The 72,089-nt window shown below is 46.9% G+C and overlaps 3 long non-coding RNA genes across 5 annotated transcripts; all 3 read right to left on the bottom strand.

The window, feature by feature from the left end:
- Positions 1-18,244: 18,244 nt before the first annotated feature.
- On the bottom strand, positions 18,245-25,676 carry LOC117797793. 2 transcript variants are annotated; one of them, XR_004622698.1, is made up of 3 exons: positions 25,366-25,676; positions 24,825-24,894; positions 18,245-18,609 (listed from the first exon to the last, which is right to left on the bottom strand). It is a non-coding gene; the product is annotated as an uncharacterized LOC117797793 (long non-coding RNA). The 2 variants fall into 2 exon arrangements; XR_004622697.1 differs by lacking the exon at positions 18,245-18,609 and adding an exon at positions 23,646-23,880.
- A 1,328-nt stretch (positions 25,677-27,004) lies between these two features.
- LOC117797791 lies at positions 27,005-30,687 on the bottom strand. Its single transcript, XR_004622695.1, has 3 exons — positions 30,661-30,687; positions 29,663-29,739; positions 27,005-29,073 (listed from the first exon to the last, which is right to left on the bottom strand). It is a non-coding gene; the product is annotated as an uncharacterized LOC117797791 (long non-coding RNA).
- A 2,189-nt stretch (positions 30,688-32,876) lies between these two features.
- LOC117797788 lies at positions 32,877-52,166 on the bottom strand. Of its 2 annotated transcripts, XR_004622692.1 has the most exons (7): positions 52,111-52,166; positions 45,423-45,528; positions 43,671-43,858; positions 35,087-35,111; positions 34,393-34,457; positions 33,887-33,911; positions 32,877-32,965 (listed from the first exon to the last, which is right to left on the bottom strand). It is a non-coding gene; the product is annotated as an uncharacterized LOC117797788 (long non-coding RNA). The 2 variants fall into 2 exon arrangements; XR_004622691.1 differs by lacking the exon at positions 52,111-52,166 and having other exon boundaries at positions 45,423-45,619.
- Positions 52,167-72,089: the final 19,923 nt, after the last annotated feature.

The raw sequence follows: 72,089 nt of genomic DNA, 5'->3' as shown, positions 1-72,089 counted from the left end.
CAAGGTATGGAAGCAGTCCAAATGTCCACGGGTAGATGAATAAAGATGTGAAACTTCTATACAACAGAAAATTACTCCGTCATAAAAAGGAATGAAATCTTGCCATTTGCAATGACATAGGTAGAACTAGAGGGTATAATGCTAAGTGCAATAAGCCAGTCAGAGAAAGACAAATACCATATGGTTTCACTCATATGTGGAACTTAAGAAACAAACAAATGAACAAAGAAAAAAAAAGACACAAGCAAAAAAAAAACCTCTTTTTTTAAAAAGATTTTTTATTTATTCATTTTAACAGAGAGAGAGACAGCCAGCGAGAGAGGGAACACAAGCAGNAAGATTTTTTATTTATTTATTTTAACAGAGAGAGAGACAGCCAGCGAGAGAGGGAACACAAGCAGGGGGAGTGGGAGAGAAAGAAGCAGGCTCCCAGTGGAAGAGCCTGATGCGGGGCTCGATCCCAAAGCTCTGGGATCATGCCCTGAACCAAAGGCAGACGCTCAACGACTGAGCCACCCAGGTGCCCCAAAAAACCAACTCTTCAGTACAGGTAAGAAACTGGTGGTTGCCAGAGTGCAGGGAGGGCAGGGAACGAGTGAAATACATAATGGGGAGTAAGCTTATCACGATGAGCACCGAGAAATGTACGGAACTGTTGAATTGCNCGATGAGCACCGAGAAATGTATTAAGGCAGATGCTTAACCACTGTGCCACCCAGGCGCCCCTGGTGTCTGACTCTTGGTCTCAGGTCAGGTCTTGATCTTGGGGTCATGAGTTTGGGCCCCACATTGGGCTCCATGCTGGGGATGAAGCCTACTTTAAAAAAATAAATAATTGTTGAATTGTTAAATTATACAATGAAACTCATATAACACTGTACATTTATTATATTGGAATTAAAAAATAAATATGTTTTTTTAAAAAACCTGGTGCCTTTCAGTACAAATCAAAACCACAATANAGCCTACTTTAAAAAAATAAATAATTGTTGAATTGTTAAATTATACAATGAAACTAATATAACACTGTACATTAATTATATTGGAATTAAAAAATAAATATAATTTTTTTAAAAAACTGGTGCCTTTCAGTGCAAATCAAAACCACAATGATATATGACTTTAAAACTACTAGGATGGGGGTGTCTGGGTGACTCAATCAGTTGGGTGTTGGACCCTTGATTTCAACTAGGGTCGTGATCTCAGCATTGTGGGATCAAGCCCCATGTTGGGTGTAGAGATTACTTAGATAAATTAGACTTTAAAAAAAAGAAATATATATAATGGAATATTTTTCGGCCACACAAAGGAAAGTAATTTCGAAGTATGCGGTCATATGAATGGAACTTGAAAACAATATGCTTAGTAAAATGAGCCAGACACAGAAGGACAAGTATTAGATGGTTCCATTTACATGAGGTACCCAGAATAGTTAAGTTCATAGGGACAGAAAGTGGAATAGAGTGACTGGGAGAGGGGAGAAGGGAGAGTTATTGTCTAATGGGTAGAGTGGTTTAATGGAAGATGATGAATAAGTTTTGGATACAGATAACAGTAATGGTAGTTATACAACATTCTTAATGTATTTAATGCCACTGAATTGTACATTTATGAATGGTAAAAATGATAAATATTCTGTTATGTACATTACACCACAATATTAGTTGATTGATTGATTAATTGGCAACACCCAAAAATTTGTCATTTTTGCTTTTGTTTAGGCTTCTGCAGGGAAAAACTATAAATAGAAATGTATTACCTGAAATGTAGGGACTTGGATATCACAGATAAATACTACAGACTGTGATCATGCAAGTATTCAGAAACACACCCAGATGATAGGGTTAAAGACATAAAAGATGAGCTAATGAGCAGCTGTTGGAATTTACTAGTGAGAGAGATCACCAGCTCACCGTCTTTTCCAGTTCTTATTCTCTTTACTCCAGTATCAAGAAAATAATTAATTTGAAATATTGCTTTTAGCAAATGTTTTTGAGCTGACCATAATACATCATCGTATATTTTTTCTTTCTTTGTTATGAAGTGTAATTGAGATACATCCAGTATAATTGATATACATCTGATGTTATATTAGTTTTAGGTGCACAACATATTGATTTGATAATTCTATATGTTACTGTGTTCACCATAACGAGTGCTGTCACCATTTGTCACCATACAGGGTTACTAAAATATTATTATTATTTATTTAAAGGTTTTATTTATTTGTCGAAGAAGGAGAGGTAGAGAGAGCAGAAGCAGGAAGGGTGGCAGGCAGAGGGAGAAGCAGGCTCCCTGTTGAGCAAGGAGCCGGAGGCGGGACTTGGTCCCAGGACACAGGGATAATGGCCTGAGCCAAAANCTGAGCCAAAGGCAGATGCTTAACTGACTGAGCCACCCAGGCGTCCCAAAATATTATTGACTGTATTCCCTATGCTGTACTTTTCATCTCCATGACTTATTTATTTTATATTTGGAAGTTTGTACCTCTTTATCCCCTTCATCTATTTCACCCATGCCCAACCCACCTCCCTTCTGGCAATCACCAGTTACTTCTCTGCATTTGAGTCTGGTTTGTTTCTTTCGTTTTTTTATATTCCACATATGATTGAAATCACATGGCATTTGTCTTTCTCTAACTGACTTATTTCAATCAGCATAATACCCTGTAGATCCATCCATGTTTTTGCAAATGGCAGATTTCATTATTTTTTCATGGCTGAGTAATATTCCATTGTGTGTGTGTGTGTGTGTGTGTGTGTGTGTGTGTAACCCATCTTTATCTATTCACCTACTGATGGACACTTGAGTTGCTTCCATATCTTGGCTATTGTAAATAATTCTGCAATGAACATAGGGGGTGCGTATATTTTTTGATTTAGTATTTTTGCTTTCTTTGGAAAAATACTCAGTAGTGACAGAGGATGGAGGGCCTGGAGGATTATCAGAGTCCTGGGGTGGTGTGGAGGGGTTGCTCTAAGACGAGATGGACTCTGTCCCCTGCCACTGCAGGGCCTAGGGACAGATGAGGAGCCCGTGCAGCCTGGATTTTGGAGGGGAGGGAAGGAGCAGAGAAGGTGACCACTCAGAGCCAGTGCAGCCCCTGTCCACTGTCAGCCAGATAGTAGTCCAGGCTGCTCGGATGGCTGCTCAGATCAATAGTCAGACATTGAGGGTCCCAGTCTCCGTTTATTAAAATTATCAGAGCACCAGCCTAGATGGCCATTTTCCCAGTTAATTGACAGGAACTGCTCAGCCAGGGTTGGTCAGTTGAAGGGAGGATAATTCTTGGCAGAGCTGATATGTGATAGTTGTTTAGGAATGTCCTGGGTTCTGAGTCAACCTGTTAGCTGAGCAGACCACTTGCTGGTCACTGAGGGTGGTCAGCTGGCCACCAGGAAGGCTCCACATGAGAAGGCCAACAGTGAAAAGATGCTGGGGGAGGATGGCCACAGCTGGGCTTCCCCCGGCCCTTCAGAGGGGCTTCCCTTTGGANTAAGCATCTGCATTGTATTTTGGATCAGGGATTAAAACCTACAGGCAAGAGGCTAGGTCAGGGTTTGAGGTCTTTTCTCCGACCAGAAAACTCTTTCAGGCATCAACTGTCCCCTGCAGAAATCTTGGGGCAGGATATTTTGAGAAAGAGTGAGAAGAGCCCTTGGTTTGTGTATACGGCATGACCTAGAGGTCCCAGGTGTTCAGGGACCTCTGTCCTCAAGGAACCAACTACATTCCTCNCAGCCAGGGTAGGTCAGTTGAAGGGAATATTATTCTTGGCAGAGCGGATATGTGATAGTTGTTTAGGAATGTCCTGGGTTCTGAGTCAACCTGTGAGCTGAGCAGACCACTTGTTGGTCACTGAGGGTAGTCAGCTGGAACCAGGAAGGCTCCACGTGAGAAGGCCAACAGTGCAAAGATGCTGGGGGAGGATGGCCACAGTTGCGCTTCCCCTGGCCCTTCAGAGGGGCTTAACTTTGTAAGCATCTGCATTGTATTTTGGATCAGGGATTAAAACCTACAGGCAAGAGGCTAGGTCAGGGTTTGAGGTCTTTTCTCCGACCAGAAAACTCTTTCAGGCATCAACTGTCCCCTGCAGAAATCTTGGGGCAGGATATTTTGAGAAAGAGTGAGAAGAGCCCTTGGTTTTTTTATACGGCATGACCTAGAGGTCCCAGGTGTTCAGGGACCTCTGTCCTCAGGGAACCAACTCCATTCCTGTCCCAGATGCATGACACGTCAGTGTTGTGACTCTGGACAAGCCACTTAAAATCTCTAAATTTCAATGTTGTGAACTCTATGATGTGGGTTACAATCCACAGGGCTGACATGGGGACTGCAGGAGATGAGAACAGATCTCCAGACTGGCAGCCAAGTACAAGCAGAACCAGGTCATCCTCATTTTCTTCTTCCTTGTATTACAGGTATGGGAGAGCCTCCAAGTTTCGCCTCGGTGACACCACACACCACCTCCTCTGTTCTGATCCAGTGGCAGGTAAGGGCTGGGAAGGGCAGGGTGTTTCCTGAACTGGTGTCGGGATCTGGGACCTGCCCGCCAGACCCCATGACAGCATCCGAGGGTTGGTGGCAGGTCAGAGGACACCAAGTGGTTTGTGTGCCCACCTGGAGGGAGCACCACGGACCCCCCGAGACAAGGTGGGAAGGAACCTGAGCTCAGCTCTCTGAGGAGGGCCAGTGTGCAGAGCCTCCAGGGCTGAACGTTGCAGGCATTTGGGGAAGGGCGGCCCAGCGAGGCCTCCATGGTACACACAGAACTGGGTGTCGTCTGACAGGGCCAAGAAACCAGAGCCTTGGGAGTGATCTATTCTACAGTGATCATCTCCTATCAGACAGAATACCCACAGGGTTACATGTGTCCTCCCTATGTTCCAGGTGTTAATCCTCAGTGAAAGTCCACTCAAGGCACCTCTATCCTAGATAATGAAGTAGTGTTGGTGGGCCATGGACAGCACTGGACACTCTGAGCTCTCTTTGCCTTATATCCAATTTGGGTACTTTTGCCAACAGCAACATGCATTGAAGACAAAAGTAACAGAGGGGAGAACTGGCAAAGAAGGCTGCCCTGTCCCAGCGAGGGTGCTCACCGGGTCTGTGGAGAGGGCTCAGCCAGGCTGGGAGTTTGGGTTCAGAAGCCCAGCTGGAGCTGGGCAAGAGAGGCACAACACAGCAACAGGCAGGGCCAAGGGCAGCGATGAGAACATCGTGGGGACTCTGGTCAAAAAGGGAAGTTCCTGAGGCCAGAATTGGGCAGCCTTCCTTGGGAGGGGAGGGCAGTGCCTACAGCAGAGGGTCATGGGGTAAGGAGATGGGAGCAGGAGCCCTAGTCTGTGTTCATGGCCACAGTGAGGCGAGGTCTGCCTAGAAATGGCCACACTTGGCTAGTGGTCCCCGGAGGGGTCCGTGCAGCTGATCTTCTTCCTCCAGGTTGATGAGATTGTCCAGGAGTGTGCCAGCATCACATCCAGACCAGGCAGGAGAGAGGGGATGGTTTGAGGTCAGGAGACGTAGGGACCAGGATGTGTGGTGTAGACATGGCCTTGGAGAGGCAGAAGCCATGCCTAGCTGGGGGCAGAGACTGTCAAGAGGGTGGACTGGAAGGGACTCCATTAGAAAGGGAGGGGCTGAAGGGCATGTGTTGGCATGCCAGGAAACCCAGAGGAGGCCCTAGGGTACCCTATCTTAAATGGACTGCCTCCGTGGGACTTGTAGGCCAGGACAGAGCATGCTTGAGAACCCTCCAAGTTAGAGCTGCTGCCCAGCAAGGACCAAGGGGAGAAGAGCCGGGTCAGGGGCACTCGCCGGTCATCCTGGTGCTGCTAATGGAGCAGGGGTGCTGGGTGGGAAATCAGGACAGGAAGGCCACGGTTGAGGTGTGTACACCAGCCATGAGGGGGCTTCCTGAACTCTCAAGTGGTGGCCCCTAACCGCTGAAGGTTCCTGCTGCCTCTCCTTATGTGGCAACTCAGTGGCATCAGTAGGTGTTAGCTCCACTCGCCTGCAATTTGACCATGAGTGAGGAGCACGTTTAGAGGTTCTGTGAGGGTTAAACTGACAGACTTGACATGGTGGCTCCAGGGGGAACTAGAGTGGGGCTTTCATAGCCTGGGCTCTGTGAGGCACCCAGAATGTGCAGGATTGACGGAGTGGCTGTGGACCCCTCCTTCACTCCACTGCCAAGTGACACGTCTCAAGAAGTGAAGGAACCCTTAAAGGTGACTGTTCCAAATGTCTTCCAATGAACATGGAAGTTTGCTGCCTTGTGTTCTGTAGTTTCCAGCCTCACCAGTGTGGAGACTGGATGGGACCTGGCTCCCACCCCTGCCTCTGGGCCGCCGTGTCCCTGAGCTTGTCTCAGGGCCCCCACTGGCTCTAGGTCTGTGGACCCCAGTTTGCCAGTGGATGACATGTCCCTGTTAGGTGTCACTGCCCCCCCATTCTCCCTCTGTAAAAATAGGAGGCTAAAGGTGAACTTCAAGTTCTCTGATGTAAGGCCCATTAGGTCTCACAACCCCAACTTCCCATAGGGCCTTTGGTGGGAGGTGGGAGACATTCAAAATGGAAATTCAAGGTCCCAAGAGCTTCTGTTTCCCACCCTCCACTAACTTAATCAACCCAAAGTTTGGTCTTCTCTACTGCGCTAAATTCTACCAGAAATTTAGCATTACCTTTGTAGATGTGGCATTTGGCTTGCCAGGAACTAAGTAAGCTCTTTTTCTATAAAGATATCTCAGAGCCTTGGAACAGACCATCACCTCTACAAAGTGGCTTTTGCCCCCTGCCAACCTGGCCCCCGAAACATGGGGCTCAGGGCCACGTGGTTGCCGTCGGACAGCTCTGTGACTGGCGGATGGCTGTACCAAAGGAACTTGGCATGCGTGTCCATCAGCTGTCCCTGTTCAGAGCCCAGCAGAACAAACCAATTGCAAGAAGCCCAGAGCAGGCGGTGGTCAATAGGATGTATTGTAGACATAAATACCTGTCAACTGCCGGGCAACTGAAGTCTAAAAAACATATGTTTAATTTACTAAATCAGAGCAAACAAAATGAAGAGACTATTTTTAAATATAGATTTGCATTCCAAATGAAATGCTTCACCTGTAAACCCCCTTCTTTCCAGTAATTTGTTTAAAAATGCGAATGCCACCTGTAATTTCAAGGCTGCTGACCCACTTAAATGTCTCCTCCATTAGAAAATGTCGAGTTTGATTTTTCCTAGTAGGATAGTCAATCTCTGCCTCTCATGGGGCCCAGCGCTATTTGAAATTTAAGGGTTTGAGTGTGTTTTCTAGACCGTGGTGGTATTGTGGTCACACTGAGTACAACTCATAACAGACACCAGTGTTTCTCAATTGGTCAAACCATTTAATCTGGCTGTCTGAAACTTGCAGTGGCTCCTACAGTCTGTCACTCAAGTGTAGTTCCCTTTGTGTGGCTATAGACCCTCCGAAGTGGATTTTGAGGCCATTTTTCAGCAGCAGCAGCGGCAACAGCAATAACAACAACAACAAAACCCAAAAAAACAAAAAACCCCAAAAAACAAAACAAAACAAAACAAAATCTTAGCAATAGATCACATCACGCACATTGGCCTCAGCAGAGGGTGGAACCAGTGTTGTAATAGGCACCTTCCTAAGAGGAGCGCGACTGCCACCTGGACGGGGGGAGCAGCAGCGGGGCCTCTTCAGGATGTATTTGGGGTTTGTTCCTTCTATCATGCGGGCTCCATCACCTGCAGAAGACCAGGTCCTCTGTAGGGTGCCGATCACCCAGAGGTGGACAAGACAGATGTCCGGCCTTAAAGAGCTCCTGTTTCTTGGGCTGAACCCTAGGCCACATCAATGGGAAGACAGTGGAGGAGGAGCTGGGAGGAGACACTGAGTGGGTTTGTTCACTTCCCTGAGCCTCAGGTTTCTCACCTATACATGACACCCACACCTCCAGAGCCACAGAGGACTGAATGGCAACGTGGCCGTGGGGCGCATATAAAGTGCCCAGCATGGCGTGCTCTCAGGCAACAGGTAAATGCTGGTGCTGCTGTCGCCCTGATGCTGCTGGTAATGGGTTGCTTTTTTCCACCACTTCTTCCCCACAGGGCCATCCAGGAGATCCTGCTCACCAGCTCATAAGGCCTGTGCCCTGGAGCCTCGAGGGAGAGGAGTCGTTTTGATAGTGACTTGCAGCTGGCCATGGAGCTGTCTGCCAAAGAGCTGGAGGAGTGGGAGCTCTGGCTCCGGGGGGATGAGGAGGAGCTCCAGCAAGTCTTACAGCCGTCTCTCACGGAGAAATAGACCCTTCTGCTCACGGGCAGCACAAAGCAGGGCTTCTGGGCTGCACACGGGTGCTGCATCACTCGTGCCCTGGGGCTGACACAAATAAACAAATCATAAAATGGGCACAAGATATGAACAGACACTTTTCCAATGAAGACATACAAATGGCTAACAGACACATGAAAAAATGTTCAAAATCATTATCCATCAGGGAAATTCAAATCAAAACCACACTAAGATACCACCTTACACCAGTTAGAATGGCAAAAATTGACAAGCCAAGAAACAACAATTGTTGGAGAGGATGTGGAGAAAGGGGATCCCTCCTACATTGCTGGTGGGAATGCAAGTTGGTACAGCCACTCTGGAAAACAGTGTGGAGGTCCCTTAAAAAGTGAAATATTAAGCGACCCTATGATCCAGCATTTGCACTACTGGGTATTTACTGCAAAGATACAGATGAAGTGAAGAGAAGGGCCATATGCACCCCAATGTTCATAGCAGCAATGTCCACAATAGGTAAATCGTGGAAGGAGCTGAGATGCCCTTCAACAGATGACTGGATTAAGAAGCTGTGGTCATATATACAATGGAATATTGCTCAGCTATCAGAAAGAACGAATTCTCAACATTTGCTGCAACATGGACGGCACTGGAAGAGATAATGCTAAGTGAAATAAGTCAAGCAGAGAAAGACAATTATCATACGGTTCCCCTCATCTATGTAACATAAGAACTAGGAAGATTGGTAGAAGAAAGGGATGAAGAAAGGGGGGAAAATCAGAAGGTGGAATGAAGCATGAGAGACTGTGGACTCTGAGAAACAAACTGAGGGCTTCAGAGGGGAGGGGGGTGGGGGAATGGGATAGACTGGTGATGGGTAGTAAGGAGGGCACGTATTGCGTGGTGCACTGGGTGATATACGCAACCAATGAATCATGGAACTTTATATCAAGAACAAGGGATGTACTGTATGGTGACATAATATAATAAAAAATATCATTATAAAAAAATAAATGCTCTGTAAGTGTTCAAGTAGCTGCTGCCTCTAGGGAGGGGGCTTCGAGGGCCACAGAGCAGTGAGGGTAGAGGTGTACCTTGTCCTTTACGTGGGAGGATGCATTACCGCTCCTCAGGAATGCCAGTTCCCTCCTGGTTCTGGCGAGGAGGCAGGACCAGAGACTGGCTGGGGGGTTTGCTTGGAAGCAAGCTGGCAAACCAACATCCCAGCCTTGGCCTCCCTTCCCTGTGGATGCCCTTCTCTGCCTGTGGAGCCTGTTTCTGCCAGGATAGTAGGGACAAGATTCTGATGCAGATGACAAGATAACATCATGCCTTTAAACCCCCCACCCCCCAACAGACCCCCATGGAGACACACAAAGGCGCTTGGCTGTCTTCCCTGGGAACTCTGCCTGGGGAGCCTTCCTGCTCTCACACATCTTCTCTGGGGCACGCACCCATCCCTGGAGGAGAGGCATCATTTATTGGAAGGACTTAATTCAAAGAGGCTCTGAACAGGATTGAGGGTCAACCCAGGCCAGAGTGCTCTTGGTTTCAGACTCTAAGGGAGGGAGGCTGACTTCTGGGGGTGGAGGGACAGCTGCATGTTCCAGGCAATGGTGGGGCTCAGCTCTGCACTCTGGAGGGACAAGGTCAATTTGCCTCTGCCGTGGCCGTACCCTACACGCTAGAAACTACAGTCCTGCACCATCCATCTTGTCCCACAGGCCTCCTCAGACACCCCTTCCCTACCCCTGCTCCCACTGAACCCAAAAGGCATGCTAGGTTGGCCCTTGCATGGCTGCCCACTGTAAGATCCTGAGACGGTGTATCACATGTTTGGCAAGAGTCACTGAGTGGAATGACTGAGGCTGTTCTCCCCACCCCATACCCACTTGACTATCTGAGACTTGGCCTCTTGGTCACCTTCTCTGTGAGTCTCCTCTGCACCTGCCAGGGCACCCAGCACCGGGGACATGGCGGTATCAGCCACACCTGCAGCCCCCCATCCTGCCTTCTGGGGAGCCCCCTACTGCATGTCCTCTGGCCTCCTGTTGGTCTGTCTGAAGTCCATGGTAGATGCTTACCCAGCTTTCCGGCTCATGCTGGATTGATGGCCTCTCAGGATCCCAACCACCATAACAAGAAAATGTTTATCAGCAAACCACCCACACATGGAAAGCCCCCGTGCCACCCCACCCCAGCCCAGGGCCCTCCAAGCCCCAGAGTCTGTGCAGCTCAGTGGCTCTGTGGTTCTGGGGGCAGTACCATGCAAACACAAGGCAGTCAACTGTGAAGATAAATCGCAAATCTCAAAGGAGGAAGGTAACAGGATAGGTGCATCAAAAGAAAGGATTTAAATATCAAAGGATTGAGACAGGCCTTTCGGAACCTGGAGAGGCCCTTGAATGTTTTTGTTTTTGTTTTTTCCAAAACAAGCCCAGTCAGCTAGAGCCTGAGCCCTGTAAGGGCAAAGGGAGTCTGCAGTGTCCTGCTCACTGGCTTGCAAAATCCTCAAAGACTCGCCAACAAAATCAGCTTGCTGTGTTTGCTTCCATCTGCTAAAAATCAGTGCTACTCCCAAACAGAACCCAATTGTGTTAAATGTAAGATTAAAATATGAGCCACAGAGAAAACCACAGTTTCTGTAGGGGCCTGTCCTGGGGACTGGCACCTTGCGTGTGTATAAGAGGAATCTCCGTGTGAGGCCAAGAAGCTGGAAGGGTCCCCCTGAACCTCTCTGCTGGTCCCCAGCTCACCCAAGGACTCACGTTAGGACCCATGCTCCCAGGTTATAAAAGAGGAAGATGGAAACATGGGGAATGAGTACCCAGCGCTGCTGGGTGAGCTGAGGGCTCAGGTTTGCAGCCCGGGATCTGAGCCCCAGCATCTTGAAGCAAGAGCGACCCTCCTCTCCTAAAATCGGCCTGCCACTGGGCCTGGCAGGATTGGCACCCAAAAGCACCAGGGATCTTGGGGACTTCTCCTGAGATGGGAGACAATGTGTAAGAACCACCTGGAGCTTTCAGGGGATCTCAACTCAGTCACTTCCCTGTGCTTCTGTCAAACGGCAAAACTGAGGAGTGGTTCGTGAATGAGAAAAATGGGGAAACCTCTCAAAACCCGGTACAAACTGAGGACTTCAGAGGGGAGGGGGGTGGGGGAATTGAGGTAGGCTGGTCATGGGTAGTAAGGAGGGCACATACTGCATGGAGCACTGGGTTTATACGCAAGTAAAGAATCATGGAACTTTACATCAAAAACCAGGGATATACTGTATGGTGACTAACATAATATGATAAAAAACTATTCTTATAAAAAAAAAAAAACACCCGCTTACCCTTTGAACTTATAAATTATTCAAGTTCTAGGATGCTAATGAATCATAGGGTTTGGAAGACAGTCAAAGGAACCTCTGTTCCACTTGTGAGCCATTGAAGCACATTCACAGCGAGAGGCTTCGGAGTGCTCCGAGCTGTCTGCTGCTCACAGAAACCCACTGCTCAGCAGCCACTGCCCTCCCTCCCCGGGGTGACCCATTCCTGGCTCCTGGCTTGGGATGAAGCAGGGCCTCTCTGTGGGAGCCCATGTCTGTGGGTCCAAAGGTGGCAGCTATGGAAGATGCCCGTGTCTGCACGCCTGCCTGGGTCCCAGCTGGCTCACCGTCCTGCAGCATGGTCACCTTGTCCATCTCTGCACTGAAGTCACTGTCCCCGATGTCATTGGTGTCTTTCAGCCTCAGCTTGTAGGAAGTAAAGGGCCTCAGCCTGAGACACAGAAGAGCCACGAGGGCCTGAGCCCCTCGCCTTTGTCTTGCTCCCAGCTCTGGCCACAGGGAGTGGGCAGCCAGGAGCAAGAGGCACTCAGTGACCACGGAATCTGTCCTGCCCAGGGAGGGGCCCTCAGGCAGCCGGCGCTGTCCTCACAGCCTGCCCCCAGGAACAGAGGGCCTTCTGGGTGGAGGGGAGTGGGGAACATCCAGGCGGACCCAGGCTGGTGGTTTTACTCGGGGCCCCTCCTGTCATTAGAGCTTCTGCAAAGCAAATCAACTCTCTGAGGGATGTGAGATTTTCTCAGAAGAAGCTGATTACTGCAGCCCTCCCAGGATTCAGAGCCACAAAAGAGGACCCAACTAAGCACTTCCTTGCTCACCCAGAAGTGCCCCTTCATGGGGGTCTGCCCTGGCCAGCCCCACCTGGCTCCAAAGACCATCTCTGCCTGTCCCTCGTTTCTGCACTTGTCTGGCCTGCAACAGTGCCACGCCTTGGAAAGGCAGTGCCCGGGTTCACTGCACAGCAGTTCTGTCTGTTGGACTTCCTGTGATTCCCATTGCAAGGATAAGAAAATTGGGGCCCAGTCCCATGAAGGCCCTTGCCCCCTACCAGAGGACTGGCCAGAGGCTTGGCCAGGGCTGGAAGAGGTCCTTGTGTTGAGGCGACCTCTCTGCTATACCTGAGACAGAGGTAATGCTAGTTGTCCGTGGGGGAAAATGTCCCCACCTGCCTGCTGATGGGGATTTAGCGGCACGAATACTCTGGGTGTGTGGCTCCTTGCCACCGCTCAGGCCTCCCTCCTTCCCTCTGCTGAGCAGGTCCGTGTTGATGGTCTCCTGTGCCGAGCTCTGTACCACACACAATCCAGATTTCTAAGCAGAGGACGTTCCAGTCTTCCTTGGGTCACTGGCTGGCCTGCTCCTGTGGCTTTCCTTGCCATTACTTCTGAAGTAGCAGATGAGGAGACCCCCCACCCCTGCCCCACTGGAAATACCTCTGTTTTAGGCGAGGCTCTGCCCCTGTGTCCATCTCCCAGACCAGGAGAGCAGGAGTAGCTCTGGACTCTGCCACAGCTACCAGTGGGCAAACCCTCACCCCTTCTATGCTGGTCCTATCTCCTCCCTCCCAGGCCAACATGTAAATTCGTGGGTTTCAAACCAAGCACTGTGGAACCCCAGAGGCTCTAAGGGATCCTCTAGGAGACCAGAGGATTCCCATGCCCCCCAAGTCCAACAACAGCAGCNAGTCAGACAACAGCAGCCCCACTTCCATCTGATTTGCAAATGGGGTCTGGTAATCCTTTGCCTAGAGGAAGGTTCCTGTGTTTTCAAAAACTGATAACTATCTTTGGACACTGGATCTGAAGAAACTTCCTCTAACTGTTTTCATATGTCCTCCTGCCTAAGATGGGAGTACAGTGGTTCTCTGTCGGCCAGCAACTCAAAGAATGTTCTCGTGCCAGCTTGCCCTACTATGGCTGGTCCGCGACCGCAGGTCTGTCTCCTGACCTCTCTGTGCCCCCATTCCACAGCTGGAGAAGGCATGCCAGGTGACCTTGCTTTGGCCCTGGCTGTCCTGGGGGTGCTTCCAAAGTTCCATCCTTAAGAATGCTCTTTGTTCCTGGTTTCTGGGGGAGCTATCCTTTATAAAGTTAAATTGTTTCCTATCTGTTTCTGGCTTCCTAGGAACTATTTTATCTAATTCTGGTGACAAGCGCATGGTTTTCTCCTTGGGTTCCTGCCTCAACCACCTGAGGCCCCATATTTGTTAGCTTCTCCTTCTTAGATTAGACGGTGGCCCAGGGTGGTTTCAGGAAGGAACACTCTGAAGCCCAACAGCCTACATGCTAACCCCCACATAGACTCGGGCAGGTCAGTGAGCCAGAAGCATCTCACCTGGACTGACAGAAACACTGAGATCATGAGGCTGTCATGCAGATTCTGTTCAGAAGCAGCACAGGAAAGAGACTCTAGTACCCAAGGTGTGCTCACTGCATCCTGGCTGCTCTCCTTATAATCAGGACCCTCTGGCAGCCACTCAAGTGGCTCCAGGAAGATCCTGTGCCCTGCACACTGTCCTTTAGGCCCATCCATCCCCTCACCAACCACACCATGATTTGTAAGTAACCGTTCTCCTCCTGGACGACAATCTGCCTTCCCCCACAGGGACAGCGACCGAGATGATCTCCTTTACTGCTGGGCCCTGAGCACCAAGAACAAGACCCCGCACCAAGGAGGCGCTTGGTGAGGAAGGGAGGAAGAGAGGAAGGAAGGGGAGGGAGGGAGGGAGGGAGGAAGGAATGGGGGTAGGACTCGGGAGGGGTGAATGAGAGGACGCTCATCACCATCAACATGGTGTCTGGCACATGTCAGCATGCCAGAAATGGCCCTCATCCTTGTATTTAGTGCTTGTGTTCACTTAGCATGTTACATTGAGGACATGGGTCAGATGTGTCACTGATCCCTCCATGTTTAGCACCTACTGTTCTCTAATGCTTTGTTTTAGAATCTGAGGCAGGGCTGCCTCCTCCATTCCCACCCCAGCACACACAGCAGGGGTGCAGTTCACAGACAGCTAGAAGCCTCTGGCAGGATCTGAGTTCAAGGGAAGGGTTCACGGAGAGCGGGAAACAGAGTTCCCAGCTTCAGGCCTATTTCCCGGGCTCGTGTCATTTACAGGACTGTTAGCTGTCTCGGGGGCCACAGGGCACACCCAGGGGCTGAGCTGCAGGAGTACCCTCTCCTCGGGGTAGGAAGCCCACTAGGGGCCCTAAAAATAGACCAAGAGGGACCCAGCAGCAGTGAAGGGAGCTCCATGGGAGGTGACAACAGTCTCAGTGTCCCCTCTCCTGGGCCCTGGGCCCCTGCAAGCTCACCCAGCCCTTCCAACTCATCCCTGCATAGCTAGTCCTTTAGACCCCTGGTCTACCTCCCAGTCCTGAACTGGCCTCCACCCACCCCCAGGCTATTGCCCTGCTCCTCCCTGAGGAAGAGCAGGACTTCAGAGCTGGTGACCTGTGAAGAAAGGCACAAACCATCCTGGACCCTCTTCTTCAACCCCTCTCATTTCCCCCAGTCTGTTCCCTCTTCACACACCAGGACCACATCAGGGTTGGCCCAACCAGAATCCAGAATCTGGTCCTGGCATCCAAGCCTGGGCCAGTCACCAAACTTCTCTGAGCCTCCATCTATTCATCTGTGAGAATGGCAATACCAGTACCCGGCCTTCCCAGGGCTGCCATGACAGTCACAGGACATGAACCCCTCATGGAATAGGCAATTCCTACATGTGACCTCCTCTTTCTTGTCTTCCCAAAGTCCTCCTCTACCCTGCCCACAGTGACCTCATTGTCCCCAGATGCATCTGCCACACAAGCACTCCCTTGGCCTTTTCCCACTCAGCACCCTCTACCCGCCAGCTTTCTGCCATCCACACTCGAAACTGGCTGGATTTAGGTAAATGTTTGAGGTAACACCTTTTCCTAAACTCCAGCTCTCTGGGGAGGGAACAGGTCGGTGGCTCAGGAAACTCACTGTCCAAGCTCGCAGGAAGCAAGCACAGTTAGAAACCAAGCTTGTGCTTGACCTGCCAGTTCAGCTCTGCAGCCAAAGTACTCAGGTGAGGGTGGCATGGAGGTGGCTTCGTCCCTGTCCCTGCCACTGAGCTGGAGGCAGAGTCTCATACACAGAAGGAGCTCCCTACATTTATTTGCCTGGTTTGGTTATGAAAATAAAGCCTGAGTCCTGATCACTTTAGAGGCTAGCTACCACTGCCTTTATGCCTCATCTATTCAGTACTCGTGATTAGCATCACAAAGATCAAAGAATATTGAACCCATGCAGGATATCCCTGGCCTTTTAAATTAACCTGACTTTTCACATGGCTTTATTTTTTTAAATGGCATGGAAGAAGAAAAGAAAGAACCCAGTGCAGATGGGGCCAGCATCCTGACTTGAACTGAACCCCTCTAGTTTCACACAGTAATCCCCTCCCGGCCCTCCTGGTTGGGTCCATCGCATCACCCTGAGGAAACACAGAGGAACAGCAGGCCCTGTTATCCATGGATACACAGCTGTCAGCTGAGCTCACACTGCTGCTGTCCCATCCTAGTAACACCCAGAATGTCTGTGTGGCTCTGGGCCCACGGGCCTTCTCCTCCTCTATGGTGCTGCATGTCTGTGGGATGCAGCCCCGATATGTCCCTCAACCCAGAACCTCCCTCCTGCTCCAGACCCACACCCTCTAAATGTGGGGACAGCCACTTGATGTAGATAGCAAAACTTTTTACTTTGAACTTTGGTTTAAACTTTTATGTTTTCTGGTCATTGGCAGATTTCAAGCAGTCGGCAAACGTAAAATGTAAAAAGAACATCGAGAAAGAGGAGGATAAAGTTGCTCTGAGGCTGTTGAACAGGAGGGAGGCCACACCATGGCCACGTGCAAAGCGCTGCTTTCCTAGAAACTTGGCCCACGGTGTGTGTCTGCTGACGAGTGGAAGGGACCCTGGAGGGGACGGACCACAGCGGCTCCCACACCAAATAAAATCAAACTGTCAGCTGGGAAACATGGAACCCTCCTTTCCAACGTGATGCCCCCTGCTCACCATTGTCCGTTTGATCTCTGGAAGCTCCAGGACAGAAAAGGCCATTGGAGTTATTTTTTCTCCTGTCTTTCACATGGATACCCGAAGGGGTGACTCCCTGTGATGCCCAGTGCTGACCACACCCATGTGTGCATCATGTGGCACCCCAGTCACATGCTTACACCTTGAACCCAGGAGAGGGAGCTCCTTTGCTCTCTAAACTTTGCTGTTGCCACATGTCAGAGGCAGAGACAGAGCCACATGCCAGCCCCCACCCCTCCCCAAAGCTTGAACTGTGCTGGGGAGAGGGTGCCTGAGGATCAAGGCTGGTGCAGGAGCTCCCCCACCCCGGCTGCTCCTGTCCCTTGGCTGAGGTTCAGCAGCATGCAGAAGCTGAGCTGGGCAGCCTTGCAAAGGAGGACGGTCAGGAGATGCACCCATGAGAGGTGCTGGGGCTTCAGGTGAATATGACCTTTGCGATCCTCAGCTCTCCTCTCTAGAATGGGGACAACGATCTCCCCACACTGGGCTATCACGTGGGTTCAATGAGAAATGTTAGATTTCACAGCACAGTGCTCAGAATAGGGGGGAATCAGTACATGGTGTTCTATCTGAAAGGTGAGAGGAACATTAGCCAGCCTGGGAATGGGGTAGAGGCCTCCTCCATCATCCCAGTAGAGGTGCTGGCCAGGGCCCTGGAACCCTCAGAGCAGGTGGGACACGCTCCTTTGTGGCCCCCTCACAGCCTGATGTGAGCTTCAGGGAACATGACCACATTCAGGGACAGAGGAGGAGGACAGGAAAGATGCGAGGCCAGCTGCCCAGACAGGCCTGCCCACCAGAAAGACCCAGGGGGCTTCTACAGGGTGGCGTGAGCCTGCACAGCCCAGGCCTGCTTGTGGAGACACAAGGCCTGAGGTCACTTCTGAGAACCCTCACCAAGATGGTTAGATAGCCCTGGTCTCCTATGAGCGATCATAAAGGAGAATGCCCTGCTCTCCAACCATAGTGCAGTGGGGTTGCCCTCATCCTCCACTGGAGAGGGGGCTGCCTTGGTCCCCCACTGTAGAGGGGGTGCCCTGCTCTCTCACCATAGAGATGTGGTGCCCTGTTCCTTCACTGCAGAGGCGAGGGTGTCCAGGTCCCTCACTGCAGTGGGTGTTCTCTGGTCCCTCACTGTAGAAGGGGGTGGGAACATGACGAGTGACCCCAATGAGGCTGTAGGTGCCAAGAACTTAGCTGTGGTGTTTGGCACCACTCCTCTGCACCTTTGCTTGGTGGTTCCCTCAGCAGCTGGATAAATGCTGGGTTCTCAAGGTGCAGTGAGCATGCCTCTCCCATTTCCCTCATCAGCCATCACTAATGGTTGACAGAACAAGTCTGCCTTGCTGACTAGGACAGATAGCACAAAGAGAAGGTGTAACTCTCTCAGCCTGTGACAACCCTTCCCCCCACCTCCCCCTCCTCCACATCTGCCTCTCAGGGGATAGGGCACTAGAGTCCATACTTCCAGGCTCCCTGTCCCCATCATCTGTGCCTCATCCATCTCTGGGACCTGGGGTATGCACATGACATGCACAGGGCATGCCCAGAGGACAGACCCAGGGCAGAGGACAGAGCGGCTCCAGGAGGTGTGAGTCCTGGTCCCTGGTACAGGGAGTGTGCACTAGGAGAAGAGATCTCAGCTGTCCAGGTGCGACTCTGTCCCACACGTATTCTCTGCTCTGTTCCCTGGGGAGGGCGCGCCTGGTGCTGGGTACATTTCAACAGCACAGGCTTTGGACTTGTGGTGGAAGGATGAGGAGTAGGTCAGCTGCTCTTCCCGGGGCAGCTCTCACACCTGCACAGTGAAGTAGTGGATGGGGGGCCCCCGTCGCTGCCTGGGACCCACTGGAGCCGGAGCTTGTGAGCAGTCAGTTCTGCCTGTGACACCAGAAGCTCTCGGGGGCGGGGGGCATTGGACGCTCTGCAACCAAAACAGAACAGACCAGGGACACATGACTGGCTGCTTCTCCAGGAAGGCACGATGAGTGCTCAAGCATGAGAACATGGGCTGCCCATGAGGGCAGAGAACAGGGAGCTCATTCCCAGGTCTGCAGGCACCTGCATTTCCCTCACGGCCGACTCTGGACCAGCCCCAGCCTGGACCTCATGGGAGACCCTGTCTTGCTCCCAAAGCGCTGCTCTCTCCTGCCGGAGACTGTCGGACAGACAGGAGGATGGGCCCACACGTGCTCCGTGGCAACCACACATCCCTACAACATCTCAAAATTAACACCTGCCCTCTGCTGAGCACATCCAGACCCCTGTGGAGTCTCCCTATGACCTCAGACTCAGTGCATCTCTCATGCTGACTCCTTCTTCCTGTAAGCCAACCTGAGCCTGAAACACAGATGGTGTCCTACTTGGCTCTTCCGGGGCATGTCACCGCTGCTCTGCCCCACAGTGCTGATGACTGCGAGTGCAGAACACAAAGAAGCGTGGACCTGGCTCCCGAGCTTGGATCGTTCCAGCATGCATCTCCCCATCCCATCAATTGCAGCAGAGGAACCCCACAGAGGAATCAATCATGAAGATGATTGATCTTGTTGAGAATGTGGGGTGGGTAATGAAGCAGTGATGATCGCCGACCCTGAGGTGATGGCGGGAGTAGTCCTTCCACCTGACTGCAGTTGGCATTCCTGTGGGAGCACACACTTGGGCTGTCGGGGTCCTCCTCCCTCAAAGAAAGAGCGCTGCATCCCCTCACCAGCCACAAGGACCACACTCCTGGGCATATGGGCAATTGGTGAAGCTCTGCTGGGGGGGTCTGCAGGCCCTGGCAGACATCCCCTATGCTCTATGGGCCCAAGGCAGGTGGGTGTGGGTGGTTGGCATGTGGGTTGAGGTGTGGGCATGCATCCCACAGCCACATCAGCAGCAGCCTCACTCTGGACCAGGGTGCCTCCTGGAGGGCACTCCTGAATGCTTCCATCTGGATTTAAGTCATGTCACACCTTTAGCAAACCTGGGTTTCCCTGTGCCTTAGAAAGTGCTGAATTTCCCTACGGGGCTGCATCAACTCTGAGGAAGATGGAAAGAGCCTTTGGGAGAGGCACTTCAGGGCCCTGAGCATGCCCCGGACAAGGGGGAGCCTGATGACCTGGGCCAAAGTTGCAGGAGGGGTTCTCTGGGCGCCTTTCCCTGGTCTCGACAACCACCCCCACCATGCTGGTAGCTGCAGGTCAGATAGCGCTATGTGCCAAAAGCCAGGGGCCAACTATGCATGGCTGTCTCTCCAGCCACCTCAAGCTTTGGTGTCTCCAGCGACTTAAAGGCTTCCTTCCTCCAGTTAGCAGTAGAGGTAACCTTTGTCAGAGGAGGAGGGGATGTGGATTTGTCTAGTCCTTGGGGGAATGAGGCTCGGTGGTTGAGGTCGGGGGAATCAGCAGGCTATGGCCTTCCCCTGGAAGGTGTGGAGCTCTGGAAGATCCGAAGCCACAGATAGGGGACACCAGCGTCCCCCCATTGGCCATCACAGGGGTCAGCCGTGTGCCTGGGCTGAGCAGCCCTGTCCTGAGCAGCTGGGTGTTCCAGCCGGGGTGGCCTCCGAGCAGGTGCCAGAGCTTAGTGGTCCCTTCCACTTTGTGGGGCATCAGCTTCCCCAGCTGCTCACTGCTTGTGAGGGAATTTGAGAGAGCAGTGAGCCGCAGTGCCTGAAAGGAGGCTCGAACCTGGTACGGGCTCAGTGCACGCTAGGCTCCTTTGCCTTCTACCTTTTGTAGGTCTCAGATCGGCCCTTGGGATGGTTTTCCAAGCACTCTGGGTTCAATTCATGCCTCCCTAAGACTGTCTAGATCTTCTCCTAGAGTGATCCCACAGGCCACGGGGTCACTGGATCACATTCTGAGTGCAGTCATGGCACCAGCTCTGTCCCTGGAATTCTGTGGACCATGCTGGCCCTCAGGCTTCCCAAGAGGCCACCAGCTGAGTGCAGGGAACAGAGAGGGGAGGGGCCTTGCCTAAGGTCACACAGCTCCAGAGCCTGATGCTTGGGGCCTCCCAGAGCCTACCCGTTTACTCTGTGCACAAGCACCTTCCTGTCATCCTCTTCCCTGAGACCTCTGGGTCTGGCCCTGATCTCAGAACCTGGAGTTGGAGTGGCCCTGGAGAGGGAGCCTGCTGAGGCAGATTCCAGAGTGCAGCTGGAGGGCATGTCAGGTGCTTGCTGAGATGGGAACCCACATCAGATTTCTGTAGGTGGAGGAGACTGAGTGTCTGTGGAGGGTGTCCACGTCACGGCCTCACAGCTGTGTCCCCGGCAAATGACTGAACCCATCTGGGCCCCACTTCTGTAGAACTGGGGCTCACAGTGCTTTGTTCCCCTGGCCTTGGTGAGGATAAACCAAGACAATGTAAAATAAGCATCTCACCAGTGTTGGAATGGAAGCAGCGTCCGTGGAGACAGATCTCCCTATGACTGCTGGGTAGAAAACTTGTTTATTGAGCCCCTGCTGAGCTGGGCACCTGGTTTTGAACATCAGCGATCGTGCCTGGCTTCAGGGAGCTGCACTCCAACAGGATGACTCAGAGCCACCCTGGGCCAGTTACACCACCTCGCTGAGCCCTGTCTCCAGCTTTAAACCTGGGACATTCCTGTCTTTCTGATAAATGTCGGGCTGCGCAGACATGCGACAGTGCAGGGCCTGACTCAGGAAGCCGTGGACACAGCAAGTTTAAGGCTCCCATTTAGGCCCAGCTCTCCTCCCCCTAGCACCACAACGTGGACTTGGTCCCCGGGTCGTATGTCTCTTCTGAGTGGTGATGACAGTGGCCACCAGCGGCAGCCCCTAGTGGTGCTTCGTCTTGGCCAAAAGCCTGAAGATATATGCCGACTCCAGGGTCAGCTTGGCTTGGTGAACTGCCTCACCGTGGTCCCCAACTCCACTGTCATGAACGTGCTGGTGCTGTTGCTGGCCAGGCAGGTTAGGGTATCTGATACCCTGAGGGCAGGGCAGGAGGACCACACATTGGTCACGTCACCCCCCTTGGAACCCGCATTCCCTCCACCCTGCCACCACCACTCTGCTTTCTTTCCCCAACATTCTTCCTTCTCTGCCAGCATCTGAGAGGGAGGGCACAGCTGTGGTGATGGATGGAGACTCTGAGTGCTGGGCCCCCATGACCCTCGTTCCCCTTCATCTTTCCCACCACCAAGATGTGGACACAGTTTCATCTTTCCCAGGGCTGTTGGAGCTGAGACAACATGGCAGGAACCAACCAATGCTCCTGAGGGACAGGCCCAGTGCTCCTGGCTTTTTCTCTTCCTCCTCACCCCTCCTGCCACCCACACTTATCCTCCCAGGGGCAAGGGCAGTGCCTCCTACTAGAATGTTCCTTCAAGTGCACCCTTCTCCCATGGTTACATGTCTTTCCCCTAAGTCATCCTCCCCGTCTCTGCACAGATCCCAGCTTTGGGAATGGGAGCTTGTGCCAGCTCAGCACTGTCCCCTTCTGTTGGCCCCTCCTCTGCACCCACCCCCAGGAAACCGCAGCGTGGCCCCATCCTGGAGGTTCCCCTGCAAATAATACCCCCCTTCCAAGGAAGCAGTGGGGTGCATCTTATGAGTTCTGGGGAGCTTCTGCAAATCTGAAATGCTCCTAAAGTTCCTTGGTTTTCAAGGGATTGCAGTTGATGAGATGTTATGAATGATCAAGACTCCCAACCAGGCTGTGCCAGACCTCCTCCACGCATGTCTGAGGAGGCAATGCCAACTGTCAGACCCAGCCTGGGACCCAGCTGTGCTCCTTCCCTGATTAAAACCAGAGCTGGTGGGGTGCGGTGGCAACCACAAACACAGAAGACAGCCAAACTGCTCACTGACAGATGATGTTGGCCTCAAAGTCAGGAAATCATGGGGTCCAGAAAGAACTTGTGTTTACTCAATAGATGTTTGCCCCACAAACCCAGAAAGCTCTGGATCAGCAGAGGGGCCTCTTGGGTCCGTGACAGCAAGGGCAGAGTGGTGACAATGGTTACTGTCCCATGGACTGTGCTCAGTCAGCCTCCAGGCCTCCCGGGTCCCTTTCTGCAGCCACCTATCACAGTCAGTCCCTCCCAAATGTCCCCTGGGGGACACACTGCCCCTCCTGAGGACCGTGGCTCCACAGTCAGACCCGAAGCAGCTTGCCTCCCCTGGGCCTCTTTGCTCTGCACTCTCCTCCATTCTGTTAATCACCAACAGGCAGGAGCCTGTTCGGGTCCGACCAGCCTACTCTTGGTGGACCTGCAATCCCAGAGCCGACCTAGGATAAATTCCTCAGCCCCTCAAACTGAGAGGAGTGCCCTCCACTCTCTATTCCACTGACCACCTACTTGTTTAGAGGCCACATGCCTGGATGAGACCCTGGACTCCCTGGAGACCTGGAAGGCATCTGTCTTGGCCTCCTCGCAAAGTCCTTGGAGTGGCAGGGTTTCAGGGCCCTGAAGTGGAATCATGCAATATTGGTCTTTCTCTCTGTGCTTTATCTCACAGAGCATAATATGTTTTCAAGGTCTGTCCATGTTGGGCATATTTCAAAATTGAATTCCTTTATAGACCTCCAGTTAATAAAAGTGTATCGATATTGTTTTGCTAATTATAACAAATGCACCACATCCATATGAGATGTTATTAGTGGAGGAATTGGGGTCGGGGGGCGTGGGTTATGGGAACTTTCTATATTATCTGTTCAACTCTTAGATTTGTCTAAACCTCCTGTTGTCAATAATGCCTATTAATTTTTTAAAATCCGAGAACTCTCTTTCAGGGAGTGATCTGTCTCAGCCAATATTGGTTCAAACATCAGCTAAAGGTCTATACATTAAATAAAGTAGTTTACTGGTAAAGATGAGCCCATTCTTGAGTTAGAAATGCACCTTGACTGCTGGAGTTACAGCGATACTGATTGACTTGATCATTTGCCTTTGGCATACAGAAGAGAAGAATGTGGCTTCACATTTTGATGCTTTTCTCTTAAATATGGGTCACTGAATAAAGTAGCATCATTCTTCTTGAATGAACCTAATGAGTCCATTCCCAGAGTACCCTCAACTGAGTCATTGGTAGGGTGCCCCCCATTGTTTGGCCAGAGGTGGAGTTTTCAGAATCACTGCTTGGGATCAGGTGATATTCTTGACATCAGGTGAACATTTCTTCATCCCTGAAGCAAGATCCCAGTAAATGCATTCCGATAGAGAACAACTGTGGACATCTCACTGGCAGAAGAACACAGGGAGATGGGTGATCATCTATTCATAGTTCAATCCTTTCATCCCTTTATTCACCTGCTGCCTGCCCAGCAGAGCCTCCTGGATCCCACTCGGACTTCCGGAGCTGTGGCAGTTGGGTGCACACGTACAACACCCACCAGCTCCTGTGAGCGAATACCATGATGTGGCCGAGGCATCAGAGAAAAAAAGCAAACTGCAGTTCCCATGACTGATGGCCTGTGTTCACACTCCATGCAGGAGCCGCGAGCACCTGAAAAAGTTACGTAGACCCCTCTGTGTCTCATTTGCCTGTTCTGAGATGTTGAAATGTGACTGTGGCCTACTTATTAGAATTATGTTATGAGGCTCAAAGTAATTAAACACAAGGAAAGCCTTTAGATAAATAAAATAAATGACTGGTGTTTCATAATCACCCTAAGTGTTCAATCACTGAGCGACTGCAAGAATAAGGTAGACACTTGGTGGAGGTGGAATCCAGAGAGGGGACATGGATGGCTCCACAGCAAGAGGGGATGGACGCTCACTCTTAGCTTTACATGGGAAGGATGCTTTACTGCTCGTGGACAATACCTGTTACCATCTCCTGTAATCCTCAGGTCAGCCCTATTGAGGTGGGTGGGGGCAGAGCAGGGGCTGTAAGCCATATTCTAGTGGGAGGCACTGAAATGTAGAGAGATTAAGTGACATGCCAAGAGTTACCAGTCACTTTAGCCAACATTAGAGAGAGCTTTCTTACAGGCTTTTTCTATTTATGCACTTCCCACCAAAGGGAACACTGTTCTAATTTGGGGCATACGTAGTAATTCCTCCAAGTGGTGTGCCTGAATCATCAAAAGTGGCCTCGGTTTGGAGCTGACATAGGAGTTGGAATTTCCAACCTTGGTGATTCATTTCATTTGATGAAATCGGATGTTCCCAGAGGGACTTACCATGGGGTCTGCAGATGGATGGCACATGCAGCAGTCAGAAACCCAGGAGTGACATCAGGGATGTTCTGACCTATCAAGGGTAATATTTAGTAGGATGATTAGAATAAAAAAACGGGAGTAAAGGGGTCGGNAGTAGAATGATTAGAATAAGAAAACGGGAGTAAAGGGGTCATTCTGGGTGAATGGCAACAAGGGTTTATGGAAAATGAGAAGAATTATTTTAACTGAGCAGATACAAAACAGAAAAAGAATTAAATGGGAGTCTTGACCCAATATCTTGTGTGGGAAATGCCCACTAGCCATCACAGTTTGCCTGTTTNGCCCACTAGCCATCACAATTTGCCTGTTCTGAAAATCTTGGGGCAACTGCCCGCTTCTGAAGACTGGCTATTTCCAGAGGATCTCTGAGAAGCCTCAGTTTGAGTAGCCCTCTAATTGTGTGAAATTCTGATTTTTTAAATTATTTTATGTATTTTAGTGGAGACATATGAAGCCAAGGGTGAACTCCCAGGAGTTACACTGCTCTGTTTTTAAACAGTACCTGAAGGGGTCCATTCCAAGGATGTGTAATGGCAGTTTCTCTTTGATGTCACTTCCTGAGGTTGAAGGTCATGAAGAGGCTTCTAGGAAGATTTCAGGAATGGAGGCCTGAAGCTATTGGTGAAAAACTTGGGCACTATTACAAGAGCTCTTTGCAATATGCTGCCATGTCTGCACGTAATAGGGTAGTGCAATCTAGTCTGGGTAATGAAATTCCTAGAGATAAGGAACTTCCAGCTACTCATTTAGTGGGACAGCCCATGTGTTCCCAAGGGAATGGACTGGAGAGCCATCACCTCTAGTGTGTATTTGAACCAGGGAGCTCACAGGTTTCGTAAAGTTTCGCTAANTCTGAAAGTTTCGCTACTTTTAATGGAAGGATGAAAATGTTTTTCCCACTTGAAACAGTTTATGTCTTAAATAATGAACTGTGTTCCAGCAAAATTGTAATTTCTTGTGAAACTCTATACTTCTTTTTGGCCAAGGTTGAGAGCAAGTAAAGAGAATCCTTTTTAGAGGCTTTTTTGTTCTCTGGACACTGTCGGAGATCATTCACACGTTGTATAAGAGCTGAATTACAAGGGAAACTTAGAATTCCTTTTTTTTANTTGTATAAGAACTGAATTACAAGGGAAACTTAGATTTCCTTTTTCAGTCTTGATTGAGCACATGGGAAAAGGAGAGGGGTCTTCAGTGAACTCCTGGGCCATGACTGTCCAGGTATGCCACTGTTCTGTCCAGGAGAGAACAAAAAGGATATACCCTTCTGGTCTCTTAGTGAAACAACTTTGGTTTCAGAATTTCTTTTGGAGGTCTCAACGTAGCATCCAAAATGTGCTGCCCATTGGGCTTCCTCCTTTCATTTGATGCTTCTCAAATGAATGATTTTGCTCCAATCAGATTGTCTAGAGTTGGCCCTGAAAAGCCAAATCATCGTTGGTGAAGTCGGGGGAACAAGAATTCGGATTGTGATGAATGTACACATGAGCATCAGACATTTTTTTTCTGGAAGAGGAGAGGGGTTAGGTTTAGAGGATTCCCAAGAGAGCTGGTGACGGTTGGTAGAAATAGAACATTTGTGCATCTCCTGCCTTGAGCCCCCTAATGACAGGGCTGAAGAGAGAGATGATAGATTTGAAGATCCAAGAACATCAAGTGCCTGGAGGAGCCCAGGTCCTGCAGGAGGAGGATCATAAAAAGCAGGAAAGAGGAACTTGGCCAAAGCTACAACAAGGACCTTATCAATAAGAGAGAGGAGAGTGGTGCCTGGGTGGCAAAGGCGGTTAAGCATGTGACTCCTGATTTCCGCTCAGGACATGATCTCTGGGTCCTGGGGTTAAGTCCCATGTCAGGCTCCGCCCTCAGTGGGGATTCTGCTTTGGGGTCTCCCTCAATCTTCCTCTGTCCCTCCCCCACTCATGCCATCTCAGTCTCTCCCAAAATAAAATAAATAAATCTTTACCAAAAAAGGAGTATAGGGGCGCCTGGGTGGCACAGCGGTTAAGCGTCTGCCTTCGGCTCAGGGCGTGATCCCGGAGTTATGGGATCGAGCCCCACGTCAGGCTCCTCCTCTATGAGCCTGCTTCTTCCTCTCCCTCTCCCCCTGCTTGTATTCCCTCTCTCGCTGGCTGTCTCTATCTCTGTCGAATAAATAAATAAAATCTTTAATAAAAAAAAAGGAGTATAAAAATGAAAGAGGAAATAATTTACATGCGGATGGTGGATCTATGGGTCTGAGTCCTCACAACCTGTGAAGCCATCTTCCTTATGGATGACAGTGGGCATTGTCATGGCCTGGTCTTGAGCAAGGAGAGGGGACAATCAGGGTGATGTGAGGACTCAGGCCACTGCCTCTGGGATTATGTCCCCAACCAAAACTCAATGCTGCCCTCAGCTCCGCAGTCCCCCCACCTCACCACCCATGGGGCCGTGATCCCCTTACCTCACTAATGAGAAAGGAATCCAGGGTCTCTGGGCCCTTCCCAGCCCTCATATGTCATAACTGGGACCATGAAGCAGTGTCTGTCAGCCCATTCTTTCAAGAGGCAGCCACGGTGGTGCCCATGACTTTCTGTCCCCATGATTTCCTACCTTCCTCTGCTCCCTGTTGCTACCCTCCCTCCTCTCTCCCTGAATCATTAATTTCTTATTTCCCCTCTCCTGTCACCTCCAACAACTGGACTGTTCTCTGCAATGGGAACAGTGGAAGAACGATCATGGGTTTACTGACACGCTCCCTAGTCAATCAGTTGATCAATGAGCCAATGCAGCTAACATGGAGGTGGCTGCCACAGGCCTGGGGTGATGCTGGGCCATGAGAGTGACCATCAGCTGGGCAATCAAGTGACTGCCCCGTGCCTGGGCTCATCTTGGGCACTTGAGACATACTTCCTATTGATGACAGCCCATAAGTGTCCTAGCCCAGAGAGGAGATGAATGTGACAGTAGAGGTAATGGTACTTTTCTGAATTCCCCTAGTCTGTCAGTGGGGTGATGGGCATTCTCCAGCTGGTGTGGCCACATAAACACCAGTACCTGCAGTGTTCACCAAAGACAGTGAGACCTGGAAGGACTAGGGGAGGCACCGAGCAGATGGATGGAAGGTCCGAGGGTGGGCCGTGACCACAATGTGGGGACCAGGCCCATCGCTGTCTGTGGGATCTGACAGCAGCAAAGACCCTGGCCCTGCTTCCCAGAGCCTCTGTCCTGGGCCCGGTCAGTCCCAGGAGACCAGATCAGAGGGACCATGAGAGCCAGTGTGTGCTGCCAGCCCAGCAGCCTTCACACAGGCCTCTAGAAATCCCGTCAGCCAGCGAGGGTCTCCTGGCATCTGCATATGGGCCTGTCTCCCATGGAGCCAAGTGCAGGTCTTGCTCTGGTCCCAGTAAAGGGATGTGGTGAGGAGAAGAGAGAAATGTGCTCCAGGTTGTGCCTCTCACCTCACATCTGCAGCAGAATGACTCGGGGAGTATTGCTCGCTATGAATGGGGTTAGAGCATATGGAGGCATTTGGTTCCCAGGCATGAACTGAGGGCAACCGCTTGGCTTCCCGTGGTAATAGGGCTATAATGTGTGCCCTGTGACGAGATTTCTTTATCTTCTCTTTTCTATTCTTATTATCTTTCTTTTTCTTTTCTTTTCTTTTCTTTTCTTTTCTTTCTTTCTTTCTTTCTTTCTTTCTTTCTTTCTTTCTTCCTTTTTTCTTTCTTTCTTTCTTTCTTTCTTTCTTTCTTTCTTTCTTTCTATCTTTCTTTCTTCTTTCTTTTTTATTTTGAATGTGGACAATGGCCATTGGGCAGTGGCAGTGATATACACCTCCTGGAAAAATATGCAATCTCTCTCTCACTCTTTCCATCTCTCCCGCTCCCTGTCTGCCTCTCTCTTTTTGTGTCTGACTCTCCCTATCTACCACACAAAAACACACACAATCATACCACATAGAGCCACAAAAGTCACCGCAACCCCAAGCCTCACACACACATACCCACACCACACACAGGGAGTACAATGCCTTCCTAGGACTGTAGACACATGGACACTTTGTCACCTGGGAATTCTCTGGTCCACCGCACACCCCCACAACCCAATCAGGGCGGCTCGTCAGACTGAGGATTGCAAGGATGCCCCACCTGCATTACCATCTAGAGTTTTATCTCAGGAAGAGGCTGATTCCAGAATATGTACCGCATTCACTGCTTGCCGGGGTCACCTGCAGGTACAGAAAAGAGGAGACCGTAAGGCTCAGGTCACGCTATACTCTGTCTGTGTGAGCTTTATATCCCGCAATGACTTTAGGAACCCAGATGGAACACAGTGGTTGATTCCAACAACCCCAAAGTAAGTGAACTGGAAGCCTGTAAGAAGCTGTTTTTCCTGGGGGACATGTCTGTCCAGTCCATTCAGGACGGTGACTACAAAATGCTTCATCCAAGCCGGAGAAAGGGTTACTGAGGGACATGATCCTACCACAGCATTTAGAACCAGGTTTGGTGTCGCCTATGGTAAATGTCCTCTCGAATCAGCTAACGGTTGGTAGAGACAACCACTCAACGCTCTCTCCCCCAGGGAAATTGCGTATGTATAATCTCAAAAGTATATATAGCTTTTTACATAAAATCCGTATATATAAATAATTTCTTTTCCATATACAAGCAGTTGCCATTAGGAAAATGATTTTTGTTTTAGTATTATGTTCAATTCGCCAACACAGAGTATACAGTCTGAATTTCATCTGAATTTGATTGGAAAGAAACCCAGAAAGCAACATTTGTTCCTAGGGGGTAGACAGGCGAGCTCACCTTGGCAAGAGACAGGCCCTCCTCCTCCATAACACTCTGAAAAATCCACGACAAGACAGCGCCATTATCAGTCACATCTACAAGGACACAGAGTACCTGTCAGCGTATTGGTGGTGCTGCTCAAGAATGATGCGGGGGCGGGCGCCTGGGTGGCTCAGTCGGTGAACCATCTGCCTTCAGCTCAAGTCAGGACCACAGGGTCCTGGGATCGCGTCCCAGATGGTGCTTCCTGCTCAGTGAGCGTCTACTTTTCTCTCTCCCTCTGCCCCTCTCACCTGTTTGTGCTCTCACTCACTCTCTCTCAAATAAATAAAATCTTAAAAAAAAAAGAATGCCTCGGGGAGTATTGCTCACTATGAATGGGTTTAGAGCATATGGAGGCATTTGGTTCACAGGCATGGGCTGAATGCTCCCGCTGGGCCTCCTGCGGTAATAGGGCTATAATGTGCCTGCTGTGATGAGATTTCTTTATCACGTCTTTTCTTCTTTTCTTTTCTTTTCTTTTCTTTTCTTTTCTTTTCTTTTCTTTTCTTTTCTTTTTTTTCTTTTCTTCTCTCTCTCTCTTTCTTTCTTTTTTATTATTTTTTAGAATGTGGACAATGGGAATTGGGCAGTGGCATTGGGATACCCCTCCTGAAGAATTATGCAATCTCTCTCTCACTCTTTCCATCTCTCCCCCTCTGCATCTCTCTGTCTGTGTCCGTCTCTCCCTGTCTCCCACACAAAATCACACACTCACAATCACACCACATAGAGCCACAAAAGACACCCCAACACAAGCCTCACGCACACACACCCAAACCACACACAGGGAATACAGAGGCTTCCTAGGACTGTAGACACATGGACATACTTTGTCACCTGGGAAATCTCTGGTCCCCCACACACCCCCACAACCCAATCAGGGTGGCTCATTAGACTGAGGATTGCAAGGATGCCCCACCAGCATTACCATCTAGAGTTTTGTCTCAGGAAGAGGCTGATTCCAGAATACGTACCACTCTCACTGGTTGCGGGGGTCACCTGCAGGTACAGAAAAGAGGACACCGTAAGGCTCAGGTCATGCTATACTCTGTCTGTCTGTGTGAGCTTTATATCCCTCAATGACTTTAGGAACCCAGATGGAACACAGTGGTTGATTCCAACAACCCCAAAGTAAGTGAACTGGAAGCCTGTAAGAAGCTGTTTTTCCTGGGGGACATGTCTGTCCAGTCCATTCAGGACGGTGACTACAAAATGCTTCATCCAAGCCGGAGAAAGGGTTACTGAGGGACATGATCCTACCACAGCATTTAGAACCAGGTTTGGTGTCGCCTATGGTAAATGTCCTCTCGAATCAGCTAACGGTTGGTAGAGACAACCACTCAACGCTCTCTCCCCCAGGGAAATTGCGTATGTATAATCTCAAAAGTATATATAGCTTTTTACATAAAATCCGTATATATAAATAATTTCTTTTCCATATACAAGCAGTTGCCATTAGGAAAATGATTTTTGTTTTAGTATTATGTTCAATTCGCCAACACAGAGTATACAGTCTGAATTTCATCTGAATTTGATTGGAAAGAAACCCAGAAAGCAACATTTGTTCCTAGGGGGTAGACAGGCGAGCTCACCTTGGCAAGAGACAGGCCCTCCTCCTCCATAACACTCTGAAAAATCCACGACAAGACAGCGCCATTATCAGTCACATCTACAAGGACACAGAGTACCTGTCAGCGTATTGGTGGTGCTGCTCAAGAATGATGCGGGGGCGGGCGCCTGGGTGGCTCAGTCGGTGAACCATCTGCCTTCAGCTCAAGTCAGGACCACAGGGTCCTGGGATCGCGTCCCAGATGGTGCTTCCTGCTCAGTGAGCGTCTACTTTTCTCTCTCCCTCTGCCCCTCTCACCTGTTTGTGCTCTCACTCACTCTCTCTCAAATAAATAAAATCTTAAAAAAAAAAGAATGCCTCGGGGAGTATTGCTCACTATGAATGGGTTTAGAGCATATGGAGGCATTTGGTTCACAGGCATGGGCTGAATGCTCCCGCTGGGCCTCCTGCGGTAATAGGGCTATAATGTGCCTGCTGTGATGAGATTTCTTTATCACGTCTTTTCTTCTTTTCTTTTCTTTTCTTTTCTTTTCTTTTCTTTTCTTTTCTTTTCTTTTCTTTTTTTTCTTTTCTTCTCTCTCTCTCTTTCTTTCTTTTTTATTATTTTTTAGAATGTGGACAATGGGAATTGGGCAGTGGCATTGGGATACCCCTCCTGAAGAATTATGCAATCTCTCTCTCACTCTTTCCATCTCTCCCCCTCTGCATCTCTCTGTCTGTGTCCGTCTCTCCCTGTCTCCCACACAAAATCACACACTCACAATCACACCACATAGAGCCACAAAAGACACCCCAACACAAGCCTCACGCACACACACCCAAACCACACACAGGGAATACAGAGGCTTCCTAGGACTGTAGACACATGGACATACTTTGTCACCTGGGAAATCTCTGGTCCCCCACACACCCCCACAACCCAATCAGGGTGGCTCATTAGACTGAGGATTGCAAGGATGCCCCACCAGCATTACCATCTAGAGTTTTGTCTCAGGAAGAGGCTGATTCCAGAATACGTACCACTCTCACTGGTTGCGGGGGTCACCTGCAGGTACAGAAGAGGAGACCGTAAGGCTCAGGTCACGCTATACTCTGTCTGTGTGAGCTTTATATCCCGCAATGACTTTAGGAACCCAGATGGAACACAGTGGTTGATTCCAACAACCCCAAAGTAAGTGAACTGGAAGCCTGTAAGAAGCTGTTTTTCCTGGGGGACATGTCTGTCCAGTCCATTCAGGACGGTGACTACAAAATGCTTCATCCAAGCCGGAGAAAGGGTTACTGAGGGACATGATCCTACCACAGCATTTAGAACCAGGTTTGGTGTCGCCTATGGTAAATGTCCTCTCGAATCAGCTAACGGTTGGTAGAGACAACCACTCAACGCTCTCTCCCCCAGGGAAATTGCGTATGTATAATCTCAAAAGTATATATAGCTTTTTACATAAAATCCGTATATATAAATAATTTCTTTTCCATATACAAGCAGTTGCCATTAGGAAAATGATTTTTGTTTTAGTATTATGTTCAATTCGCCAACACAGAGTATACAGTCTGAATTTCATCTGAATTTGATTGGAAAGAAACCCAGAAAGCAACATTTGTTCCTAGGGGGTAGACAGGCGAGCTCACCTTGGCAAGAGACAGGCCCTCCTCCTCCATAACACTCTGAAAAATCCACGACAAGACAGCGCCATTATCAGTCACATCTACAAGGACACAGAGTACCTGTCAGCGTATTGGTGGTGCTGCTCAAGAATGATGCGGGGGCGGGCGCCTGGGTGGCTCAGTCGGTGAACCATCTGCCTTCAGCTCAAGTCAGGACCACAGGGTCCTGGGATCGCGTCCCAGATGGTGCTTCCTGCTCAGTGAGCGTCTACTTTTCTCTCTCCCTCTGCCCCTCTCACCTGTTTGTGCTCTCACTCACTCTCTCTCAAATAAATAAAATCTTAAAAAAAAAAGAATGCCTCGGGGAGTATTGCTCACTATGAATGGGTTTAGAGCATATGGAGGCATTTGGTTCACAGGCATGGGCTGAATGCTCCCGCTGGGCCTCCTGCGGTAATAGGGCTATAATGTGCCTGCTGTGATGAGATTTCTTTATCACGTCTTTTCTTCTTTTCTTTTCTTTTCTTTTCTTTTCTTTTCTTTTCTTTTCTTTTCTTTTCTTTTTTTTCTTTTCTTCTCTCTCTCTCTTTCTTTCTTTTTTATTATTTTTTAGAATGTGGACAATGGGAATTGGGCAGTGGCATTGGGATACCCCTCCTGAAGAATTATGCAATCTCTCTCTCACTCTTTCCATCTCTCCCCCTCTGCATCTCTCTGTCTGTGTCCGTCTCTCCCTGTCTCCCACACAAAATCACACACTCACAATCACACCACATAGAGCCACAAAAGACACCCCAACACAAGCCTCACGCACACACACCCAAACCACACACAGGGAATACAGAGGCTTCCTAGGACTGTAGACACATGGACATACTTTGTCACCTGGGAAATCTCTGGTCCCCCACACACCCCCACAACCCAATCAGGGTGGCTCATTAGACTGAGGATTGCAAGGATGCCCCACCAGCATTACCATCTAGAGTTTTGTCTCAGGAAGAGGCTGATTCCAGAATACGTACCACTCTCACTGGTTGCGGGGGTCACCTGCAGGTACAGAAAAGAGGACACCGTAAGGCTCAGGTCATGCTATACTCTGTCTGTCTGTGTGAGCTTTATATCCCTCAATGACTTTAGGAACCCAGATGGAACACAGTGGTGAGTCAAACGACCCAAAGTAAGTGAACTGGATGCCTGTAGGAAGCTGTTTTTCCTGGGGGGCATGTCTGTCCAGTGCATTCAGGATGGTGACTACAAAATGCTTCCTCCTAGCTGGAGAAAGTGTTACTGAGGGACAGGATCCTACCACAGTGTTTAGAACCAGGTTTGGTGTCGCCAATGGTAAATGTCCCTTCGAATCAGCTAATGGTTGGCAGAGACAACCACTCAACGCTCTCTCCAAAAGGAAAATTGTAGGAGATATATATGTATAATCTCAAATATACATTGTCTGATTTTCATCTGAATTTGATTTGAAAGAAACCAAGAAAGGAACATTTGTTCCTCAGACAAAGAACTTCTAGCTCACCTCGGTGAGAGGTGTGCCTCCGGCGCTGTCTCCTTTGATGGGATCAATGTCTTCCTCCAAGGCATCTAGGACACAGAATACCTGTCAGCACATTCCTCTTGTTGCTCAAGAATATTCATGGAATGTTGCTTGATATGGACACGAGCTTGGGGTGCATGGAGCCAGCTGGTTTCCAAGCATGGACTGAAGTACCCCTGCTGGGCCACCCACAGCAGTAAGGCTCTAAAGTGCGCAGTGTGATGACATGGCTTTGGAGAAGGGTGATATCATGCAGTATCTGTCTGACGTATCACTGGAGAAACACGTTTCTCTCTCTCTCTCTCCCTTTCTCTCTCTTTTTCAGTCTTCTCTCTGTCTCTTTCTCTCTGTTTCTCTTGCTGTCTCTCTCTCTCTCTCTCTCTCTCACACACACACACACACACACACACACACACACACTCACAATGACATACACATGACACATAACCCCCAAGCCTCAGGCACACACACCCACACCACCCAGGGGAATGCATTGGTTTCCAAGGACTGGAGACACATGCACATAGTTTCTCACCTGGAAGTCTGCTTTTCCTCACACTCCCAATCCTCAGTCCTATCAAGAACCTGAATCAGATGGCTCTCCAGAATGAGGACAGTGACCTGTCTTACCATCTATAGTTTTTCCTCAGCAAGGAACTGATTCCAGAATACTTACCACTTCCACATGGTGCTGGGGCCACCTGCATTTACAGAAAAGAACACACCCTGAGAGTCAGGTCATATGCATACTGTGCCATCACCTGTTTTCTTGGTGACTAGTGAAAACCAAATGAGAGACAGCAGGAAAAACAAAGGCCCAGAAAGGAAGCAAAGCCTGCGCCCCTGGAAAAGGCATAAGCTTTTCCTGTGGGACGGATCTCTCAAATTCCCTGAAGCACAATTACAAAACTCTTAATTCAGGGAAGAAAAACCACTTCTGATTAAAATGTCCCCTACCACACAGTATACAACCTCCCCTCCCAACACCGCAAGAAAATGGTACCTCACGTCTAAAAACTACACTGTCATGTTGTCATAGCTGAACTCACTTCAAAAAGAGGAAACTGAATTAAGAAACATTTCTCTCAGGCAAAGACAGCCAAGCTTAACCTGGATGTGTTGGGCCACAGTGCTTTCTTGCCAAGGTCCTCCACCACACCCCTGGTAGACTCTAAAAGGACACAGAGTGAGTGTCAGTCCATTGTTGGTCCTACTCGGGAATTACTGTGTGATCACTGTTGATATGGACAGGCGACCAGACGGTATGGGAGTGACTTGTTAAGAAGCATGGGCTGAGTGGCTGCTGGGCCATTCTCCTTGGTGGGTGAGGAAAAGCAAACAAGAGCATGCGGAAATGAATGAGAAACAGACATTTGACTTTCTAGCTTAGGGCAACCTGGTCGATGTGAGTCAGTTAGTCTACAAATAGGTCGCCTGGTTGCACACTGTGGTGTCATGAGGGAGCCCCACCCCTCCCTCTGCCCGTAGCGAAGTCTCTCTATTTGTTCTGCCAGGAGGAATCTCCTCCAACTGGCCATCCGAATGGGAGACAGACTAGAGGGCACAGAGTACCTTCCCGCCCTCGGTGCTCTATCTCATGAATGACTCAGAGAGCTCTGCTTGACTTGAACGACAGAACAGTGGAGATGGATGTGGTTGGTTAAACAGCATGCAGTTGCCAATGGCAAGATTTGATTCCTTCTGATGGTTGAGTAATTTACAGTGTATCTTTAATACTAACTGAGGGCTGATGAAGGGGGAGTTGGTGAGGGTTGCGATTGGTTTAAGAGCATGCAGTTGCCAATGACAAGATTTGAGTCTTTCAACAGTTGAGTAATATTCCCGTATATCTAGAGAACACACTGAGGCTGCTGTAGTGGGGGGATGGGGTAATTGGGTGATGGGCCTTAAGGAGGGCACTAGATGGAATGACAACTGGCTTTTACCGCAACAGATGAACCACTAAGTTCTACCCCTGAAACTACTAATAGAGTATATATTACCTAATTTGAATTTAAATTAAAAAAGAAAAGCCTGCAGTTGGCTATTGGTGAGCCCCCTTCTTCATGGAAGGAGATGCAGAGAAGAGAAGTAGCAAAGAAGGGAGAAACAGAGTCCTGGCTTTGCCATGGAAGGTAAAGTTACACCTGAAATGAATGGAATATGGTGTGTCAACTCAACTACTTCCATTAAAACATAATAATGATTAAAAATAAAGACACCCTAAAGACAGAAGATAGTCCAAAAATTTAAAAAAATATGAAATAAATAAAAATAACATCATTAATCTTATGGTATTTTTTCGTCCAGTGTGTGTCTCATGTTCACTGAGTCGGGTGGCTCTCCGTGCTAGCAGTAGCCATCCACCAATGGGATGGTCCTTTACAGTGGGAGGCCTGGGTTCCTCCCAACGTCCTCTACCGCAGCTCTGTAAGAGAGGTGCAGGAAAAAGAGTGGACCCTGGGTTAGTAACCAAATGTTACTTTGAGTTCTTATTTGTCCTTGTTGCTTGGGTGTGTCATTGACAGCACTGGAGGCTTTCTGGGGCTCAGGGGGATCACGCAATCCAAGAGCACTAAACTATCTCTTGATTCCCATTTTTGGCCAGCCGCTGAGAAGTGACCCAACACTGAGAGAGATTTACCAGGTTTTTCAATGCTGTGCCTTCCAGTCTCAAAATCTGTGAGCTGGACAGACAGTTTGGACTTTCTGTGTGCTTTTCACACTAAGGGCTAGGCCCAAGTCTGCCCTCCATGTGACCACTGAGGCCACATCATAACGGGAGACAGTACTTGGGATCTCCATAGATTCATGCAGTTCAGATATATACACAGGCCTTGGAAAGATCCTGCATGGTTTCTGTTGAGCCCATGGCTCAGAACTATGCTTGTCAGTGTGGTAAGTGCAGTTCAGTATCTCAGAGTAGCAGCATGGGCCCAGCCATCTGGGTTCACATTTTGGCATTTCCACTTAAGAGCTTGTGTGCTTGGGTTCATTCAGCTCCGTGCCTCAGTTTCTCCATCTGAAGAGTGCCCTTGACAAGCAAAGTACTGCAATGGTGATGAGGGTTGAATGGTTAGTGTAAGTAAAGCATGCCGTGGAAATGCTCAGGAAGGGTCCTTGGAGGTGAAATGTCTCATCTGAGATGCCATAACTTCACAAAACTCAGAGCTGCAGTCAAACTCTGCTGTCCAAGCTCCCAGGCTAGTGCTTTCTCCACGACACACACCTGCTTTGTCTAAAAAGGACTCCTTTACGTTAAGCCAGACTCGGTGTTTAAGGAGTCACACTAAGTGGCCATTTCCCATAATAATGTGCATGATGCTTCCAGAATGAATTAGTAGCCTGACTTGACAGCTATCTGGTCAAACAAGACAAACACCAGTTTACTGGTGAGAGAGAGAGCTTACGTACATAACATACTCGTGTTCTACAACTTGTGAAACTCTATCATCTTGTGATATCCTCCTCCTACATGTGAGGACCTCAAGCTAAGACCTGTTGCCCAGTCATGCGAATGACCAGAGTTTCGCCTTTGAACAGCACGCTGGAGGCAGACTCAGGGGACCTGACCTGTGCATTACCTCACAACCACATGAATAGAGGCTCATGCTTTTCTAAAGCTGGAGCTCTATGTGCACAAGGATGCAATTGTCTACATACAGAAATTCATATGTCTCTTCATCTCAAAACGTTACCTTGTTTTTTTCTATGTTACTAACTCCCTATGTACATGCGTATCTATCCATCTCTGTCAATGGGTTTCTTGGTCTGTCATTGTGTGTGAAGGGCTGGATACTCAATGGATATATGTAAAAACACATATATTCTCTATTTTCACTAGTCCATGCCTCTGGGAGGGTAACACGTTGAGTGAAAGCTTATGGCTGATATTTCTGTAAACCTCTAACTTAGGATAACAGCCAATGTAAGAGGTGGAATGTCAAAGAAAATGTGTGTATTGTTATGTAAGCTGACATCTAGACACAGGCTTCTCAGCTGTTTTTGGAGACCTGGTTATATGAATGGAAGCAGCGTGTGCCCAAATATCTTGAAGTCAAGACACATTTCAGGAGAAGGGAGATGGAAGGCACATGAAGACAAAAGTAGAGGGCTCCACATGCAAGGATCATGGAAATCACTGTCCACCCTACGAACAAGGAAAAGCCTGAAGACACTGAAAAATCTACCACTCTCTGGGATCCATGGAGAGGGGAGGACACAGGACAAACCATGGCCCTGAGGAGAAAGGAAAGGGAACACAGGGAATCCAGGTTTCCTGGAGCATAGACTCTCTAGCAGAATATACTGTTTCTTCAGCTCACCTGGTACATTCAGCAAGAGACCCCATGCTGGGCACTAAAACACACCCCAAAACATTTCAAAGAGTAGAAGCAATACAACAGCTGCTCTCAGACCTCTATGAAATTAAACTAGAGCTCAACCACAGCAAGAAACCTTGGGAAATCCCCAAAGAGCTGGAGATTTAAAATGGTCAAAGAGGAAGTTTCAAGAGAAGCTTGAAAAGATTTTGATCTAAACGAAATGAAAATACACGTTGAAAAAATGTATGCAAAGGCAGTGCTTGGGTGAATTTATGCTACTGAATGTCATCATGTTGGAAAGTAAGAAAGATTCAAAGTGAATAGGCTTCTTGCTTAGAAAACAAGGCAAAAAATGGTCATGTCATATAAAGCAAGTAGAGAAAAAGTATAATGTAATTGCAGATACCAATGAAATGGAACACAAAAAACTCTCAGACAAAATCAACCAAACCAAGACAATAGCTGGTTCTTTATAAATAGCAGTAAAATGGATAAAGGTCTAGCCTGAGTAACCATGAAGAAAGAGGGAAGACACACATTAATATCAGATGAAAGAGGAGACATCACGTTGAAAGGATTCTAAAGGAATACATGGACAAATTCTAGGATTACTGAAAGGAAGGAGGCCAATTCCTTCAAAGTCACAAAACTACCAAAACCCTCTGAAAGGAAATAGATGATCTGAACCAGAAATGTATCCAAGATATTTAAGCAATAGTTACTACATTTCCCAGAGAGGAAGAGCCAGCCCCAGATGGTTTGACTGGTGAGTTCTATCAAATCTTACAAAGCAAAACACAGTCTTGCTGTGTCATCTAGTGATCTCACTCCTAGGTATTTACCCAGTTGAGTTGAAAACTGTGTCCACATGAAAACTGGCCCAGGAGTGCTTCTATCGGCTTGATTATGAACACCAAATCTAGAGGCGACTAAGCTGTCCTACACTAGGTGAATGGAGAAACAACCAGCAATACACCCTTAAAATGCAATACGATTCAGTAATAAACATAGCTGAGCTACCGGAGCACATACCTGGCTCATCAGTTAAGCATCCAACTCTTGATTTTGGCTCAGTTCATGATCTCAGGGGCACGATATCCACCCCCAGGTCAGACGGGTTCCCTGCTGAGCATGGAGGCTGTTGAAGATTCTCCCTCTTCCTCTGCCCCTCCCACACACTTTCACTCTTTCTCGTAAACAATAATAAAAAGGAGATTAAAAAAAATAAGTGAGATTTCAACTCACAAAAAGACATTGACGAATGTGAAACATATAGATAAAAGGGAAAAAGTCTGTCTGGAAAAGCAACATGCTTTACGGTTCCAACTAGATGACATTCTGGAGAAGGGAAAGCTATAGAGATGACAAAAGGTCAACTGTTGTTAAGATTTCTAGAGAAAGTGCAAAGGCATGAATAGGTTAAACACAGGACTTTCAAGGCAGTGAAGTTACTCTGTACATGGTGGATACAAGACTTTACGCATTTGTCAAAACCCATACTCCTGCACAACACAGAGCCGACCTTCCTAGCAATGCTGGCCTTCCATGAGTATTAATATCGCTACACTGGTTTGTGATTCGTGACGTGTGTTCCACACTGATGAAGCTTTGAAGGATTGTGGAAATTGTGTGCCAAGGGATAAGGGTGATAGGGAAACTTTTTATATTAACTGCTCAATTAATATCTTAATCTAAACCTATTCAAAGTAATAACGTCTTTTCATTAAAAATAATAAAAGATCTATTTTTCCTAATATTTAATAACAGAATAATGTCCATTCGTTAGCTTCACTATACCTACAATGAAATGTGAACAGACTTGAGTTGCAAATGCCATTTGACTACTGTGGGTATAAACTAATGAGTGACCAGCTAAATAAAAATTTTCACACGTGAAACAAAAATAATATGGCTTGGCATTTTTGTCTTTCTTAAGTATGGGACACTGAAAACTAGTGAAATGATTCTTCTTCTTTTTTCTTTTAGAGACAAAGAGAGAGTGTGAGCAGGGGAGTGGNGGGAGGGGCATAGGGAAAGGGAAAGAGAATCTGAAGCAGGCTCCATACCCAGCATGGAGCCCAGCACAGGGCTCAATCTCATGACCCTGACATCATGACCTGGGCCAAAATCAAGAGTTGGACACCACCCAGGTGCCCCTAGAATAATTATTCTTGAATCAACTTAATGAATGAATTTCCACAGTACTTTCAACAGGGTCAGAAGTGGGGTGAACCTTAGGCTTTATTCTCCTGGCCAGCTTCCGGAGACCTAGAGAAAATATGGGTGATTTTTTCATTTTTGTTTTTTGTTTTCTCAGAGACCGTGGGAAATGCATGACAACAGAAAGAGCTGTTGACATCTTGCTATCAGGAGACCAAAGAAGAAGGAGTGATAAGTTCATCAGAGTTCAAACTTTTGATCCCATGGTTCATCATTTGCCTAGCAAAGCCACCTGAGTCAGAGAGGGCTTTAGGAAGGTCTTAGGGTTCATATAGCCTTCAAATACCAAACAGAGAATGTAAACTGATGCAGTCACTATGAAAACACAATACGGGACTTCAACAAAAATTCACAAAAGAACTACCATTACACCCAGCAATCCCACTCTTGGATAAGAAATCCATTTGAATTCAAGTCTAGATTTCAGAGAAATATCTGCCCATGTTCAGCAGCACTATTTAGCAAAGCCAAGCTATAGAGACAACTTAATGTTGAGTGGGGGAGCTGGGACAGGATGGAGTTGTTTCCTTGGGGTGAGAGGTCCCGGAACAGCTGACACCTGCCCAGACACCTGAGATCAAGCCCTGCAGCCCTGAACCAGGGCTCCCTCATCTCTTTCTCATATCCTCCAGCCCAGAGTTGTCTGAGGGAGTCAGTGGATGCCCTGGGGGAGGTGCCTGGGCCAACAGCATAGTCCAAATCCTAGCTCACCTTCGCACATCTAGGTTTCAACCCCTGACCCAGAACACAGTGCATATGCCCCTTGACCAGCCCCTCTGAAGGGCCAGGGGAAGCCCAACACTGGCCATCCTCCCACAGCCTTCAACCTACTAGGTGTCTGATGTGGAGCCTTCCCTGGGACCAGTTGAGCACCCTCAGGGACCAGTGGTCTGTGGGGCTCCCAAGCTGATTCAGAACCCAGGACTTTCCAAACTAATTGCCACATGACAGCTCTACCAGAATTAGCTTCCCTTCAACTGACCAACACTGTCTGAGCAGTTCCTGTGAATTAACTGGGGAAATGGCCACCTGGGCTAGAGCTTTGCTCGTTTAATATATCAAGCCTATGACCTCTAGTATCTCACTGATTTTGATCTAAGTAAGTCTCCAAACTGCCTGGGCTAAGGCCTGGCTAAGAGTGAACCGGGACTACACTGGCTCTGAATGGGCACCTTCCCTGTTCCTTTCTTCCTCCCCCAGATCCAGTCTTTATAGACTCCTCATCCTTCTCTAGACCCTGCAGTGTCAGGGGACCAAGCCCCACCTCCTTTGAGCGGGACCTCTCAGGGGCGCCTGTGAGGCTCAGTGGGTCATGTGTCTGACCTGGCTCAGGTCATGATCTCCGGGTCCTGGGATTGAGCCGGGCCTCTGTTTCTGAACTCAGCTGGTGCCTGCTTGTCCCTCTTCTCCCCCCCATTCCCCTTACTCACCACTTCCGCTCTCTCATTCTATCTCAAATAAAATCTTTTTTTAAAAAATCAGGGAATATACAAAGGACACATAGAGAGGGACCCATCCATACCCACACCCTGGAGAAGCTCCCCCATCATGACTCTCCGTAAGGATCACCCAGACCTGCTTTTGCATTTAAATCTATCATCTGCTGTATCCTATTTTGCACGTGATAATAAGCAACCTTTTATTGAGAGACTTAGATTCAGATCTAAGCAAGACTTTCTGTTGCATTTCATCTCACATCCTTTGTGAGGAAGCTCATCAATTGTTGACGATTTGTCAATAATGAAGTTCTATCATTGAAAACCAAGCACCATTATTCATTTGATGCTGCTTGACGTCTAGTCTTGCTTTGCAAGGCTATGTGTATATAGTCATGAAGCATGGCCTCTCTCCATGCTTGCAATTATTAGCCAACAATGGGAGAGCTCTGGAAGGAGCAAAGGCCCCCACTGGAGCATGGACACTCCCTGGCCCAGCTGGACAAGCACGTCCAAACAAGGATGATGGACAGCAGGCTGTTACAAGTGTTTGAGTTCTTGTTGGTCACTGTCCCTAAAGTTTGTAGTTCATGGCATTCAAGCATTTTTTTAGGGCTCATGGGGAGAATGTTATCAAATCTACAACACTATGTCCCCGATTCTTTTCTCTCTGTTTTTAAACTAGGCCCATGCCCAACATGGGACTGAACTCACGACCCTGAGATCAAGAGTCAAATGCTCCACTGGCGGAGCCAGCCAGGCACTGCCCAGCATGCTCCTTATTCTTATTCTATTTGTGCCATGCCCTGAAGAGCGACCATGCCATGACACTGACTGGCCAGGCACTGACCAGCTCTGGACAGTAGGGTAATCATGTACTGATTCTTTGAGTCTTATTTTTCCTTGTCCCAGGAGTGTCCCTAAGCTCATAGGATTTCGGCATGACTAGGGCTTACTCATACTGACAATGCCATCAAATACCATGAAAGGGTCTCCTCCATTCTGACCAGATTGAGGTCAGGTGCTGAGGAGTAACCCAGCGTTCAAACAGAGTTTGACTGGCTTGTCCTAAACGGTGCCTCCAAACCCTCAGAATCTTTGAACTGAACACAATCATGGCTTCAAATGGACCAGGCTTCCTATGTCCTTTTCAGATGAATGACCATGGCAACATCTGGACTTCTATGGCTCAAGACCTTCCCTGGGCTATCTGACCACCGAGCTGACCTCATAATGACAAACAGTGTTTGGGAATCCCCTTGGCTCAGGGAATTCCTACCATCCACGCAGATGCTAAAGCTTCTTTGCACAGTAACTACTGATCCCATGGCTGAGTCATAAGTGCAGTTCGGTTCAGTAGTTAGAGCATGAGAACTGGACTGCAGGCCGGGGTTCACCTCCTGGCTCCTTTACTTAGAGGAGTTCATGAACCTGGTCACATTCATCTCTGTGCCTCCGTTCCTCCACCTGAGGAATAGGGAGAGGAAACAAATCATCGCATAAGTGTGTGATGAGCATTGAATGAATGAACACCTGTCACGTGATCAGAAAGGTGAATTAGAGGGTCAAGATCTTGTCTAAGAACTCACAATTTCACAAGTTCCAGAGTGGATTCAAATCTGGGAGTCTGAGTTCCCAGACCATTGCTCTGTGACACACAGCTGCTTTGCCTAAATGCAAGCATTTTACCCCAACACAATTTCCTTTGGACAGATTCAGAGGCAAACAACAACAACAACAACAGAAAGCAAACGAGCAATCCTATTGCTGTGTCCCTGAATCCAATCTCTGGGGCCCTTGTCCACAAATATCCATGACTGTTCTCTAGATTATTCCAGTTGCCTGTCTTAAGGTCAGCAGATCAAATGAGGTGAATCCCAGTGTAAAGGAAGGGAGGGTCACTGTTACAAAGCCTTGTGTTTTCAAACATGTGAAACAATGCCATCTTGCATTATTTCTTCCTCACACAAATAGAAGTGCCTCCAAACAAACTAAGAGTTCCTGAGACCCTTGTCATCTCCTAGAAAAAAAAAAACATAGCTTAGCATTTGGGAAGAGATCTCGATGAAAGTTCAGGAGAACTAAGAAACACATTACATCTAAACCACTTTAATGTAGACAGGTTCTGTTTTCAAGCTACAATCCTAAGTGCAAACATATGCAATCGTGTATATATACATATATACTTATATCTATGATGTGTGTGTCTCTGCTCTTGTGTCTACATCACCTATTTTTCTTTGTGCATCACTAATAATCTGTGTACTTGGTTATCGATCACTCATTAACTCGATCCATTAACCACTTACCCATCTTTCACCAGACATTAAAGGCTGGCTAGTCATTTCATCACCGAGAAAAAAAAGGTCATGCTATTGTCACCATACTTTCGTCTGGGGAGCTGAATGGGATGGGTGGTAGCATATCATTGAAATCTCTAGAAAATGTCATTTTGGATAACACCCAAATTTCTTAGAAATGGAAATGTGTGTTTGGGAGTCATAAATTGAAAATTAGACTCTCATATTCTGAGGATATCTTTGGGGCAACTATTGACAAGAACGAACCCACATGTCCCCCAAATCCTGACATCCATACCCCTTTGGGGATGAATGGTACAGGCAGAATTTGTAAGACCTTGAGAAAACAATGATAAATGTCCTCCATATCAATCTTTCTGCGTTCACTTGAAATTTCAAAAATGCATAATATGAATATAGAATTATGATGCTTAAAAAAACTTAAACAAACAAAAACAATGCCTTATTTTACCCCCTTGAGAACCTAGGGGTGACAAGTGAGGGGTGCAAGATATCATAGGAAGTAGTCCTTTGTTCTCCATGGAGGACAAAGACCAAGGCTGCTAGCTCAGTAGAACCACCAACAGTAGAAATCAAGGGATAAAACAAAACTATAAAACATATGCAGATAAAATTGGGTGAGAAGAAATTTTCAATGATGAGAAAAATAATTTGAGAAAGAGTGAACTGAGTCCTAGCAAACAGCATTCAGAAGATCATTAGGAACATACCATCACAGCAGGAACCACAGCAGGAACCACAGCAATTTCCCATTCTGAGTTGGAGCAGCAGAGCAAACACCTCTCCTCAGGAATGGGTCAGCTCAAAGAGTCCCAGCTGGAAAGGACAGCAGAGGTGTGGCTCAAGTCACCATGGCGACGGTGTCATCATAGAACTTTCAGAGACAATGCAGCTGCATAGCGGCCAACTTCTGGTGTGCACATGGGCCTGTCTTCACAGACAAGGGGGGCATGGGAGAGTAAATGCTTTGTTTCGAAAGTTGAACCCCAGTCTCACACATTCGCACTCTTTTTTAATTGAAAATAAATGACATGAGGGGGGATGACTTGCCACCCCCCCAAATAGCATCACTAGCCAAACTTCAGGATGAAGAGGGTAAAGAAAAATAGATGAGAATAAATAGAGGTCCCACTCTTGATTTAAAACACCATCCCCAACCATTCTATCCTCTGGAGTCACCAGACATTTCTAGAACAAAGTTTAAAATGGGTCCCAGATGAAATGAAGAGCAGTGTTCACAGAAATTCCATTCTTCAAGTCATATTTCTCTAAGTGTATACTAATGAAATTATGTCATTCTCTCACCATCTATGCATACTACCTGATTTTTCTCTGTGTATAGCTGAGAGGACGTACTTAGTTACCTCTCAACTTTTGTGAATTTCTTGGTCAGTATGTGTATGTAAAGCAGACTCTTCACTAAATAATGAGGGGGGAAATATCACCGTATTTTCACCACTGCATTTCTGAAATAGTGAACAGGTTGAGGGCAATACACACAACTAGTCCTTTCTAAATGAAGTATTTTACATACTCCCCAAAATGCAGGGTTCAGTGTGTTCTGGCTCATGGATGGGCACTCAATAGACACAGGATTTTGATCTGTTCATGAAAAGTAGCAATGGAAATGGAAGGAACCGGCTCCAAATATACATAAAGAAGGAAACCTTTTAGAACAAATCCAAGTGCCATGGACTTAACCAAGCAACTACAATACCTGGTAAAAAAGTGTATGTAGTCGGGGAACCTGGTGAATCCTTGGACTTGAATTTTGGCTCAGGTCATGATCTCAGGTTCTTGAGATCAAGCCCCAGAAAATAATGGCATAACACAAACCCTTTACTTTGGTAAACCTCGTCAAAAGGTTAGGAATTCACCCAGGACTCAATGCTGACGTTAGAAAATGAAAGGTTTCAAATATCCACACCCAGGATGATCCCCACTAGGTAGAAATTGCGGTCCATGAAAAGAGCAGACCTAGGCCCACTGCCAATAATTAAACAAGGGCTTTCTATTTCTCAAATCCACAATCCAGAATCCAAGTTTTGAAGGCATTTCGAACTTCCTGTGTTAGTGAGCAGATTCTTTGCAAATGCCCACATCTATTCTTTGCATGTTCCCCAGATCTACTTACCAGTAGGGTGGCCAGAGGGCAAGCAAGGGGAGTCCATGATGCCAATTGTATAGCTGAACCTCTCAGCACCTCTTTCAGATTCTATGTGAACTGAATGTCCACTTTGGACACTCCACAGGGAGCAGAAATCATGAGGTTGTTGTTGGGTGTATCTACATCTGCGGTCATACCCATTGGAGAGAAAAAACAAATTCAGGCACTGGTGAGAATGCAGAGCCTGGACATAGAAGAGGCCCACATATTCCTTTTGCATTTCAGTGGCTTATCTCTGCTTTTTCCAAAGTCAATAAACCTTCCCACAGAAATCTGTCCTGAACATCAAACTCAGGACTCAATTAATGATGCCTATAAGAGAGAACTTGTCTCACGATCATTAAGCAGTGAGTCAGTAAAAATGCTGGCAGGAAGGAAATAACCAAGAGTAGACATAGGGGGCAGTATGATTTTTGAAGCCTTTGCTTTCTTTGCACTCTGGTGTAACCACATCCTTTTCCATATCAAAAGGTTAAGACACACATTAGAAGTATCATTTTTTCCCCCACAAAGCCAAGAAAAAGGACGAGACTGTGTTACATGTCTTGCGAGGCAAGTCAAGAGTCGAGGCAGGTGCTTTCCATGGGGAATAGATTCCACCTGAGGTTTGGCATGACAGGGAGACCTTCCACAAGGGCACCAATCAAGAGCCCAAAGGAAGTGGGGAAGCAAAGGGAAAGTAAGTGTGTATGAGGCGATTGCTCCTCCAAAGAATAGATGTCTCACAAGAAACCTATCTGTCCTGATAATGGACTCTGTAGGTGGCTCACTTGTGTCCAGAGCAGGACTCAACAGTCAGTCTTTACCAGAGACCTACCAGGTCACTCTACTGTGCACTTGGGACTAGGGGCACAGGCCCATAAAATGCCCAAAGACAGATAGTTCCCACCTTTCATAGGGAACCAACTGTGATATCACAATCTCTGAGTCCTTAGTGAGGAAGGGGCAGTTGGGTCATTTTGGCATCCATGGTTTCACCAAGGGAATAACTCTCAGCTAGTCTCCAGATCTTTGATCTTGGAAACCAAGTTACCCTACTGCCAGTTTAACCTGACTCCATTCTTCCAAGAGACCACAGGGCACAGAAGACCCCCATGAGGGGGCGCTTTATGGAGTCAATTGGTGCAGTGGAGGGAGGAGATGTGTTCATGTTTCAAGTACACCTGTGTGCTCTATTTCCTGACACCAACCACAACCAACTCGACAAGTTCTCCAACAATTCAATTCATACTCCACGGATTTCAGGGCTCAGTCCCACAAGTCTGTCCTCACTGCAGAGGCCAGTCACAAATGGAGTGTTCAAGCTACCCACACCTCTGCCCAACCACAAGGTCAGGTATTCCCTCAGAACCCCTCCTTAGGGTTGATAATTTCACTAGAATGACTCACATCCACAAGTGGATGGACAAAGAAGATGGGCTCCATGTATGCGAAGGAATATGACTCAGCCATTCAAAAGGATGAATTCTTCCTGCTTACATTGACCTGGACGGAACTTGAGTGTATTATACTGAGTGAAACACAACAGCCAGAGAAAGACAAGTATTTGGTGTCCCTCCTAGGTAGACTCTAAGAAACAGTGCAGAGGATCATAGGGGAAGGGAGGGAAAACTGAACTGGAGGTCATCATAGAGGGAGAAAAACCATGAGAGACATTTAATTATATGAAACAAACTGAAGGTTGCTGGAGGTGAGGATGGGGGAATGAGGTAATTGGGTGATGGTCATTAAGGGGGGGTGCGTGATGCGAAGAGTACTGGGGGGTATACGCAAATGATATATTATTGAACACTACATCTGAAACTAATGATATGCTGCCTAATTCAATTTAAATTTTAAAAAGGGAAAAATTATAAATACACTGTAATAAAAGTTATGTGAACGAAGGGGAAAAAAAGATCGACTCAGAAGTCGGGAAAGCACCTTACTTACATTGACCAGTTTATTATAAAGAATACAACTCAGGAAACGCCCAGTGGAAGAGATGAGTATAGCAAGGAAGGTCTAAAGGGGGTGGGGAGTGGTGGAGAGCTTCCACGCCCTCTCTGGGGGGAAATCACTTTTCCAGAATATTAATGTTCCCCTCACAGATGGCCAGTGGCTGGGGCTGAAATTTCCAATCCTTGACTCCCAGTTTGGTCCTTCTGGTGACCAGCCCCACTGTGATGCCATTTCTGGGCCCCGCCTTATGTCAGCTCTTTAGCCTAAACGCTGGAGAGGTCTGTTGGAGATTTTATGATGTCAGCTCTTTAGCCTAAACGCTGGAGAGGTCTGTTGGAGATTTTATGACTAACGAAAGGCTCTCCTATCCCTCAGGAAACTGCAAGGAATTTAGGAGTCCTGTGCCAGGAACCAGAAATTAATTAATTAATTTTTAAATTTTCCACAAAGCACTTCTCCAGAATGTCTAGGTAGACAGGACATTGGCTTGCCTCTTCAAACTACTTCATGGTGTCCTCCCAGAAGGAGATCACCTGGACAGCTGAATGGCAGGATCATCTGTGATTTAAATGCTATTGTTTCCTGAAATCCTTTCATTCTTAAAGTGGAAATACCTAGTGCGTCCTAACTAAATGTCCTTTCTAGTGCTAAGGAATGAACACACAAAATCAAAGGCTAATGGTCCAAACGGTGGGAGATCTGAAATGCCGATTGGAAACCAAGTCTAGAAGCCTCACTGGGCTTTGAGCTGAGACGGAAGAAGGATCTGAACTTAGGCGGATCCCCAGCTCTGCCTGCAGGTCCTGCATGGCCCTGACACTGACCCAGAGCAGGGTTGAGTTTAAGGTGTCCTGACAGGGCAGAATTCTCCACCTTCTAGATCAGGGCTCTCTGATAAAAACCTAATGCAAGACACAGACATGGTTTCATGTTTTCTAATAAGCACACTGGAAACAAGAGCAATGAAAATGGGGAAGTAAATGTAAATGATGTTTTGGGTTTGGTTTTGTTTTTTAAGGAGGCTCCTGCCCATTGTGGAGCCCAAGTCGGAGATTGAACCCACAACCATCAAGACCAGAGCCGAGATCAAGAGATGGTCTTTTAACCAACTGAGGCACCCAGGCACACTAAACAATGTATTTTTAATTCACTATCCCTCAAATGTTCACATTTCCACATGTGACACAAGAAAGGTGGACACATTTCAAGGGCTCAAGAGCCACTCCGAGCTGGTGCTACCATATTGGGCAGAGCAGACAGTGATCGTTTACATCACAGAATCCTATTGGCCAGTGCTGTTCAGGCTGACTCTAGCTATACTGCACTTTGATTTATGAACATCCTGAAATAATCCACTTCTTCAGACTGAGTACTGAGACTCACATCTGTGCCTGGGATTCTCAAACCCAGAGTAAATGTGGGACAAAATTACATACATGTTGCCAGGCATAGTGATAGTGGCTCAGTAACTGTTTCATTAAACTCGTCTAAACTCTCCATTATGCTCTCTCCTTAGCCACCCTCTGTAGAATGTGAGAAACCCATGAATGGAATGAATGATTATCAATCATTTTTATGAATGAAAATAAATTAATGTAGGGCTCCTCTCTACTCGCCTTGAATCCTGGCCTCCAGGCGTTTACACGGTGATAAGGCTTCCATTGGCGTTCTCGCTCTCCCTGTATTCACATCCCGTCAATGTCTCTTCGGTCTGAGATTCTTTTTACTCCATTAAGGGGTACATAATAGAATATTATACCCAGAGTGTGTATCTTCCCAGTTCTCTGGACACATTATATTGGCTTCCAGTGGTCCCCAAGCAGGGAGTGCTTTTGCCCCCAGGGAACACTCGGCAATGTCTGGGTACATTGAAGGTTCCCAACTGTGGGGTGGGTGCTACTGGCATGTGGTGGGTAGAGGCCGGGGATGCTGCTCCACATGCTACCAGGCTCCCTGCAGCCCCCACAAGAGTTCCCTTGCCCCAATTGTCAACAGAGCCAAGGTTGAGAAGCCCTGTCTTAAGCCATGTCTGCTAACTCGGTTTAAGAAAAATGGGGTTTCCTAGGGGAGCCCTGCATTGGGCTCTGCATTCAACATGGAGTCTGCTTGAGATTCTCCCTCTCCCTCTGCTCTCCAACTCACGCTGTCTCTCTATATATAAAATATACCAATAAATAATTTAGAAAAAAGATTGAAAAATGGGGATTCCTCCTGATCTCTTTTAACCCAATATTAAACAGCCAATATCTATCTCTATGGAATTTGTCACAGACCCCCACTGATGTAAAAAGGAATACACCTATACTTATATTTCAATTTTTTCAAAGTAGCGAAAGTGTTTTGGGAAGTGTTCTCTCAAAGCTCACTCTCTGGACCCAGTCATTTCTCCCCAACTCCTTTTTCTCCATGATTGCAAATATGTATTTTCAAGCACTGTTAGACAAACTGGAACGGGCCCCAGACCACCCGAAATTGGACAACAGCCTTTCCTTTTTGAAAATTTTGCAAGAGGGCATAATAGAAGCGAGACATCTAAAGTTGCAGTAAATGATATCGTGTGTTTTATCCAAACTAAAATTCATATTCACAGAACAATTATTACTGATCAGCCATTTCACACAATTTTCACCCCTTGTTAATGCTAATAAAGTGTATGAGTTTTGAATCTGCGGGTGGCTGACCAAAGTGTAACCCCACAGCATGTATAGCCTGTTAGAAGGCTGTTTGCCTCACAGTCAAATCCAGCCACCATTTCTAAATATTGCAACTCATGAGTTTCTTATTTACTTTCTTTTGTTCACCACAAGTTTGGATACATTTAAAAATGTCCAAGAATAATGAGAATTTTAGACTTTACTTCTGAGATGGGAAATTACAAATAATTTTCATAACATCTTCATATTTCCCTTCTTGACATCGTAGCACAACTTAGGTAAATGGCCTTTGGTTTATTCTTTGCATAATGTCCAATCAAGTTTTCTCCCTTCAATTATGTTATATTGTTTTACATTACTCCTAGATAAGCAGGAAAGTGTAGGGAGCATGAAAATCAAGAGATAATATAAGGGAAATCAGATTGATTTCAAGTTATAAAATTAAAATCTACATAGATCCAGTAATAACTATTTGTTGTCTACTTTTTGCTGGATACTCCTTGTAGTTGATATCCAAAATCAAGACCAGAGACCCAGCTATTAAAATTGTCTCATTCAAAAAGAATTAAGAACACACCCATCCAAAAAGAAAAGAATAGTAGCTGATTCTATTGGAAATGTTTATAAGTTGGGTACCTGGGTGCTTCAGTCGGATGGGCGTTGGATTCTTGGTTTCAGCTCAGGTCATGATCTCAGGGTCCTGGGATCCAGCCCTGTGTCAGTTCCACACTCAGCAAGGAGTATTTTCCTCTCTCTCTCTCTGTTTCTCTCCCTGCTTGTGAGTGCTCTCACTCTAGAATAAATAAAATCTTTTTAAAAAGAGAGAAGGGAGAAAGAAGCAGCAGCAGCATTTATAAGTTGACCTGGGAGAGCAACATAAAAAAATGATTTCTCTTGGGACAAAAGGAAATTTCCTACAGGTAGGAATAATTGAGGGGAGACTGGATTTAGCCGAGTTTTGCCATGTCATTAAGGTTTAATGGGGCGCCGGGGTAGCTTAGTCACTTCAATGTCTGACTCTCGATTTTGACTCGGGTCATGATCTCAGGGTGGTGCAGTCATTAAGTGTCTGCCTTCAGCTCAGGTTGTGATCTCAGAGGTCTGAGATCGGGCCCCCCATCAGGCTCCTCCTCTGGAAGCCTGCTTCTTCCTCTCCCACTCCCCCTGCTTGTGTTCCCTCTCTCTCTGGCTGTCTCTTTCTGGGTCAAATAAATAAATAAAGTCTTTAAAATAAAACAAAATAAAAAAAGATTCTCTGTCTCCATCTTCTACTGCCACTCTCCTCCCTATAAAAAGGATAAAGGTTTCCAGAGAGAAGGCAGGCTGAACATTTACCTATGAGTTTAAACTGCTCTTATTTTTAGTAGTCTTGTGAGGAGTGGGTGGTGAAGACTCCCCTCATTATCAAGAGACAGAAATGTTTACTATATTGAGTTGTGGAATCAGATGGTTCCTTGCCCTCTGCTGGGCATTTCAGATAGTAGAATGGAGGAGAGGGTAAGCCTGGGTGGGGACAGGGAAGAGGGAAGAGCTGGCATAGTTTCAGACGCAGCACCACCTAGCAGACGGCTTTTAGGAGCACTGGACTTACCAAAAGTTCAGGTGTCACTCAAGCCCAAAAATCCACCAGGACTTTCTCTATTTGAAGAGAAAAACACAAAATAAGTGAGAAACAACAACAAAAACCCCTCAAATTTCCCTGAGGGTTCACCAAAAAAGATATTTAAAATATGTATAATTTATGAACTGTTGTCATGACCTTCCCATATTTAGAATCTCACATATATTTGGCTTCATGGTTTTGATACACCTGTATTTTTATATTTTACTGTGCAGTAAAACATGGTAGCAATATTAGATTTCTTTTTTTAGTCACTGAGTTGCAATAAAATCAACGTGAAGAATCTATCTAAGAGGATGGTAACGAATCAGAGCCAAATGCCATCCCTCTTGCTTGGTTCCCCATGATTCCTTAGCAAATAGGTTGTGTGTCCATCAGTCTGGACGTGCATATTCTAAATAGCTGAGCTAAAGTGACAGAGAATTTGTACCAATATTAGTGATGGGTGACTCTTAATTAGAAAGCTGAAGGCTTTAATCTTAAGAAAATATGAGTCGTGTTGAAATTGGAATTTTACCTTCCATGGTGTGGATTAATCAATTCTTGAGATTTGTAAATACTCAAATTCAAATTTTCTGAAGATGTAGCTCCCTTTGAAATTTTGGTCAATGCTGAATAAAACTCCAGAAGACAAGAAACAAATTATACTTATTGGCCACAGGCAATTCTTGAGATTTGTAAATACTCAAATTCAAATTTTCTGAAGATGTAGCTCCCTTTGAAATTTTGGTCAATGCTGAATAAAACCATCTGTGGCACAGCTTTCTGTCATCAACAAATCGCTTTTCTCCTAGAATTAAATTAAAATGAATCAGATTCAAGAGTTGAATGCTGGTATGGTAGGGTGGGGAGAGAACACTTTCACGGAAAGTGCCCCTTGTGGATCATTCTTGTTCCAGAACCGAGTCACCTTTGGAGGCAGTGGGAGACCCGAGAAGAATCTCACAGAGGACACACCCAATCTTGTGCAATTTTGTTTTTAACTTCTCAGGGTTCTACAAAAGGCAAATACAAGAGAGCAAAGTCTGGGGAATGAAGTATTTTACTAATACAGCAAGTGTTTCTGAGCCTAACTCAATTCCAAGCACAGGTTGTGCACCTACAGCCACTGGGGGCACTTGGGCTCTCTGCTCCCGGAGCTGTGGGCAGGACTAGATTTTCAATACCCATGCTGGAGAGATGACCAAGTGTTCCTTTTCCTTAACCAGATCATAGCTTGGAATATCCCATGAGATGCTGAACTGAGCTCCCCATTGACTGCTTCCACCCCTCAGCTGCTACATCGGATCTGAGTGGCTGCCAGGTGGGACCAGCTCTCCGAGATAGAGGCTCTCTGAGCTGAGTCTGGCAGCATCTGGCAAACGTCTAATGTGACCCAACTGCATCAATCATAACTTTTCTAGTAGCCACATTACACACAGTAAAAGGAGAAAAGTCGAAAGCATTGTAATTGGAAAAATGGTATCACACCAACATGCATATACGTCAATGAGAACAAAACGTAAAAATTTCAATAAAATAATTTAAGTTTTCTTTCTTATTCTGGTTTCAGCGTCCAGTGTGCATTTTACACTCAGAACACATATCAATTCAGGTGAGCTGAATTCCAGGGGCTCGAAGGTAACAGGTAGTTGGTGGCTACTATATCGGACACCGCAGATCTGGTTCATTTCACCAGCTCAGGTCAAAGCTGAATGACCAATTGCACCATTTATTCTAAATAGCATCTCAGATATCAGAAGTTCCAGTCCAAGAGTCATTTATTTATATTTATATTCATATTCATATTTGTATTATGCTAGTAGGCCATATCCTTGTAGAGGGATGGGAAATACTAGGTACGTGACAGACCTATGCAAGCAAAGAGGATAAAACCTCAAGCCCTATGGTCATTTGGTTTATTAAGAAACTCCAGTATACTTATTATTCCCAAGAGTGGGTCTGGCTGAACACTTTAAAGAATGAAGCAAATGTCTCATCTGCCGAGGTTATCTAGAAAAAGCTATATACCTAAACTTTGCTTATATCCGCGGCCACTAGTGCATCAATTCATGGCTGAAGGAGCCCCATGGGAAAGGTTTGTCGTGTCCCTTCTGCTCTGTGGTCACTCAGAAGAATGAGATCAAGACAGGGACAGTTGGGGGAGCTGGTGTCCAAGATCAGGGATCTGGAGTCCTGGGTTCTGGGATGCACATCCAGGGACAAGAGGAAGGAATTTGGCACTGCTAAGTGAGCTGCTGAAACACAGAGTCCAAACCAACCTTCCAGTCCAGAAACTATCCTGTGGGCAAGGAAGCTTCACCACGGTCCCAGTGGAAGGCATGGAAGCTCCTCTCTATGCAAAGGTCCCACTGGGGAAGTTGATGGATGTAACTTCAGGTGAGAAAGGCCATGTCCCACCCTCTGGGCCTATGAGGAGAGGGAGTCTGATGACAGAGGCTGAGAGTGGGGACCGTGCCCCCACCCCACCTGCTATACGGCCCATCCTGACACCGGAACCTGCACAATGGACAGAGACCTGAGACTGCCCTCTTTTCCTTGATCGCATTCCTTCTTCTTCCTCACTAGTCATCAAACCCTGCCTGTGACTTTCAGGTAAAAGCCAATCAGTACACATCATGTTAGCATTATTACTCTTATGCCTTTATATATTCCCACAAGAAGAGGGGACAGAAGACACTGCTTTTTCAATTATAATGCAAGTTGCATTTGTTTTATTTTTTTACAAAAGTGGAAAGTGAAATGTATGCAATTTTAATCCTACCTGCTTAACATACTCTGAATTCGCACTGCATGGAATTTCCTTCCCATCTGAGAGCTTCGTTTGGTTCTCATGTACACGAGTCATCTCCAGAGCCTGAGAAATGCTGCCATGAGGTGACCCAGGCCCCCCACACGTCTCCACAGAGGCAAGAAAGGAAACTAACTTGTCCAAATTCCTCTCTTCTGTCAGGGGGGTGACAGGGACTCCACAGCAGGTGCGGCCCAATGACACCCATGCCTGCCAGTGTTTGCCCTGAGAGCCGAGCCCTGGAAGGACTGGGGAGACCCTGGGGAGGCCTGAAGGGAGGACCCAGGTTGGGCCGTCACCACGATGTGGGAAGCAGACCCATCACTGTGTGGCTGGAGCAGCAGGTTTGACAGTAGCAGGGACTCTGGCTCTGGTGCTCAGAGCCTGTGTCCTGGGCCTGGCCGGTTCCAGGAGCTCAGTGGGACCATGAGAGCCATTGTGTGCAGCCAACCCAGCAGCCTTCACACAGGCCTCTAGAATTCCCACCACCGGGGAGTGTCTCCGTGCCCTAGCACCCGGGCCTCTCTCCCACGGAGCCAAGTGCCAGTTTTATTCTGATCCCAGGACCAGGGATGTGGGCGAGAAGAGGAGGAGAGAGATGTGCTCCAGGGCGTGCCTCCCAACTCACTTCTGCAGCAGGACCCGGGAGCAGTGCAGGAGCCCCACAGGGAACATTCTCTGTGCCGCCCTCCCTGGCAGTGCCCTTTCCCCCAGGGCAGACCTAAGGGCGGCCCCTGCAGGGGCCGGTCCGAGACCCGAAGTTGCAGAGGGAGAGGGTCCCCAGCGCCTCCCGCATATGGCTCGCAGGGAAGCACTCTGTCTCCAGCTCAAAGTGTGCGGGACACACTGTGTCCCACCAGACCACCACTGGCAGGGGTCATACCACACCCGACCTGGTAACTCCCCTGCTCAGTTCCCAACACATGAGATTCAAACATGAGCGAGGTTTGCTGCTTGGCAGATGCAGAGCAGAAAAGAGCAGGTCTTGGGGAAAGATCATCTTAAATAGCACAGCACACCTGAATCCCATCCACATAATATCTCCTACTATTTTGTCATGGATATATGAAGAAAACAAGACAAACATCACACATATTTACTTCTCTCTGATTTCACAACCACAGTGTCCCACCTCAGTCTGCAAAGCAGCCAGTGAGCCAGACTGCTCCCGGAACCCTCCTCCCTGGATTCCCTCATGAATGTAGCACTCTCTGGGAGGAGGGGGCAGCAAGCAGAGAGAGGAGTTGAAATGGGAGAGCATGGCAGGGGAGATGGAGGGAAGAAGGAGAGATGAAGGGAAGGAAGGTCAACCACCAGTTTTGATTTTGTGGCTCCTAGTATGGATGACAGAGATTCGGTCTGTCAGTCCTTCTCACTTTCCAGAAAATGAATGGAGACTGGATTGTTTGCCAGAGCTCGCTGACATTATGATGACATTAGCTCCAGTAGGGGTAATCTGATAACTGAGCAAAGGCTAGGCTCTTTTCACAAATCATCTCCTTAACCCCCCACAGGCCCTGTGATCTGTTTCCATCCTTACCACAAGGAAACTGGGTCTTAGAGAGATGAAGTGACCTGCCCAGCTGCACAGCACATTACTGGACAGGCTGTAATTCAAACCCAAGTTCCCAGATTCCAAATACCAGAGACTTGACCATCACACTGCCCTACCCTCCAAGGAAATTGCTATTTATTGAGCTCTTACTATGTGCTGGGCACTGTGTTAGGCATGAGGGATACAAGGATGAATAAGACAGAGCCATTCTATGGGGGGCTTGTCATGTGTCATCTGCACTGGGAACCTCTAGGATAGAGCCAAATTGTTCCCAGCATCTAATATGGAGCGTGGCCCACAGCGGGGTCTCAGTTGATGTTGGCTGAAGAAATGCATCCGCATGTGCCCTTTGTTGCTTTCACTTATGGAGTCCCATGACTGCTGCCCATTTAAAGCCAGCAAAATGGCACGACCAGACTGAAAGCCAGTGCTCCAGTGCACTCACTGGAACCACACTGAGACCATGAGCTCTGGGAGTGTGCAGGGGCAGCTGACAGCTGGCTCTGTTTGAAACACAAAGGACAGAGAAGCGCCATCCCTGGAATTGAGGGCTGGGACGCCAGGTGTGGGGTGCACATCCCAGGACGCTGCAGGGTTGAGCAGCACCAACAGAAACAGAGTTAAAGTGCCCAGAACATCCACAGAGAACAGTCCGTGATCCCTCTGTTCTGAGACAGAGGCTGAGACTCGGCCACTGCTGCTCTGACTCTCAGAAGAGACACAGCAACCTGCCAGGGAAATTCATCAGAGAACAAAAGCCTGGAAATCCCGGCTCACAGTGTGCCCATCCCGATTCCCCCATCACAAGGCAACATGGAGACTCTACCCAAACAGTGTTGCCTGAGTATCAGCACGTTGGGCCTCTCCCCCAGAAGGCAGGCTGAGAAATCAAGAAGCCCACATCCCTAAGATCCCTATAAAACAAGGGCACACGGCCTGAGTCCCAGTCAGTAATTTGGGCTCAGGACAACCCCACAACCTCTCCTCGTCAGAATGACGAAAAGGAGAAATCCCTCCCAGCAAAGAAAAGACAATGAGTCTGTGGCCTCTGCCACAGAACTAATGGATATGGATATAACCAAATTATCAGAAATGGAATTCAGAGTATCAATGGTCCAGATGATGTGTAGACTTGAAAACAGTATTAACAAAAATGTTAATGAGAATATAGAATCTCTAAGGGTGGAAATGAGAATGAATCTGGCAGAAATTAAAAATTCTTTGACCCAAATGCAGTCAAAACTAGAGGCTCTGATGGCCAGGGTGAATGAGGCAGAAAAATGTATCAGCGAATTGCAGGATGGGTTAGTAGAAGAGAAATCTAGAATAGAATCTGGGCTAAAAAAAATCCACACTCAGGAATGTAGGTTACAGGAGATTACTGACTCAATGAAACATTCCTATGTCAGAATCAGTGGCATCCCCGACGGGTTGGAGAAAAACAGAGGACTAGAAGAGAGATTTGAACAAATTTTAGCTGAAAACTTCTCTAATCTAACAAGGGAAACAAACATTTGTGTCCAAGAGGCAGAGAGGACCCCTTCCAAACTGAACCCAGACAAATCTACACCATGTAATGTCATAGCGCAATTCACAAATAAAAGATCCAAGGATACAGTATTGAAAGCGGCTGGGGCAAAGAAATTTCTCACGTTCCAAGGCAAAGGTATCAAAATCACATCAGACCTGTCTACACAGACCTGGAATGAGAGAAAGGGTTAGGGGAAGCATTTTTAAAGCTCTCTCAGAGAAAAACATGCAGCCAAGGATCCTTTATCCAGCAAGACTGTCATTAGAATTGAAGAAGAAATAAAGACCTTCCAGATTCGCCAGTCATTGACCAATTTTGTAACCATGAAAACAGCCCTACATGAGATATTAAGGGGGGTTCTTGAAAAGTAAAAAGGCACCAAGAGTGATACAGAACAGAAAGTCACAATCAACAGGAACAAAGACTTTACTGGCAATATGGCATCATGAAAATCATATCTCTCAATAATCAAGCTTAATGTAAATCGCCTAAATGCTCCCATAAAACGCCACAGGGTTGCAGATTGGATAAAAAGACATGACCCATCCATTTTCTGTCTAAAAGAGACTCATTTTGTACCTAAAGATACATTCAGACTGAAAGTAAATAAATGGAATAACACCTTTCACGTCAATGGACCTCAAAAGAAAGCTGGGGCAGCAATTCTCATATCAGACAGATTGGATTTTAAGCTAAAGACTATAGTTAGATACTCAGAAGGACACTATATTATTCTCAAAGGATGTATCCAACAAGTGGATATGAAAATTATAAATATATATGCACCCAACAGGGGAGCAGCAAGATACACAAGTCAACTCTTAACCAGAAAAAAGAAACATAAAGATAAAAATTACGCTATTGTAGGAGACCTCAACACTCCACTATTAGCAATAGACAGATCACCTAAGCAAGAAATCAGCAAAGAAACAAGAGCTTTGAACGCCATACTTGACGTGTTGGACCTCATTGATATATATAGAACACTACACCCCAGAACCAAAGAATACTCATTCTATTCTAATGCCCATGGAACATTCTCAAGAATGGACCATGCTCTGGGTCACAAAACAGGTCTCAACTGATACCAAAAGACTGAAATTATTCCCTGGATATTCTCAGACCATAATGGTCTGAAATTGGAACTCAACCACAAGGAAAAACTTGGAAGAAACTCAAACACGTGGAGAATAAGACCCATTCTTCTCAGGAATGATTTGATAAACCAGGAAATGAAAAATCAATTCAAACAATTTATGGAGACCAACGAGAATGAAAACACAACAGTCCAAAACCTATGGGGTACTGCAAAGGCAGTCCTAGGGGGAAATACATAGCCATCCAAGCGTCACTCAAAAGAATAGAAAAATCTAAAATGCAGTTTTTATATTCTCACCTCAAGAAGCTGGAACAGCAACAGAGGGACAGGCCTAATCCATGCAAGAGTAAGCAGTTGACAAAGATTAGAGCAGAAATCAATGAATTTGAAAGTAGGAGCACAGTAAAGCAGATCAACAGAACTAGAAGCTGGTTCTTTGAGAGAATTAATAAAATTGACACACCACTGGCAAGACTTATCCAAAAGAATAGAGAAAGGTCCCAAATTAATAAAATTATGAACGAAAAAGGAGAGGTCACAACCAACACCGATGAAATTGGAAGGATTATTAGAAACTTTTATCAACAGCTTTATGTCAATAAATTAAGCAATCTGGAAGAGGTGGAGGCCTTCCTGGAAACCTATAAATTACCAAGACTGAAACAGGAAGAAATTGATTTTTTAAACAGGCCAATTAATTAAGAAGAGATTGAGTCAGTGAGAAACAACTTCCAAAAAACAAAACTCCAGGCCCAGACGGCTTTCCTGGGGAATTCTACCAAACATTCAAAGGAGAAATAATACCTATTCTCCAAAAACTATTTCAAAAAAATAGAAACAGAAAGAAAACTAGCAATCTCTTTCTATGAGGCCAATATTCCCTTGAACCCCAAACCTGGCAAAGACCCCATCAAAAAGGAGAATTATAGACCATATTTCCCTGTTGAATATGGATGCCAAAATCCTCAACAAGATCCTGGCTAATAGAATCCAACAGTACATGAAAAGGATCACACATCATGACCAAGTGGGATTCACCCTGGGATGCAAGGGTTGTTCAACATTTGCAAATCGATCAGTGTCTTAGATTTTACCAGAGAGAAAAATTCAAAAATCATATGATTCTCTCACTAGAGGCAGAAAAAGCATTTGACCAAATACAGCAACCTTTCCTGATTAAAACTCTTCAGAGTGTAGGAATAGAGGGTACATTCCTCAATCTCATAAAAACCATCTAAGGAAAGCATACAGCAAATATTATTCTCAATGGGGAAAAGCTGGAAGCCTTTCCCTTAAGATCAGGAACACGACAAGGATGTCCACTCTTGCCACTATTATTCAATAGCAATCGGACAACAAAAAGGGATCAGAGATATCCAAATCGGCAAAGAAGAAGTCAAACTGTCTCTCTTCGCAGATGACATGATACTCTATATGGAAAACCCAAAAGAATCCACTCCCAAACTATTAGAATTATAGAGCAATTCAGTAATGTGGTGGGATACAAAGTCAATTCTCAGAAATCAGTTGCATTTGTATACATGAATAATGAGACTGAAGGAAGAAAAATTAGGGACTCCATCCTATTTACAATAGCACCAAAAACCATACATTACCTTGGAATTAACTTAACCGGAGACGTAAAGGATCTATATTCTAGAAACTGTAAATCACTCTTGAAAGACATTCAAGAACACACAAAAAGATGGAAGAATATTCCATGCTCATGGATCGGAAGAATTAACATAGTTAAAATGTCTATGTTACCCAGAGCAATCTACACTTTCAATGCTATGCCGTTCAAAATACCAATGACATTTTTCAAAGAACTGGAAGAAATAGTCCTTAAATTTGTGTGGAACCAGAAAAAGCCCCGAATCGCCAAGGAGCTGTTGAAAAGGAAAAACAAAGCTGGGGGCATCACAATGCCAGATTTCAAGCTGTACTACAAAGCTGTGATCACAAAGACAGCATCGTACTGGCACAAAACAGACCCATAGACCAATGGAACTGAATAGAGAACCCAGAAATGGACCCTTGGCTCTTTGTGCAACTAATCTTTGATAAAGCAGGAAAAAAACCTCTGGTGGAACAAAAGACAGTCTCTTCAATAAATGGTGCTGGGAAAATTGGACAGCTACATGCAAAAGAATGAACCTTGACCACTCTCTCACACCATACACAAAGATAAGCTCCAAATGGATGAAAGACCTTGATGTGAGACAGGAATCCATCAAAATCCTAGAGGAGAACGTAGGCAGCAACCTCTATGACATTGGCCAAAGGATCCTTTTTCATGACACATCTCCAAAGGCAAGAGAAACAAAAAATAAAATGAACTTATAGGACTTCATGAAGATAAAAAGCTTCTCCACAGCCAAGGAAACAGTAAAAAAAACCTAAGAGGCGGCCCACGGAATGGGAGAATATATTTACAAATGATGCTACAAATAAAAGACTGGTATCCAAGATCTATAAAGAACTTCTCAAACTCAACACGTGAGAAACAAATAAATCATAAAACGGGCAGAAGATATGAACAGAGATTTTTTCCAATGATGACATATAAATGGCTAACAGACATGAAAAAATGTTCAAAATCATTAGCCATCAGGGAAATTCAAGTGAAAACCACACTGAGGGGCAATAAAGCATGAAAGACTAAGGACTCTGAGAAACAAACTGAGGGCTTCAGAGGGGACTGGGTGGGGGAATGGGATAGGCTGGTGATGGGTTGTAAGGAGGGCAGGTATTGCATGGTTTACTGGGTGTTATATGCAACTAATGAGTCATGGAACTTTACATCAAAACTAGGGATGTACTGTATGGTGACTAACATAATATAGTAAAAAAACATTAAAATTTAAAAAAAATGATAAAGAAAAAATAGTCGTCAGGGGCTCGAGGGGGCCCTGCTGGTTCTCCCGCCCTGAATCCTTGGCGGCGCCCTGAGGGTCCCTGGTGGCTGTGGCAACAGGCTGAGTCTGGCGCTGCGCTCAGGTGTCACCAGTCCTTGGAGCTGTGGTGCCAGGCCCCTGGGTATGGCTCACTCCGCGGCTGACCTAGGGTTAGGGTTAGGCCTCAGGAGACTGGCAAGCCCCATCCAGGTGTGAGGTGAGTGGAGTGGTGGGCTGAGGTGAGGGCACAGCGGAGGAGGAGCATGGGCTCAAGGATTGTGGGGCAGGCCCTGCTGGTTCTCCCCCCCTGAAGGCTGGGAGGCATGTTCCCAATTCCCAATTCAACTGGAGGACTTCAGTTGGGGGGCAGGGATGGGGGAGGTGGCTGAAGGGAGGGTCAGGTGATCCATTCTAATGGGCCTCATTCAATCATATCATTCAAATGCAGAAAACTTTCTGTTAAAGTCAGAGCCTTGGGCTTCTCTCCATTGATTGGCTTTCCCCAACTTCCCCAATCCTTAGGCTGCAGCTTGAAAACTTCTGGGAAGAAAGGGAGGGTGGGAGGAGGAGAAGGGGAGGAAGGGGAAAGAGGATGTCTGAAGAGTTCACCTCATCTGGTTGTCAGTCCTTCATTCCATTTCTATGAAACATGGACAGAAGCCTGCCTTCTGTTACTGCCTCAAGCTGAAGTAAGGTGCAGTAGAGGCTTTGGAATGGAAGGGTCTAATACAGTGCAGGTCGCAAATTTTGGTCCCTTGTGTTAATGGAGAGGGTCTCAGAGATAGTTCCTTATCTGAGAGCTTGGATATTTTCTACATGGTTTCGTACTCCATGACTTCATTGATTTTATTCCCAAGTATATTCTATGGAATAGTAACAGCATAGTATAACCCAACTGTCTCATTCTGTCTCAAATTGGTCTGATCTGGTGGGCCTCGGAGAGTACAGATTGGTAAATTAGTCTGAGCCCCTCCCCCAGCGGTGGGGGTGGGGGGGAAAGGTCTTGGTGGTTAAGCGCTTCTTGTAGCCAAGTAGCTTAGTGTTGGTTTTACCTACATGGGTTCTTTTTTTTTTTCCTTTACATGTCCTTATTAAGTAATCTCTACACACAACATGGGGCTCAAAGTCACAAAACCGAGATCAAGAATCGCGTGTTCTACTGACTGAGCCAGCCAAGTGCCCCTATTTACGTGGGTTCTTATTTCCAAACAGGAATTAGAGGTGCAGCAAGCGGAGTTAAGTGTCACAGACTCGGCCTCATTCAGCAAGCAATCCGGTAGTTCATAAGAGGCATTTCTACGGAAACAAAAGGAAAACACTGGTTAATGGTTGGAACAAGGAATAAACCCAGTGTCTAAGTCCAGAGTACTGCCGGTGAGAAGGTCTCTAGGAGTCAGGCTTGAAGCATCCTCAGATAGAGTGAGGGTGGGCAGGGGCAATCTGATGAATTTGTCTGGTGTGTAGTTCAAATGTCTCACTTTGAGTGGCCCATAGAGCAACAGGCACAAAGGTTGTCTTTGTACGAGCTACCGTCACCATTTCCCTGAAATTTATTTCAAGTTGTCCTGCTTTTCTTTGCCAGACTTCAGGAAAAAGGCAGTTTCAGTTCTTAATGACTGTAAGGTAAGAGAATGGGAGAATGTTGGAAACCTTAGTTTGAAGAGTTGTAGTCAGAGACTCAAGGAAACCCGAAAGATTCAGGATCCAGTCCAGGGTTATAGGCAAACAACATATGTTCAAATATAATTCATCAGAACTAGCACCTAACACCTACAAAAGTGTGTTATTGAAATACAATCTTTCTCCCTAAAGTCACCTTCATTCCTGTCAAGGATAGCCAAATCAAGATTTATTTGTTTGTAAAACAAGTCCAGTTTTTAACAAATGTGGCCTAATCATCTACATAAGCACAGCAATAATAGCAATTGACCATATCATATACAAGGTCTTTTTTCCCTTTCTTTTCTTTCTTTTCTTTCTTCTTTCTTTCTTTCTTTCTTTCTTTCTTTCTTTCTTTCTTTCTTTCCCCTTCCTTCCTTCCTTCCTTCCTTCCTTCCTTCCTTCCTTCCTTCCTTCCTTCCTTCCTTCTTTTAAACCTGCTTTGATGTAGCTTTTTATAAGGAATTTTACATTGAACCTTTAACTGCCTTTTTAAAGCCAAGAGCCAAGCCAAGTATTTCCCATTGGATTTGTCTGCAAGACCTGTAGATTGGGGTCAATTTCTCTCATCTTGAGGTCCTCCAAATATCCTGAAGTTCCTGCATCTGTCAGGAGGTGGCATTCTTTACTCACCTGGTAAGACTGAGGAGAACACTGCAAGTAAGGTATCAGGCCAACAGTTCCAAGGGGCTTTATTGGCTCCATAAAGTCGATCTGACTTTCTTAAAGCTGTCTCATCATAGCTGAGTCTATGCTTGTGTCACCGAAAGATGACTTTCCAGGGGCACCTGGCTGGCTCGGTCGGTAGAGAGCATGACTCTCTCTCTTTTTTTCCCTTCATTTTTTTAAAGGTTTTATTTATTTGACAGAGAGAGTGACAGAGAGAGAGAGATTGAGACAGCGAGAGGGGGAACACAAGCAGAGGGAGTAGGAGAGGGAGATGCAGGCTTCCCGCTGAGTAGGGAGCCCAAATGTTGGACTTCCATGCCAGGACTCTGGGATCATGACTGGAGCTGAAGGCAGATGCTTAACAACTGAGCCACCTAGGTGCCCAAGAACATGACTCTTGATCTTGGGTAGATGAGTTCGAGCCCCACGTTGGGTGTATGTAAAGATTACTCAAAAATAAAATCTGAAAAAAAAGCCATTCCAGTCAAAGCTTTGGTAATACAACCAAACTTTCCAATGGTATCTTGTTTCAAGGAGCACAGATACCCAATGAACTTAGGCAGATAATTTATAATTGCCATAAAAGAAATAAAAATATATTATAATTGCCCTAAAAGAATCCTGGAGGGTTACAGGTATGGAGAAAAGATAAATATTTGAATTTGTTTATAAAAGAACATTTTTATCAAATTTTTGTAAGTTGTAGGTATCCCTTTTTTAAAGATTTTATTTATTTATTTATTTATTTATTTATTTATTTATGTGAGAGACCAAGAGACAGATAGTGAGAGAGATCATGAGCAGGGAGGAGAGGGAGAAGCAGGCTCCCCACTGAGCAGGGAAACCGACCACGACATGGGGTGTCATGAAAACGGAAGCATGTGCAAAACTGCGTATGAAAAGAGAAGCATAAAGCACGTTGCTTCACTGTATAGAAGCACACTGTATAGACACCATGTCTCGACTTCCAACTTCTGTCGTGAAGATGGAAGCCTTGGCAAGGGTGTGTACGAGCATGTAATGAAAGTACCATCTACTTAATTGTGAGAACCAAGTCTGTGTAGATAGAATACAATATCGAACCCACCTCATGACGAATGAATCAACAAGGGTTTTCTTCCCTTTGTGTTGAAACTTAAGGAAAGTGCCATAAACCTAATAGTAGGTGAGAAAACTGGTTGGATAGCATCTTACAACCTACAACTTAGGTCATGAAGATGGAATCCTTTGTAACGTTGTGTTGAAAGCATAAGGAAAGTGGCAGAGATTTGGCTTCGATAAAGGACTGGACCAAATCCATCCGTCAAGGCACATCTTTCATGAAGTTGGAAGCATTCTCAGAAGTGTGTTTCTCAGCATAAGGAAATTATCGTATGCTTAACTTTATGAAAGATCTCTGTAGAAAACCATCTGAAACTCACATCTTGTCTCATGAAGCTGGAAGCATTGGCTCAAGGGTGAGAGAACTTGTAAAGAAATGCCATTTACTCAAATCTTAGCTCCAAGCATCTGTATAGAGAATGCAACTTCAAACACCCTGATGCATGATGAGAGAAGTTTTTTTTTCAAATATCTGCGTTGAATGGTAAGAGAAGTGCCATACGCTAATGCTTAACACTAAGAAAGACTACCATCTAGAGACAACATTCCAAATCACATCTACCTTCATGAAGATGGATGTATTTTCCAAGTGTGTATGAAAACCTAAGGAACGTGCTGTATGCTCCAGTAAGAACACCCTTTCGAAAAGATTTTCCAACTCACATCTTCTGTAATGAAGATGGAAGTACTTGCAAAAGTGTGAGTGAAGGCATAAGGAGAGGTTCTACCTAAGTAGTTGTGAGAACCAAGTTTGTGTTGATAGAGGGCAACATCGAACTAACATCGTGACCTCTGATTATGCATGCGGTTTCCAATAAGTCTGTTGAACTTTAAGGAAAGGGCAATATACACAAATCTCAGTCAGAACACAGAATAGACACCACCTTATAAGTCACATCTATTTCTTCTTTTTTCTTTTTCTTTTTCTTTTTTCTTTTTATTTTTTTTATTATATTATGTTAGTCAACATACAGTATATCCCTGTTTTCTGATGTATAGTTCAATGATTCATTAGTCGCATACAACACCCAATGCACCATGCAATACATGCCCTCTTTACTACCCATCACCAAACTATCCCATTCCCCCACCCGCCTTCCCTCTGAAGTCCTCAGTTTATTTCTCTGATTCCATAGTCTCTCGTGCTTCATTCCTCCTCAGTGTGGTTTTTTTTGAATTTCCCTGATGGCTAATGATTTTGAACATTTTTTCATATCTGTTAGCCATTACTATGTCTTCATTGGAAAAGTGTCTGTTCATGTCTTCTGCCCATTTTATGATTTGTTCATTTGTTTCTTGTGTATTGAGTTTGACTAGCATAATATAATAAAAAACATTAAAAAAAGAAAAGAAAAATAAATAATTAAATAATGAAAAAAAACCCAACACAAAAACCCCACTCTAAGACCACCTTACGCCAGTTGGAATGACCAAAATTCACAAGGCAGGAAACAACAAATGTTGGAGAGGATGTGGAGAAAGGGGATCCCTCCTACATTGTTGGTGGGAATGCAAGTTGATACAGCCACTGTGAAAAACAGTGTGGAGGTTCTTAAAAAGTTAATAATTAAGCTACCCTGTGATCCAGCAATTGCATTACTGGGTATTTCACCCAAAGATACAGACATAGTGAAGAGAAGGGCCACATGCACCCCAATGTTCATAGCAGCATTGTCCACAATAGCTGAATCATGGAAGGAGCCTAGATGCCCTTCAACAGATGACTGGATTAAGAAGCTCTGGTCCATATATACAATGGAGTATTAATCAGCTATCAAAAAAAGATTTCTCAACATTTGCTGCAACGTGGATGGCACTGGAGGAGATAATGCTAAGTGAAATAAGTCAAGCAGAGAAAAACAATTATATGGTTTCTCTCATCTATGGGGACATAAGAACTAGGAAGATCGGTAGGAGAAGAAAGGGATAAAGAAAAGGGGGGGTAATCCAAAGGCAGAATGAAGCATGAGAGACTATGGACTCTGAGGAACAAACTGAGGGCTTCAGAGGGGAGGGGGTTGGGGGAATGGGATAGGCTGGTGATGGGTAATAAGGAACGCATGTATTGCATGTTGCACTGGGTGTTATAAACAACTAATGAATCATCGAACTTTACATCAGAAACCAGGGATGTACTGTATGGTGACTAACATAATAAAATAAAAAAATTATTAGTATAATAAAAAAGAAGAAGATGTGGTCGATAAATACAATGGAATATTACTCAGCCATCAAAAAGAATGATTTCTCAATCTCAGCTGCAACATGGAAGGGACTGGAGGAGATAATGCTAAGCGAAATAAGTCAAGTAGAGAAAGAAAGTAATCATATGGTTTCACTCATTTCTGGAGCATAAGAAGTAGGAAGATCAGTAGGAAAAGAAAGGGAAGAAGAAAGGGGTGGTAAACAGAAGGGGGAATGAACCATGAGAGTCTATTGACTCTGGGAAACAAACTGAGGGCTTCGGGGGGGTGGGAGAGTCTGGTGATGGGTATTTGGGAGGGAACGTATTACACGGTGCACTGGGTGTTATACACAAGTAATGAATCATGGAAGTTTGAAAAAATAAATAAATTTAAAATTAAAAAAAAAGGAAATACACATATACTTCCATTATCAGTGTAGGAATGAATTATATAAAATCACTGGGGTAAATCATTGTGTTAATATTACAGCCTAAGTACAACCATGTCTGGCACATGGAAAGGCTAGAGAGGGATCTGGTGACTGGTTAAAATACATCTCAGACTGGGCAAAGACAAAGCACGGCACCAGGAATTTCTGGATCATGAGACGGAGTGATGTCCTTGAAACTCCCATCCCTCTGCATGTCCCCAAATGTACAGAGCCATCTGGCTGAGCCCTGTGTTTGGTGCAGTAGACCCGTCCACTCCTGGTGTCTCCCCTCAGGGCTGGGGATTCCTGGCTGCATCCTGGGAAGACCATTTTGTTGACCATCTCCTGTGGGTGCTTCCAGAGAGGAGACACAGAAGAACCACATTTCACTTCTTTATACTTCTGGTCTGGTGCAGTAGACCCGTCCACTCCTGGTGTCTCCCCTCAGGGCTGGGGATTCCTGGCTGCATCCTGGGAAGACCATTTTGTTGACCATCTCGGGGAGTGTCCTGACATGAGAGGGAGATGGGCTGTCCCCTCCAGCCTCCCCCATAGAGCCTGTGAAGGAGCAGCATGCCCTCTGCATTTCTGCTCACTGGGTGCAGGATACATCCTTCCTGAGGGGTCAGTCAGCTCTGTCCCCAAAAACACAACAAGTTAAGTGGTGGGAGGAGCACAGGGTGATTCATGCTGAGGAGGTCATGTCTCTGAAGTAATGACTGAAGTGTGGTGGCACATGTAGCACAGGCTGGGACCCCTGGTGAATGAGAAACCCCTGCCCTGTGTGGGGTTGTGTGGTGAGCCAGGCAGGCTGAAGTCCAGAGTGTCTCTCTCTGAGCTCTGCTCCAGGATGTCCCTCCCATTCAGCAGTGGGTCTGGACTCTGAGACAGCAGGGGGCACTGTGGGCCTGTCCCTGTGGGTCTGTTGGGGGTGGGCGGTCTCAGCTGGGCACCCAGGCCTGGAGCCCTGCCTTGTGCCCTCTGCTCTGTGCTCACTGGGGCCCAGGAGAGGCTCCACAGCTGTGCCCCACACTCCACTTTCCCCAGATTCAGGCCCAGGAGACCCCAGGGAAGGGAGCGATTTGCATGAAGTATTCCTCTCTGCTCTCCCAGGAGGGGAGAGGGTAAGAGAGGCTTTGTACAAGCCTCTCACCTGTGGGCTCAAAATCAGAGCCTGGGTCATCTCCGCCATGGCCTGGACCACTCTCCTGCTCACCCTCCTCACTCTCTGCCCAGATGACTGGATCTGGGAAGGAGGGGGACTGATCAGAGTGGCCCCAGGCTATTTCTTGCCTCTTTTTGAGAACTCCTTGTGGACAATCACCAGAGACTCACCCGTGTGTGTCTGCACTGCTCTGGCGCTGTGTCCTGGGCCCAGTCTGCATGGAAACAGGAAGCAGAAGGTCACCCCCCCTGCCCTGGAAACAGCGAGGATGCTGGAGCATGTTACGTGGGCTGGTACCCACAGATGCCTCATGGTTCCCCCAACACACTGATGCTCAGAAGCACTAGTCCCTCAGGGGCCCCAGCTCCATTCTTTGGCTCTGATGCTGGGAACGTGGCCTCTCTGACTGTCTTGGGCCTGCAGCCTGAGGACGAGGCTGAGTGTTACCATTCAACCTGAGATGTCAGCATCAACAATGACAACGTACTACAGGCCCATGGGGACCGGAGACACAATCTGCCCATGTTCCCCAGGGCCACTCACATGAATGTCTGTGACAAACACATAGGGAGACCCTGGAGACTGTGGACGGTCTGAAGGTCTGACTGTGTGAGCACAGAACAACATTACAGGATCAGTGACAGTAGCTTCCTCTCCTCCTGCTTTTTTCTAGAACCAAGACAAATGTATTAAGATAATTTGCATGTCATGCACTGATTTCAGGTGTACAATTCAGTGGTCTGTAGGGTATTTACTGAGTTGGGGAACCACCACCAAGATCAAATTTACATTCCATCACCTGCAGAGAAACCCCAGAGCCACCCACAGTCAGGCCAGTGTCCCCCCTGCACTGAGCCCACTATGGCCCCGAGATCCCTCAAACCAGCTTCACTGTCCTCTGATCAGTGATGTTTGACAGGATACAGTCACCTTTTGCAGTAACTTCTCTGAGGAGAATGAACACTAATTGATTATTTGCGTATATTTTTGCCCTTTCCATAGAGAGGTGTCCCTTCAGAGAGTGAGAAACTGGAGTAATCACCTACAGTATACAAGTACCATGGTATCTAGAGATAAGACATGTTAGTGAGAATATACAAGGACATGGTGAGCTGCTGAAAGCCACTGGGCTCTCAGGGCTTTGGTCCTTGTTGAGATTGGTGCGTTGTGACCAGAAGGGGGCGCTGTGGGACTGCTCTGTGGTCCCTACACAGCTGCTCAGTGAGGACACTTCACTCAAGAGTTGGCCTGTGTGCAGGCCCTGTTCTCCCTGATGGGGACTCAGCAGCTGTGTCCTCTCAGCCCTTGCAGAGTCCCCTGAGCAAGGTTCTGTGTGTGGTCTCAGCAGGTGTGTGGTCTCAGCAGGTGCTTCCTCCCAGGGCTCTCCCCAGGGCTGAAGCCAAACCCATCCTCCTCAGTGTGTGGTGTGAGCTGAGTTCCAGCACCAGGGCTCCAGGGTCCCCAGCCACTTCTCTGGCTCCAAAGATTCCTCAGCTATTGCAGGGCTTCTGCTCATCTCCGGGCTGCAGGCTGAGGACGAGGCTGACTATTTCTGTGCTACAGCTCATGGCGGTGGGAGCAGCTACCATTCCCCACAGTGTCTCAGATAAGGAGGAAGTGAGACAAAAACCCCTCCAACAACAGGTCTTGTCTCTGTGCCTCTTTTTTTCAGAAGCTTCTGTGGAGGCTTCTGTAGGAGAGAGTTCTGGTGAGAAGACCTGACCTGGAGGAGGGAGGACTGACACACAGATTATGCTGTCACCTGAGCCAGCACAGGTGTCAGGGGAGCTCACCTAGGTGAGGGTTAGCGCCCCCCGTACATGTGCCAGGGTGTGTGGTAAATAAAAAATAAAAATAAATATGCAGTGACTTTATGTATATGTAGGGGTTTGGCCATCACCCCAATGATCA

Source organism: Ailuropoda melanoleuca, unplaced genomic scaffold (genome assembly GCF_002007445.2).
Source record: "Ailuropoda melanoleuca isolate Jingjing unplaced genomic scaffold, ASM200744v2 unplaced-scaffold1412, whole genome shotgun sequence".
Taxonomy (NCBI): Eukaryota; Metazoa; Chordata; class Mammalia; order Carnivora; family Ursidae; genus Ailuropoda; species Ailuropoda melanoleuca.
This window is presented reverse-complemented; position numbering and strand designations above follow the sequence as displayed.